Source organism: Chiloscyllium plagiosum, unplaced genomic scaffold (assembly GCF_037043375.1).
Source record: "Chiloscyllium plagiosum isolate Xiang-an unplaced genomic scaffold, Cpla_swu_hap1 HiC_scaffold_46, whole genome shotgun sequence".
Lineage (NCBI taxonomy): Eukaryota > Metazoa > Chordata > Chondrichthyes > Orectolobiformes > Hemiscylliidae > Chiloscyllium > Chiloscyllium plagiosum.
In genome coordinates this window covers 65,784,992-65,857,080 of record NW_028270184.1, presented here as the reverse complement: position 1 = coordinate 65,857,080, position 72,089 = coordinate 65,784,992, and the positions used below count along the sequence as shown (strand labels likewise).

Genomic DNA, 72,089 nt, shown 5'->3' with positions numbered 1-72,089 from the left:
GATGATGTTATTTCCTATGAGGAACTCTATCAACAGACACATAGAGTTAGACCCGATCAACACCCCCGATGAAAAGAAACAGGAAGTGACTTCATCACAGAAAATGACATCACCACAGGAAATGACATCACGAACCCAAAGAAACTCAAATATATAAATAGAATTGAAAGATTTTCAGTATAGCTTCGCCTGTTGTCCACTGAAGATGTTACCTAGTAAGGTAATGGAACGTCTAGAAATGAACCTATCGGCTCAGCAAGCAAACCTATATCCGGAGTGTGTGGAAGGTCACATCGGTTTGTAGAGCCTCTGTCACACTCCCCCCTGTGAGTGGGAGAGATTCTGGCTCGTCTGGGAATCACCGTCAATGAGATGATGGCAAAGGAAGATTAATCGCCTCACAATTATCCCAGTGCTTCGTAACAAATTCCAATAATAATCTGTCTAATGCATTAGCTACCAATGTAAGACTGTTGGACCGGATTATAACTTTTTTGTCATTCCACTTTCGTGCACTGATTCTTATTCCCTAGAATTTTCATTCATACTCATTTATAATCTGAGGACACTGACGATACCCTTGTTATCTCTGACTATGAGAGTCCCCCATCCTGATTCCTATTCGGCCGGACTTTCCACAATGCTGTGTAACTGTTAAAAGCAATGCCACAGCGTTTGGTCACTCTGTGGCCACATCTCCCTGGTTGTGTTTAGATAGAAATTATTTATCAATCTGCGTCACAAGAGCATATATATTATTAGTAATGGTTTGTGCATTCAAACCAACAAACTGTAATTGATTATTTGAAAACCATGATTTCCTTTCCCCAAATGGATTTGCTGATGTACTATTCCCGTTAAAATTAGACACTTGTTGTTCCTTTGTGCTTGTCTTCAGCGACATCCACATTGTGTTCCAGTTTCTCAATCTTTCTCTTTGGGTTTGGAAATTTTATTTCACCTGCTGTTTTTCTAGTCCTTCCTGATTTATGTCAGGTTAAGGCACTCTGCATAATGCTTGACGAGTGCACTGGTCCCAGCACCGTATCAGTAGAGGCCATCCCAAAACAGTAGCTCTCTCGCCGTAAGTACTCGTGGCAGTGCTTACTAAATCAAAACCACTTCTTCTGACACCATTGGTTTATCCTAAACTCCTCCTCCTCTCTGGTAATGTCACTCAGGATCTCTCTATGTGGCGTCCCTCACTGTGTACATCGAATTACGGTCTGTGCAAGCACCTTTCTCCCTTGAATGTGATCTCAGATCCTGAGCCATCAGAATTCTCCACTCCTGTGAGACGTGTCAGCAGAGGCCAGGGATGGAGGCTGGGATTTTCCAGGTCTCTATGGTACTCATTTCCGTTCTAGATTTCCAATCTTCACTGAATCCTCCTAATTACTGAGCCTGCCTGTTTCCCTGTCTCATGTCGGTAATCAGGATGTCCCTGATTCATCAGAACTGGTAAAACCTGTCTCGTTCATCACCTCATTTAAAACGGTGAGTCAGCCAGGGAGCAGGATCTGGATGCTTCAGTAAACCCTGCAGGGAAGTTATGTCACTCACAGTTGACAGTAGAGAAAGGATGTAATGGAGTTTAGTTCATAACCTGAAGACTTGACATAGATAAACTGCTAGACAAGGAACACAAGCGACAAATCCTAGGCTTCATTCTCAGCATCTTCTTTCGAACTTACTCTAGTTCAAATAATAATGCCTATTTCTGTCAGTTTCTCCAATCTCTAAGACTGTCTGTGTCAGTGTAACATTCTCCAGTAGATACAATCTTCTCGATCTTTGTAAACCCCGGCAATCCAGTTTATCCATATACGTTTCTCCTCCTCATACACCACTCTGTGTCTGTGCATTTTTCTTTAATCCCTACAACAGCCGCTATCTGAGTTATCTTCTCCAGCCATTCCACTTGTTGTCTCAGAAAAAAACTCACCAGAGAACTTCTTTGTCTATGTGTATATTTCCATGAAGAAACCATGATATCATTCGACGTGACGGCACTGTTCACTTCGATTGACAAAACCCTAGCCAGAGAAACAATAGCCAACCTACTGGACATACAGAACAGAACACAGGATGCTGAACCTATAAACAAAGACGGCATACTTAAACTACTGGACTTGTGCCTCACAACACACTTCACATTCAACAACCAGATATACGAACAAATCAACGGAACACCCGTTAGAACAAACAGTCCTACCACAAATTCAACCCAAACTCTGGGTCAGATATGTCGATGACACGTTTGTAATCATTAAAAACACGGAAATAGAAAAAAAAACACCGGATCATCAACGCCACACTCACAGGAATCCGATTCACGAGAGAAGAAGAAAAGGATAGCCAATTCCCATTCCTAGACGTGATGGTGCAGAGAACACCGAACGGAGAATTCACTACAAGGGTATACAGGAAAGCCACACACACAGACCAAGTCCTAAACTATGAAAGTAACCACCCCCCCCCCCCCCCACACACAAACGAAGCTGCATCAGGACACTATTCAAAAGGGACACAACACACTGCAGTACACCAGAACTGCAAAAAGAAGAAGAGGAACACCTACACAAGGTATTCGCCAAAAAACGGATACCCGCGCAACTTCATCAACAGATGCCTAAGAGAAAGACCACGGAACGAGGACATACCACAACCAAAAGGACTAACCACACTACCATTTTTCAGGAGCATCTCAGAACTGACAGCCAGACTACTGCGACCCCTAGGACTCATAACGGCACACAAACCAACAGCCACGCTCAGACAACAACTCACCAGAACGAAGGACCCGATACCCAACATGAGCAAAACTAATGTAGTGTACAAAATACCATGCAAAGACTGCACAAAACACTATATAGGACAAACAGCTAACAATCCGCATACATGAACATCAACTAGCCACGAAACGACACGACCAGCTATCCTTAGTAGCCACACACGCAGACAACAAGGAACATGAATTCGACTGGGACAACACTACTATCATAGGGCAAGCCAGACAGAGAAGAGCCAGGGAATTCCTAGAGGCATGGCATTCATCCACAAACTCCATCAACAAAGACATCGACCTGGACCCAATATACCAACCACTACAGCGGACAGCTGAAACTGACAACCAGAAGCGGCAGGGACAGATCACTATAAACACCGGAGGAAACATCAAAGAAGCGTTTCGCAGGAGGCTCCCAAGCACTGATGATGTCGCTTAGCCAGGGGACGAAATGTTTGCAACAAAAACTTCCAGCTCGGCGAACAGAACCACAACACCGATGGGAAATGTTCGTTTAGCACCCCTCCGATCACCACAGGATCCACATTTAGCTTCTCACTTCTGTCTTTGACTGGCCCTTTTCCTACACGTATCATCCTTTTATTCCTCACATACCCACAGAACGTATTAGAGTTCTTCTTTATTCGATTTACTAAAGACTGCTCGTGTCATCTCTTTGCTCTTCTTAACTCTCTCTTTAAATTCTTCCCAGCTGATCTGTAATTCTCCATCGCCTCATCTGAACCATTTTGCCTCATTAACACAGAAGCCTCATTCTTCTTCTCAACAAGAGATTCAATTTCTGTTGTAAACTATGGTTCTGTTTCCTTATCACTTCCTCCCTGCCTTTCAATGCCACACTATCAAGGACACGCAATAACTGTTCCTTAAACCAGCTCCACATTTCTATTGTCTGCATCTCCTGCATTTTGCCACCCCATTCTATGCATCCTAACACTTGCCTAATCGCATTATATTTGCCCTTGCCCCATCGATACTTCACCAATTGTGGCATGTACCTATTCCTTTCCATCGCTAAACTAAATGTAACCGAATTATGGTCACTCTATCCAAAGTGCTCACCTCCATCTTTATCAAACATCTGGCCTCGTTCATTACCAAACACAAGATCTGGTGTGGCTTCCTCATTGTCGGCCCTTCGACATACTGTGTCAGGAAACCCTCCTGTATATATTGGACAACATGTGATCCATCCGACGTAATAGGGTTATGGCATTTCCAGTCAATGTTGGGGAAGTTAACGTCCTCCATAATGACCACCCTGTTCGTTTCACTCCTACCCAGAATAATTTTGCTAATCCTCTCGTCCACCTGCCTGAAACTCTGTGGAGGCCTATAAAAAATCTCCAAGCAGTGTGACCTCGCCTCTCCTGTTTCTCACCTCAGCCCACACTACCTCAGTAGATGTGTCCTCATCAAAAATTTTCTCAGCCACCGTTATACTATCCTTGACTAACAAGGCCACGCCTTCCCCTCCTTTACTGCCTTGGGAGTTCTCAATTAAAGATCTCAGGCCTGGAACCTGCAACTTCCATTCCTCACCCTGCTCCATCCGTGTCTCTGAAATGGCCATAACACCTACTTCCCCGGTATCTATGCATGCTGCAAGCTCACCTACCTTATTTCGGATAATTCTGGCGTTGAAGTTGATACACTTTAAACCAGTTTGCTATCTGCCAGCATATTCCTGAGTCCTGAAATCCTGTCCCTGAGCTTCCTGCTCTCATCCTCGTGTGCACTGCAAATACACCTCCCGTTGCCATCCCCTGCTGAGCTAGAGTAAACCCACCCGAATAGCAGCAGCAAATTTCCCACCTGGGATATTAGCACTCCTCTGGTTCAAGTCAAGATTTTCCTGTTTTGGAGGAGCAAGAGTTGGGTGCACTTCCTGCTGACATACTTGGATGTGACACTAATGGCGTACCTCACATCAAACATCATGCAGGAGGAACATTGCTCTCCCTGCATTGCCATCCCTGCTAGTTCCCATTTGACTATAAACTCCTTCCGTTTCTATAAAAAACACACCGTCCGGTTTAAAGCTCTGCCAATCCCTATTACTCTCCAAAAACATGTAAATTCTTTCTGTCACAACAATTCTTTATATCATTAAACTCCTCCAGAGGTGACAATACAGTTTATTTCAATAACCGACATGAGCTCCTATAATCCTCCCCAGGACTGTAAACGCGTTCCATCCCTATATGTATCAGCTTCCTGCAAAGTCATCCCAATACTAAAACTCTCCCTGTATCTTTCACCTGGTCCAGTTTCCAAACCACTCCCCATTTCTCTAATCCACCCACTCCACCGCCAGTTGGTACCGTGCTCTCTATCTTTAAATGGGAGAAAGTGAGAACTTCAGATGCTGGAGATCAGAGCTTAAAAATGTGTTGCTGGAAAAGCGCAGCAGGTCAGGCAGCATCAAAGGAGCAGGAGAATCGAAGGGCTTATGCCCGAAACGTCGATTCTCCTGGTCCTTTGATGCTGCCTGACCTGCTGCGCTTTTCCAGCAACACATTTTTAATCTCTATCACTAAATGCCAATAGGCACGACACAACCAGAGTACGGGGTGTAAGCACGGAACCCTCCCTGTTTGTGTCATTTGCTCAAGCCCCTACATTTCTCCCTAACACTGTAACATCCTCCTTCAGACACAAGAATACGCCATATATACCAGACCTGCTGCAAATACTCCAACCCTCACGATCTTTATAACTTCCTTTCGTTACTAACTCCTTTCTATCTCTGTAAATGCAATATCCAACAATGTCTAAAGTCTTCCCTATCTTTGTTGCCCCTTCAATCATTATAACTGTTGCTCTCTTTATAACATCATCCTGCATCATGAAATCTCCTGATTGCAAAAACCCATTCAGCCACTGCTCTTTCTCTCCGTCTGTTGTTCTCGCTTCCTCTTAAAAAAACATCCAGACCTGTATGATGGCCTGCTGTCGCTGCAGTCCTCCATATGTTTAACCACCGCCAGCAACCAAAATCCTCCCTACATCTGTAACATCTTCCAGTGCCATCAGCATCCTCTTTTACTGCAAACTCCTCCAGCCCCTTATGTTACTTTTTATTGGCCATGCCTACCCAAGTGCCGACAATATATGTCAGTGTTTGAAGCTCATCCTCTCTTCAACATGCAGGTCTTTAACAATCCATGTATAATCCATTAACGTCTCCCACTCCACAAGCATCCACGGTTCTCTTCGTGCTTCCACGGTGATAGAGCTTCGAGTTGTTTCCTATCAACTGTAACGCATTTTCTGTGTATTTTGTGGCTGCGCCAAAAAGGTTTCATCTCTCTGTAAACTACTGCTACTCCACTCATTACTTAATCACCTGCAGCCCCGAAAGTCTTCAATTTTTGTGTGAACTCTTCCAGTCCTGGCAATACTGCCAATCTCTACAGCCCTTGTAAACCTCCGAAAATGGGTAATCCCCTCAAGTAATTGAAGGATTCCTGATCTGTAGCACCCACTCCAATCCATCTGACTTTCCAGTTTTTACAAGACTCAAGTTCAATATTAGCTCATCCAGTCATTCCATCCATCTACTTATCTCCATAGCTTTCTTCAGCTAATTCAATCCAGCTCTTTCATATATGTAAAGTTCACTCTCCACTTCAAACCTCCCTACCGAGTGTACCTCCTCCAATTTTAGTGATACCTTCTATGGATATACCTGTCTCTATCCTGGAAAAGCTGCCAGACTCCACAGTCTTCCTCTCCACGAAACATCCAGAACGTGCAAGTGTTCTCATATTTTAAACTTCTTCATTTCATAAATCACTCCATATCTATTTTAGTTCCTCCAGTCCTCGTCTCTGAAACTCTCGTCTCTTTCAGCACCTTTTTCTGACTGTCTGCCTCACCCAACAGATCGCCGTCTCTGAAATCTAATCCAGCCTCCTCGATCTGTGTAATTTCCTGAAAACCCGAAAGCCATTACTCCCACTAACATTTTCGTTCGCCTGTAATTATACTTTACTCTGTAACACCCTTGACCCCTCCACCTGTAACGTCCATTCATCATTTTCACCCCAACTATCTCACTGAAGCGCTCCCTGAATTCAGAACAAGGCAAACCAGAATTACATCATGAACTGAAGTGAACAGACATGACGGAGCTGCAGAATGGCTGCAGAATGACCATCGCTGCAGGATGACCATAGCTGCAAAGGGAATATGGAAGGGTGATCGGAATTTAAGCAGGTCAGGCAATAAAGAAATGTGTATGAAGAAAGAAAGCTGTCCGTGCATTAGTGAGACCGCGTCGTGGATCCTAAGACCAAAATCCAGATTCTAAGTGGGTGGATCTGGGAAACCACAAGCACCAGCAACAGTTAGCAGGAATTCCTTTATTGGCACCAGACAGTGATGGTAATGTTAATATGATTGCAATCAGGACATTGCATGTCCTTGTCGCAAGGGCAGTATAAAAAAACTGTGACAGTAGCATCCATTCAGACTGGATAATTAATGAAGTACCATCAAGAGAATGGGCTACTCCAGATGGAATATTGTGCAATGAGAAGCGTCTAATAATCTCAATTTATAGGAGTTTAGTGAGCAGAGAACCATAACATTGCATCATCTCTGAATGAATTTGAAACTGATTAAGTGAAGACCATGAGATGCCAGATGGGAATTAAGCCGTTTGGTCCATCAAGTATTTCCACAGTTCAATCAGATAATGGTTGATCAAAGGCTCATCGAATCTGCTTTCCTGCTTTTCCAAAGTACCCGCTGTTTCCCTGATAAATTAATATCTGACCATCTCTCCTGTGAATATTCTTAATGACTCAGCCTTGACAGCCCCCTGCAGTCTGGATGTCCATAGATTCACTACCCTCCGAGTGAAGACATGCCTCCATATCTCCGTGTTGAATGAGTGAGCCCTTGTTGAGATGTTCTGTCACAGATTACAGATTCTAACACAAGAGAAACCAAATCAAGTGCCAAAGATAATTAGTACAAACGTCAAGAAAATTCGTTGAGTTATGGATAATGAGGAAGGATATCAACGGTTACATCAGGATAAGGATCTGCTGGAAAGATGGCTGAAAAATGGCAAATGCGGTTTTTTTTCTGGAAAAGTATGAGATAATAGAGACTGTGCAAGAAGAATGTTTAGATATTGAGGGACAATTGTATACAGCAGGATCTTGCTACACGTCCACATTTGCCTGACAGTGGCAATACAGATGTGTGAGTTGCGAAAGAACACACATAGCATGCTTGCCATAATCGTTCGTAGGACTGAGTATAGACTTTTGTAAATTGTATTGTAACATTATGGAACTTTGGAATGGCCACAATTGGATTACTGTGTGCAGTTCTGATAGGAAGGACGTGGGGTATTTGTGAAGGATACAATAGCAGATTACGAGTTTACCTGCTTTAGGTGTCCTGAGAGTGTATTAGATTTTAGGTGAGATTGAACAATCTTGAATTGTTTTGCTAGAGTGTCAGAGGCTGAGGGAGTGACCATGTGGGGGTATATAAAATTTGGAGAGGCAAGGATAATGTGGATTACCGAAATCTCCCTTCCATCGTGGATGTGATAAATACAAAGATCCCGAGAATTAAGGTTAGATGGGGAACGTTTAAGTGAGATGTTAGAAGCAAGTGTTGTTTTTTCCACACAGAGGATGGAAGATGCCAAACCAGGCAGTAGAAGCAGAAATACAAGCAATGGCTCTATTTGATTGGCATTTACACGGACACATGAGCAGACAGATGTGATTAGTTGAGAAGAGCATTGTGGTCAGCAAAGTCGAGGGCGGCCGAAATGACTATTGCTGTGCTGCACTGTTCTATTGTCTAATCTTAGTGAAATATATAAAACTCGGATGGGGCAAGTCATACTGGAAGCAGGGATGTTAATTACCCCAACTGGGACGTCCAAAACAAGGGCTATTGCATGAAGACCAGGCAAGGCACTCAGCAATGATATGAGAATAAATGTCTGCATTCAGAGACTCATAAACCTGAGCAATTCTCTTCCACATAAGGCCGTGCAATCCAAGGTACTGAAAATAAATAAGGAATTCTAGACACGAAATGATTGGGGAGAGAGCAGGAGTTGGTGTGGAGTTAGAGGATCAGCCATTATTACAGGTAGTTCTCCGATAATGCGACAGTTGTGTTCCACCGGAAAACAGTGATAAAGAAAATGGTGCAATATAAATAATGGGGCCAATGGAAACACAATGTAAGTGGCAAACCATTAAACCTATAGGTAAAAATTGAAGCAAGCTTAATACAACTGATAACACAGTCGAAGTGAATCTTTAAATCATATGGATTCATACAGTAACTGTAAGACTTTAACACTGAAATCACTAACCACAACACCGTAACGTCCACGAAGCTCTTCAAGAGACAGCGTGCGAGCTGACTGACCACATGATGCTGATACAGAATTCCAGTTCTCTCTAAAATTCTCCCCCAGATTAAAGCAAAATTCCTTCTATATGTCGACTGCAATTCCCAGATCCAGGCTCAGTTTCAAGGTTTGCAGATTGGATTACAGTTCTGTTTTAGCTGAACACTTTGCAGACAGAAGATCCTGATGCTGGGGTTTGCTCATCAGCTGCTGCTGGTAATGTATTCACGTAAGAGTGAGCGGGAGCTCGCCGTATAATGTAAATTTCCATCACTTTCCTCATCTCTTTCCAGAAAAAATATGTTTAACAATTATGTAATATGGAATAAGTATCTTTGAATTGAATAGAGGATCAAAGTTAAAGGGTGGAAGGGAATTCGGCAGTTTATATTTTATATTTTCCCGATGGTTAATCACATTAAGAAATATGTAAGTTGTGGGGAAAATGTATTGTGGAGATATTTGGTCATGAACTAGAATGGGGAAGGCTCGGTAGATTGAATGGCCTCCTCCTTTCCCAATGTTTCTGTGCAGTCTGTGGGTAACTTCTGTAACTGGTGTCACAACTTCTCAGATGTTCGGAAAGAGACCACTGCAAGATCGGTAGGACTGTGTTTCCCATTCCCTTTTCGAATACCGAGATTGGTGCCAGGTGATCTGTTCTGTTTTAATCGTTTAAGACGCCCGTGCTTTTATACTCACCAGCCTCATTCCTGAAGAAGGACTTACGCCCGAAAAGTCGAATCTCCTGCTCCTCGGATGCTGCCTGGTCCGCTGTGTTTTTCCAGCACCACTCTTTTCAACTCTGGTCTCCAGCATCTGCAGTAACCCAGGGATCGACTGAGTTTTATTAGAAACCGTTTCAAATTGCCAGACGATCTGTAATTTCCTCTTTTCTACGGCCTTCTCTCCTTCAACAGGGAGATTATATTTGCCAGTTCTCGGGGGCCGTCTCTGACTTCAGTGATTCCTGAATAATCAGCAATAATATCACTACAAACTCTTCAGCTATCTCCTTAGAACAACGTGGTGTTGTCTGTCTGACTTGGGTGACATATCTATCTGCAGACTTTTCAACTTCCCCAGCACTTTCTCCTTCATGTTCGCTACACATACCTCAGCCCCTTGCCACTCTTAAAGTACTAGCAGGCTGTTTGTATCTTGCACTTTGAAACCTGATACAAATGTTTCTAACAATTCCTCGCCCATCTCTTTGTTTCCCACAACTACTCCAAGCTCATTTTCCAGTAGGACAATGTCTTCTCTTCCCTCCCTTGCTTCCCTGATATGTAACGAAAAGCCTCTTCCACTCTCCCATTATATTATTACCAAGCTTACCGTTCTATTCCATCTTATCCACCTTATTGCTTTGGTGAGTTAACCTCCACTGGTAGTTAAATGCTTCCACATCCTCTGGATGCACAATAATTTGCGACATATTGAATGCTTACTCGTTTGATGTTATGCTTTCCTTGAATTATCTTAGCACTCATGGCTTCCTTCTGAATATTTGAGATGAATTTCTGCTATCCTCGAAACTATCCCCAGAAATTTCTGCTATTGCTGAGCCATGCTCTTCTCTGCTCGCATTTTTTCCAATTAACTGTTGCCAGCTCCTCTTTCTTGTGTTTGTACAATCACCTTAACTAACAAGAGAACAATGCATGTTTATAAAGAAAGAGAACTGAAAGTTGAGACACGAAGAATGATTGGAGTGTTTATTAACGGGGCACAAAAAGAAAAAGAGAGTGAGAACACAGAAGAGAAGATGTAAAAACAGGGCAAACCAAACCATCGACAGAATTAAATGTACTTTCTTATTTGCTTTCACAACTCCTGTGTATTGTGATCCTTTCTACAGTAAATGTACAAGAGAGTAGTGTTAAATTGATTGTTAGGATCCCAAAGTTTTACCTCGAATGATGTGACAGGCACTAGCTGTTGACAAACTCAGCAGGACAATAAACATTTTTAAATAGATATTTGTGGATCAAATGAGGCTTTAGTGTTTCATAAATTTTATACATTATATGAGTCATATTTTGTTAACTGTCTTTTGTTCATTCCAAGTGTGTTGTGCATATATATGCAATCTTGCCCCCTGTACATACACGGATTAAACACTGCATATAAAATTATTTTTCCTCCATTCAAATAATCCAGTTTTGTTTACAATTTCTGACGCCACTCCTCCTTCAAAATGTCTTGTATTTCTTTTTGTGTATTTTATTTTATTCCGTCTATCAAGAAAAATATTGATGACAGAGAGATATCACTTTACTCTTCTCCTGTCTCCACAGCCGCTGTCACTCATTCTTTCCTGTTTCTTAACCAATCACACACACACACACACACACACACACACATACACACACACACACACACACACACACACACACACACACACACACACACACACACACACACACACACACACACACACACACACACACACACACACACACACACACACACACACACACACACACACAGCCTCTGAGTCTTCAATTCTAATAAACAATGCAATTAACAACAATGTAACAACTACCTTTGGGCTAAATCACAAAAGGAAAAGGCGTACAAACAGTGCGTTTAGTTGCTTGCATCTTTAGAAACAAGTTATTAATGAGCATTGTGTTAAAGGTAATGTATTGCTTTACTGGAGGAGCGAGTGGAATGTTCAGAGAAGTCTGCATTTCATGTATTCAGGGCAGTGTTGCAGAGAAGCTTTTTGTTGATTGATGGTTGTTGAGATGGAGATGACCTCAGTGCAGTGAAACCTCGAGATTGGCTCTTAGGACTGCGGTTACAGAGAGTGGTTTATGTTGATAACGAAGCAGAACCATCGAGTCTGTGAAGAGAAAGCATGACCTTTCCTCTCTACCTGTTATATTGTTAGAATAATTGGAGATAAGCAATAAGAACAATAGCGGGCGGTGTCAGCATTCCACCCAGACCAAGTATTGCTGTTATCTTGAAAGTAATGTAGTGAAAGGGATGAACTGGAGCTGTTTGTTCAGTGACTGTGAATGACGTAATTCTCTATGGATCCTAACTTAGTCATGGAAGAGTTTTACTCTTCTATTAATAATGGGCTTCTTTCAATGTGTTATCACATAATATCCGCGGCAGCATCATCCTCGACAGCAGCTCCAGAGAGTGGCAGAGGTCAGAATCTGAGAATATTAATCGGTAATGTGAATAACAGTCTGGAATGTTATAACAATGAATTATAATCTCAGAACAATAGACTGGAATGCTACAGCAATGGATCATAATCTGAGAACAATAGACTGGAAGGCCAGAACAATGGGCAGGGGTTTAACCTGGGCTCTGTACTGTCTCACTGAATATCAGATATCGTTACCATGGCGAATACGATGTGTGCTGCTGATTTTTCAGGCGGGCTACTTTCCCATCCTCGTTATTGTTGCTGTTCCTGGTAAGTCCATCTCTGTCCACTTATAAATTCTGTAAACCACTGTGAACGGCATCACTACTTATGTTATCTATATATGGGAAGATGTAAACTATTGCATTCACTTTCAATCACAAACTCCGATGCTATTACATGGAGTTTATACACTTCTCGTACAAACACATGAGTACGAACAAAGCATTGGTCAGAGGTAAATATAGGATGGGAGGATTAGGTTTGGATGAGGTACTGTTCAGAGGGTCGGTGAGCAGAAGGGCCTATATCCAAACTGTTGCGATTCTATTGAACAGTTCAGCCTCAGTGATATTTCTGAATAAACCGTCATCTGCACCTTTTCGGTTCCACATCTCTTCTCACCACTCTTTCAGTTACAAGTATTCCATCAAGCTACAAAGTGTCAACGTAATTTGATTCTAAAATGAAGAGCTCTCAGATTAACATCGCCTCTTTCACCATAACTTGTAACCTCACACTAGGGAGATGACTGTGCTGTCAGTGACTTTGAAGCGATAGTTTCATTGAACTGTTCGGATTCTGGAACTTTCCGAGTAGAAGAGGGTGTTGTGTCAATCGTCTCCCGAGTGCAGTAATTCGACTTTGATAGAGGCCATCTCAGCCCCCACGGAGGGGAATGCATTAGTTCCTTCTCCACAGAAAAAGAGACAGAAAATCTTCCATAAATTCTCGGAGACACAGTGACCGGTCGAAATCACAATCTGTGGGAGATTAGAATTGATAAAGAGAACTTAGTCAAAAAACTAATTGAACTGAAAGTGTGTAAGTTTCTGCATCATCCCAGAGTATTAAATGCGATGGCAGTGGAGTAAGAGGAAGGTTTACTGAAACAGATTCTTTAGTGCAACCAGTCTCTGATTACTGTAATCCCAAATTCACCTAGTCCCACATGCCGTCGTTCGGCCTATATCGCTCCAAACCTTTCCTATTCATGTATTTTAAACTTTGTGACTATAATAAAGAATTATTGAATTACATTCAAAACTGTTTTGACTGAAAGTTCTGCTTGCTGCTCACTAGAAAGTAGCTTTGAATGTCGACTCCGGTATCATTCTTCTTTCAGGTGTGAATCTTCCTTGGTCACCGTCTTTTTCTTTTACTGAGAAAATGCTTCATATGAAAATGATAATTTGACAGAGTGTTTCGATGGCTGTTATTCTGCCGATGGCAGTTCTTCTCTCGTTTGCAGTTAGTCTGTCTGACTTTCAAAATTCTTGTTATTTTTATAACCCGGACATTGGAATATATAATTATTTTGGGGTTGCCAAACAATGACTTCGAGCACAATTAGGATGTAGTATCCTGACTGCAGAATTTGAACAGTTAAAATCGAATTTTAGGTGAAATATAAACCAACTGAGTTGGCTATTTCGCAGTGAAATGTAACGTATTCAAATGCAGTCTGAGACTTCTAGCTAGTCATGTGCCAGATTTTTTAAAGCTCTCAGTGCAAAAGAGCATTCACTCTTTCTTAAAGTTACAGTAAACGCTTTCAACTTCATAACATCCGCGATCTGGTCCCTGCCCTCGTAAGAGATGAATTCATTTACACTCCTTCGGGCGTGTTACCCAAGAGTGTAATAATTTGACGTCGAGAACATCGAACATAGAACAGAGAACGTTACAGCACAGTACAGGTATTTCCGCCGTCGATGCTGTGCGGAACTGTGAAATTAATCTGATGCTCATCTAACATACACCATTCCATTAATATTCATATGGAGGTCCAATGCACATGTACCGGCCCTTAACATCGGCAAGTCTACAACTGTTGCAGTGTTCTCTTTCCCGACCCTACTGCTCTCTGCGTAACAGAAGAAAACTATTCCTGATATGTGTCCTAAATATATTACGCCTCAATTTAAAACTATTCCCCCTCCTGTTAACGTTAACCATCTCAGGAAAAAAGGCTCTCACTGTCCACCCTCTCAAACCCTCGGATTATCTCATAAGTCTTGATTATTCAGCTCTCAAACTTATTCATTCCAATGAAAACAGTCTCAGTTCCCTCAGCCTTTCTTCGTAGGACCTGCCTTCAATACCAAATAACATCTAAGTAAATCTCCTCTGAGGAGTTTCCAAATTTTCTGTATGCTTCCTATAATGCGGTGACCAGAACCGAATGGAATACTCCAGGTGCAGTCACACTCGCGTCTTGTCTAGCTGAATCATGACTTTGGCTCCGAAATTCAATCGCTCTACCAATAAATGCCAACACACCATATGCCTTTTTAATAATCCTGTCAAACTGCTAGGCAACCTTCAGGGATTTATGCACCTCAACATCGAGACATCTCTGTTCATCTGCACTGCCAAGAATTTTACCATTGGTCCACCATTCTGCATTCCTGCTACTTCTTCCAAAGTGGGCTACCGCACAACTTTCCGCATTAAACTCCATTTGTCACATCTTAAAAAAAAATCTTCATCTTATCTATGTCCCTTTGTAACCCATAACATCCTTCAACACTATCGACAACTCTGCCTGCCTTCGAGTCAGCCGCAAATTTACTCACCCATCCTTCGACTCCCACATTTAGGTTATTTATAAAAATGAGAAACAGCATTGACCGCAAAACAGATCCTTGCAGCACGCCACTGATAGCTGAGCTCCAGGATGAACTATTCCAATCAACCATCACTCTCTGTCTTCTTTCAGCTGGAGAATTTCTGATCCAAACCGCTAAATCTCATTTAATCTCGAAACTCCGTATGTTGTGCAGTAGCCTACCGTGTGGAACGTGAGCAAACGCCTTACTGAAGTCCATATATACCACATCGACTACTTTACTTTTAGCCACCTGTTTTGTCACAGTCTCGAAGAACTCGATAAGGTTAGTGAGGCACGATTTCCTCTGCTCAAAACCGTGTTGACTATCCGTAATCAATTATTAATTTCGAGATGATTATGAATCCTATCTTTTGTCACCATTTCCAACACCTTAGCCACAACTCAAGTAACGCTTACTGGCCAATAATTACCATAGGTTGTCCCGACTCCCCTTCTTACACAAGGGAAAACATTTTCTATCCTCCAGTCTTTTGGCCTGTATCTCCATATTCTCACAAACATTGCCCTTTTCTATTATGAATACTGACGAAGAGTATTCACCCAGCGTTTCTTCTATGTCCTCAAATTCCAAACACAACTTCCCACTACTATCTTTGACTGCCCTAACCTTACTCTCGTCGTTCCTTTATTCCCGATATACCGATAGAAGGCCTTAGAATTTTCCTTGATCTTATCAGCAAACAACGTTTCATGTCCCCTGCTGGCTCTCAGCCCTCTCTTAGATTTTTTTTGTCTAACGAATAACTCTCATGCCCCCTACCTAAGCCTTCACTTCTCATCCTCACATACTCTTTCTTCTTCCTCTTTACAAGAACTCCAAATTCTTTAGTAAACCATGGCTCCTTCTCCCGGCCTGATTGGTATGTACTGTACTTACCAAAGACTCGCAGTAGCACTTCCCTTAAAAAGCTCTACATTTCAAATGTGTCTAGCCGCTGCAGTTTCATTCACCGTCCTGTGCACCCTAAGTCTTAACTGAGCGCATCATAATTGCCGTTCCCGCACTTAAACTGCTTTCTCTGCGCTATATATCTATCCTTGCCCGTTGCTATTACAATCATAATCAAATTGTGGTCACTACCACCAAAGTGATGACCTACATCCAAAAATAACACCTGGTCGGGTTCATTCCCCAATATGAAATCCACTCTGGCATCGGTCCTTGTTGGCCTGTCCACATACTGTGTCAGGAAAAACCTCCAGCACACATTGAACAAAAACTGACGCATCTACACTAATTGAACATCATATTCCCAGTCAATAATGGGGAAGTTGAAGTCCCCAGTAATAACTACCCTGTTATTCTCGCTACTTCCGAGAATCATTTTTGCTGCCCTTTCTTCTGCATCGCTCGAACAATTCAGAGGCCTCCTGAACTCTTCCAACATGGGGACCTCACTGTTCCTGTTTCTCACCTCAGCTCAAACGACCTCAGTGGATGAGTCCTCAAAGGTTATCTCAGCTGCTGTAATACTACATTTGATTAACAATACCACATCCTCCCCCGCTTTTGACGTCTTCTCTGTTCTTACTGAAACATCGAAATCACAGAATGTGCAACAACTATTCCTGTCTCTCCTCTACCCCTATCTCTGAAACGGCCACAACATTGGAATCCCAGGTTCCACTCGATGCTGCAAGTTTTCCCACCTTACTCTGGATGCTACTGGCATTGAATTGCATACATTTCCAACCGAAATTCAGATTGCCTGTGCCCTGTCTCAATCTTGAAAACCTATCCCTGATATCACTGAGAATGTTTATAGGCTATAATCAGGCATGGAAAGAGTTAAGATCTAAGTTTTGTGCAGGCAGGGAAAGATTCGCGTTCTGAGTTTTGTGAATCAAAACGTTCAGCTGAGCATAACTGTGATCAGATAATTTCTAAGTAACCAATGGCGTGCTGGAGGCTGGAGTAATATATTAACAATATGGAAAAAACATTAATTCTGACGAGCCATTTAACAATATGAGGCAGCATTCAGTTTGTGAGGTCAGTTTAACAAAGTGAAAAGCATTCATTCTGTGAAACTAGTTACTCATTGTGTAACAGCATATGGCTCAAACTTTAATGCCGATGATCACTAATTGTAATGGTCACCTAATCAGTATGCATGTTGACTTATCTCGATGCTTGTCCCTGCAATATGAGTGTATGATGTTTTGGGAAAGTGCTGTTCCAGAGAAGACCGTGAATTCATGTCTTTGTGCACATGGGCAATCATTCTCTCTCCTTCCAGAGCCCGGAATAAAGGTGAAGGCGGCAAAACCTTAATGTGTCTCTGAGCGTTTTGTTTCGACTGAGGTGTGTGAGGGGGACGGGTGACCCCGACTTTCCTGTTTCTAACCTCAGCGCAAATTACCTCAGTCGATGAGTTCGCAAATGTTTTCTTAGCTGCTGTAATGCAACTCTTGAAGAACAATGTCACATACTTCCCCTCGTTTGACATCTTCTCTATTCTTAGTGAAACACCCAAATCCATGAATCCGCAACAACCATTCCTGTCCCTCCTCCGGCCATGTCTTTGAAATGGCCTGATCATCGAAATCCAAAGTCCTATTCCATGCGGGACGTTCACCCACCTTAATCCAGATGCGACTGGCATTAAAGTACACACATTTCAAACTGACAAGCTGATTGCAGTGCCCTCTTGCAATCTTGTAAAGCTACCTCTGACGTCACTCACGTCAATTTCCTTTACGGTGGATCTATAATTCAGATTTGCACTCCCCTGTTCCCCATTTTTTGCTTCCAGGGACAAGATTAACGAATTAGACCACCCCAGGATGTTAGTACCCCACTGGTTCAGGTGAAGACCATCCTGTTTGTAGAGATATCACCTTCCCCAGAAAGAGCTCCAATCAGCCAAGAATCCAAAACTTTCCCTCCTGTACCATCCCTGCAGCCACCTTCACAGCTCCACTCTCTCCCTGTTCCACACCTCACCGGCACGTGGCAAGGCCACACACCAGAGATATCGACATTTTTTGTTCGATCTCTAACCTTCCATTCTCGCTCACTGAATTTCTTCCTACTTATGTCGTTGGTGCCCATGTGGACCATGACTTGGAGCTGTTACCCCTACCCATTAAAATTCACAAAACACTATCAGAAACGTCAAAGACCTAAAGAGAGAGCTCAGAAGAGCCAGGAAGAGACATGAAAAGTTGTTGGCAGAGAGGATCAGGTATTTAAGGATTAAAAGAATGACGAGAGTAAGATTAGGGTCAATCAAGGATAGTAGTGGGAAGTTGTGAGTGGAGTCAGAGGAGATAAGGGACGGCCCAAATGGATATTTTTCGACAGTATTCACTCAAGAAAACGATAATGTTGTCGAAGAGAGTACTGAGATCCAGGCTACTGGACTAGGTCTGACTGAGATTTACAAGGAAGAGGTATTAGAAATCCTACAGAGTGTGAAAATAGATAAGGCCCCTGGGCCAGATGGGATTTATCTTAGGTTCCTCGGGAAGCCAGGGAGGAGATTGCCGAGACTTTAGCATTGATCTTTAAATCGTTATTGTCTACCCGATTAGTGCCAGAAGACTGTAGGATAGCAAATGTGCTTCCTCTGTTCAAGAAGGGGAGCAGAGACAACCCTGGTAATTATAGACCAGTGAACCTTACTTCAATTGTTGGTAAAGTGTTGGAAAAGGTTATAAGAGATAGGATTTATGATCATCTAGAAAATAATAATTTGATTGGGGATAGCCAGCACGGTTTTGTGAAGGGTAGGTCGTGCTTCAATCTTATTTAGATCTTTCAGAAGGTGACGAAACAGGTAGATGAGTGCAAACTGGTTGATGGGGTGTGTATGGTTTTCGAGGCGTTCGATAAGGTTCCCTACAGTTGGCTATTATACAAAATACGGAAGAATGGGATGGTAGAAGACATTGCTGTTCGGATCAATAATTGGCTGGCTAAAAGAAGGCAGAGGGTGGTGGTTGATGGGAAATATTCATCCTGGAGTCCAATTACCAGTGGTGTACCGCAAGTGTCGGTGTTGAGTCCACTGCTGTTCGTCATTTTTATAAACGACCTGGATGAACACGTACAAGGGTCGGTTAGTAACTTTGCAGACGACACAAAGGTCGGTGGAGTTGTGGATAGTGACAAAGGATGTTGTAGATTACAGAGAGACATAGATAAACTGCAGAGCTGAGCTGACAGGTGGCAAATGGAATTTAATCTGGACAAGTGTGCGGTGAATCACTTCGGTTGAGTAACTGGAATGCGAAGTACTGGCCTAATGGTAATATTCGTGGTAGTGTAAATGAGCAGAGAGGTCTTGGTGTCCATGTATATAGATCCTAGAAAGTTGCCACCCAGGTTGACAGGGCTGTTAAGAAGGCATACAGTGTTTTACCTTTAATTAATAGAGGGATCGTGTTACGGAACCATGAGGTTATGCTGCAGCTGGATAAACCTCTGGTGCAACCGCACTTGGAGTATTGTGTAGAGTTCTGGTCACCCCAGTACAAGAAGGATGTGGAAGCTTTGGAGAGGGTGCAGAGGAGATTTACTAGGATGTTACCTGGTATGGAGGGAAGGTCTTACGAGGAAAGCCTGAGGGACTGGAGGCAGTTTTCGTTGGAGAGAAGAAGATTGAGAGTTGACTTCATGGAGACATATAAGATAATCAGAGGGTTAGATATGGTGGACACGGACAGCCTTTTTCCAAGTCTGGTAATGGCGAACATGAGGGTACAGAGCTTTAAATTGCAGGGTGATAGATATAGGGCAGATGTCAGAGGGAGTTTCTTTACTCAGAGAGTAGTAAGGGAATGGAATGCTTTGCCTGCAACGGTAATAGATTCGCCAGCTTTAAGTACATTTAAGTCGTCATTGGACAAGCATATGGACGTACATGGAATACTGTCGGTTAGATGGGCTTCAGATTGGTATGGCTTCAGATTCGGACTTATGCCCGAAACGTCGATTCTCCTGTTCCCTGGATGCTGCCTGACCAGCTGTGCTGTTCCAGCAACACATTTTCAGCTCTGATGTCCAGCATCTGCAGACCTCACTTTCTCCTCGAAGATTTTAACCTACTGCGAATCCCCTTACAAGGATGCCTTCCTTGAAGAAGCTCTCTCACTGCACACCCCAAGTCATCTCCTCTGCACAGACGCTCTTCAGCCACATTCTCAAACAGACTGGCTACCACAGCCACATCTCCTTCCTCAGCACCTGCCTACGGAACCGACTGATTCCGCACGGACTCCGGACTACGTACCGACCAACAGAATTTGGACCCAACCAGGACAACCAGTACCTACAACAAATGCGAAGCCTCCAGCAACGGACGTCCCTCCGGATCCTCCACTCCACGCTTGCAGCCATGCGCCGCTACCTACGTTCCCTGCAACTCGACCTCCCCCAGCTCAGGACAACACTCTCACAGACCTGCAAAGGACCTATACTGTTCTTCATCCACAGAAGGATCCATAAACTAAACAAACAGTTCTTCCTAGCCATATCGGAAATTAAAGACAGTAAGTACCAAAAACTTCCATGTACTTACCCCCACACTCCGGATTCCTCAACTGTTCCAGAATCTTCCATCGGCCTCCGAAATCAGTCCGGCACCATGACACATGCGCCCGCTGCATCGCCCGCGGCAATAGCCGCCGCCGGGGACGATGAAGTCACCTCCGCCCCCACCGACCTCGCAGCCTCTGCGATCGCTGCCCAGCCAACCGCCTCCGCGATCGCTGCTCAGACAACCGCCTCCACGATCGCCATGAAGACAATCGCCGACAGATTCGCGACCTCCGCGGCTATGGGGAATAACTCTGTCTCTGTGGTCGCCGCAGCCACTTCCGCCCCCAGTGACGTTACTAACCTACACGACCACAACGCCGCATGTATCTCCGCCCCCACGCCGAACTCCGTCCCCCGGCCAAGCCTAACACCGCCCCCATACCCAGCTCCAGCCCCACACCAGGTCCTAGCTCCAAGCCCTGCCGTGTTTTCACCATCCCTCCAGACCTACCCCTCGCTGAGGATGAAAGATCAGTCCTCAACAGAGGCCTCACCTTCATTCCCCTACGCTCAGATTAATGAATTCAACACGTGGCGTGACATCGAACAATTCTTCCGCCGCCTTCACCTCCGTGCCTACTTCTTCAACCAAGACTCTCGCCCGCCCTCTGACAACCCCTTCTCCCGCCTCCAACACACCCCATCCACCTGGACACCCCGTGCTGGTCTCCTACCTGCCCTTGACCTCTTCATAGCCAACTGCCGCCGCGATATTATCCGCCACCTGAACTCCCCCACCCCTCTCACCCACTCAAACCTCTCACCCTCGGAACGCGCAGCCCTCCACTCCCCCCGTTGCAACCCCAACCTCACTATCAAACCAGCAGACAAGAGAGGCGCGGTAGTAGTTTGGTGCACCAACCTTTACACTGCTGAGGCCAAACGCCAGCTCGCAGATAACTCCTCCTACTGCCCCCTTGACCATGACCCCACCCCCACCACCAAACAATCATCTCCCAGACCATCCATAACCTCATCACCTCAGGGGATCTCCCATCCACCGCCTCGAACCTCATAGTCCCACAACCCCGCACCGCTCGCTTCTACCTCCTGCCCAAAATCCACAAATCTGACTGCCCTGGCCGACCCATTGTCTCAGCCTGCTCCTGCCCCACCAATCTCATCTCGGCATACCGCGACACGGTCCTGTCCCCCTTCGTCCAAGAACTCCCCACCTACGTTTGGGACACCACACATGCCCTCCACCTCCTCCATGATTTTCGCTTCCCCGGTCCCGAACATCTTATCTTCACCATGGACATCCAGTCCCTGTACTCCTCCATCCCCCATCACGAAGTACTCAAAGCCCTCCGCTTCTTCCTTTCCCGCCGTACAAACCAGTACCCTTCCACTGACACCCTCCTTCGATCGACTGAACTGGTCCTCACCCTGAACAACTTCTCTTTCCAATCCTCCCACTTCCTCCAAACGAAAGGAGTAGCCATGGGCACCCGCATGGGCTCCAGCTATGCCTGCCTCATCGTAGGATATGTGGAACAGTTCATCTTCCACAACTGCACTGGCACCACCCCCCATCTTTTCCTCTGCTACATCGATGACTGTATCGGCGCCACCTCGGGTTCCCACGAGGAGGTTGAACAGTTCATCCATTTCACCAACACCTTCCACCCCGACCTCAAATTCACCTGGACAATCTCAGATTCCTCCCTCCCCTTCATCGACCTTTCTATTTCTATCTCAGGTGACCGAATCAACACGGACATCTACTACAAACCGACCGACTCCCACGGCTACCTGGACGACACCTCCTCCCACCCTGCCCCTGTAAAAACGCCATCCCATTTTCCCATTTCCTTCGTCGCCGCCGCATCTGATCCCAGGAGGACCAGTTCCAAAAACGTACAACCCAGATGGCCTCCTTCTTCAAGGACCGCAATTTCCTCCCCCCGTCGTAGTCGACGATGCCCTCCACCGCATCTCTTCCACTTTCCGCTCCTCCGCCCTTGAGCCCCGCCCCTCCAACCACCACCAGGACAGAAACCCACTGGTCCTCACCTACCACCCCACTAATCTCCATGTACAGCGTATCATCCGCCGTCATTTCTGCCACCTCCAAACGGACCCCACCACCAAGGATATATTTCCCTCCCCTCCCCTGTCAGCGTTCCCTAAAGACCACTCCCTCCGTGACTCCCTCGTCCGATCGACACAACCCACCAACACAAACTCCACTCCCGGCACCTTCCCCTGCAACCGCAGGAGGTGCAAGACTTGCGCCCACACCTCCCCACTCACCTCCCTCCATGGCCCCAAAAGAAACTTCCATATCCGCCACAAATTCACCTGCACCTCCATACACATCATCTATTGCATCCGCTGCACCCGATGTGGCCTCCTCTTTCTTGGGGAGACAGGCCGCCTATTTGCGGAGCGTTTCAGGGAACAAATCTGGGACACCCGGACCAACCAACCCAACCACCCTGTGGCTCAACACTTCAACTCCCTCTCCCACTCCACCAAGGATATGCAGGTCTTTGGACTCCTCCATCGCCACACCACAACAAAACGACCGTTGCAGGAGGAGCGCCTCATCTTCCACCTAGGAACCCTCCAACCACAGGGGATGAACTCGGATTTCACCAGTTTCCTCATTTCCCCTCCACCCACCTTGTCTCAGTCAAATCCATCGAACTCAGCACCGCCTTCCTAACCTGCAATCTTCTTCCTGACGTCTCCGCCCCCACCCCAGTCTGACCTATCACCCTCACCTTGACCTCTTTCCACGTATCACATTTCTAACGCCCATCCCCCAAGTCCCTCCTCCCTACCTTTTATCTTAGCCTGCTGGACACACTTTCCTCATTCCTGAAGTAGGGCGTATGCCCGAAACGTCGATTCTCCTGTTCCCTGGATGCTTCCTGACCTGATGCGCTGTTCCAGCAACACATTTTCAGTTCACATTGTTATGACACGTCGGCGAACATCGAGGGCCGAAGGGCCTGTACTGCGCTGTAATGTTCTATGTTCTATGTTCTAAACCCTGGCACATGGGAGACAGCACAGCAAATATGAGTCCCTCTCATTCCAATAAAAACTCTTCTCTGTCTCCTTAACTACGGAGTCCCCAATGACAAAGCTCTGCTCCCCTTCCGCCTTCCCCGGTGAGCAACAGGGACACACTCTGTGTGAGATTCCTGGTGCCCATTCTTACCCCTAATAAGTCAACACGCAAACAGTATCCAAAACAATACACTTGTTGCTGAGGGGGCCCACCATAGGAGATCCCAGCACTGTCTGCTGGATTCCTTTCCCACCCTTGACAGTAATCCATCAACATTTTTCACGTGGTTGGGGAGTAAGTACCTCCCTTGAATGATTCTCAATAACACCCCTCCGTATCTCGAATGTGAGAAACAGAGATCACAGTATAATAAATTTCAGTCCGAATCAAATTTTGAAGCAAGGAATTTTATTGCAATGTTCTTGCAAGAAGGGGTGTCAAGGAAGTAAGCACCCCACTCCAGAAATTACTCCATAATTTATACAGTTTAATTTTCGGTGATTGACCGTTCACCTCATTGGCCTTCAAACCTATCAATAATCCTTATTGTGTTCTGTCCCTGCCCAGCTGGGCTCCGCCCTTGTTTATTTCTCCCCCTACTCCAAGCTGAGCGACCCACACCCCTATCCTTTATTTGTAAATGACTTGGCTCGCTTCAGTGCTGACATGAGGGAAATGTGCTGAGCTTGGCATATCTTGATGTTCTTTTCACCTTATCTGTTTTTCTGTAACATTTCCATTGTTTGCAGGCACCTTTCATTCCTGTATTCATATTTTAGCTAGGAAAAGTAAATACGTACTCCTTCCACATATTTTTCATTCCGTTGTTCGTTTATTTTATTCAATAGCAATTATTAATTTGGCTGAAATAATTTTATACTGATGTTAATAAGCAATTGCGGTTGCAGAAGTAACACTGCTTTCCCTTTATTCTACAATTGCCCCCTTTTTCTTTAATTATCATTTGTTATCTTCTGCATTTTTTTCTTATATGTCACTTCCAAATTGACCAGCATCTTTTCCGAAATTTCATTTATTTTGGAAATCTCCTCGAGGTCACTTGTTCCCTCATTGTTTACCAGGTAGAGCCCTTCCCCCCGATTGTTCTTTCGTGGCATTTGTGTGGCCAAAGCTCTTTCAATGAAACTTTGGATTATTCCCCGTGAACAAGATATGATGAAGCATCCTATTGCGATTAGTACTCCCACCACTACGGGCAAGGAGGTAAGGAATGAAACCACCACACCCTTCCACTTTCCAAACCACAATTCTCGCCACCGGGTGAATGATGTGCTGACCCCTGAATTTTCAGCTAGTTCTACGGCTAATGCTGTTAGACCTTGCAGGGCTCGACTAATACACCCATCTGGGGCTGTGTTATTTGGAACAAAGTTACAACAGCTTCCTCCTCACATTACATACTCTCTCCCTTTTTTCTGCTAGAGCCATTCTATTCCCATGTCATTCTGCTGGATGCATCATGTTGTTTGGCTAAATCTTTAATTTTGTCTCTCGTGTAACTGATGAACCTTTGCTGATTATAGAAAATATAATTTATCCAATTCACATTTTTGTTGACTATTACCCACCAGAAGAGAATTGATTCAAAACCTGCCCTGTTCATGTTACGCGCCTTGAACTCATCATGTACCTATCTTGGGATTACTATAAAGTGGAGATATACCAGATCATCAAACGCAGGACCCAATAGTGATCTCTTACATCTTCCCCGTTCCTTTGCTATCTCTTTCTTTTCAAATGCCAGGGTGAACAGAATTGCCAATTGTACAATTTCAGACATGCCCCTCCAAACTGGAGGTAGGGTGGGGCTCAATATTTTCCCTCCGCAATACCACCACAGATCCGCTCGGGGAATCATTAGTGCTGAGTATTCCCCTCCCTTTTCCATCACGGACTCAATATCGGGACATGATTTCAGCTCCCCCAAATATCTGGACCAATCTGTTCCTCGCCTGTTTACTCACGATGTGTGATTTCCGACCACGACAGAAAACGTTGTGGGCGTCTTTCAGCCTTCCTTCTTTAAAGGAGGGAACTTTAATAGAAGGAGAATACAATTTTTGTTACTCCATGCAGTCTCATCCTGATTCAAGGCTATCATGCAAGTGATGCCCTCTCCTATCCCGCTTCCATCCGAGCAGAAAGGGGACTAGTTGGGCCATTGGTCTCCCAGAGGCACATGCATAACGATTGCTTTTATTCAAACTTTTCACAGTGTACCTTACCCATTCAACCCAGACATTTGTATCCCCATATCCTGTTTCTACTCCAGTGGTCTGCTTTAAGTCCTTAACCTCTACAATTGTTATCACCTTAGGGCCAGAGTAAGGGACTCTACTATTCTTTTCTCCTACTCGGGTTCTGTCTTTCACCTGTATTTTAAAATAACATCCCAGGAAATCGGTCCAGTCTGCTTTCATCTCTGTCCTAACTATTTGGTCAAATTGGACCTGATAGGTTTCTCCCCCTAAAACTGCTTCATATCATGAGGTTTTCATTATAGTTAAATATATTGGGTGACACCTTTTATCCGGATAGTCAAGAGCAAGACAGGAAGTGCCTCGGTGTACTGTAACGAGTGGATTAATCAAGCAATCACCTCTGTGGTCTTGCTGTCTCCGCCCTTCTTTACATTCCTAATCCCAAAGATACTTCTCTCCAGGACACTTTCGTCCCGTTAGTCTTATCTTTTGCATCCCTGCCTTTCGGGGCCCATTTCATAGAACCTAAGATGTATCTCTGAGTTACTGTATTGCCTTTGATTTCTTACATCTCCACAATCCACCAGGCTGTAGACATCTGTTTCTATGACTTATGGATTTGTACTTTCTGGAACCGTTATCATTAAGTAAGACTTTAAAATCCTAAGACTTTAAAAGCTAATATAGTGTACCTAAACATTTTTCCCATTCTACAGTGATATTGAAGCACCGAGAGACTTACCATACAATACCACAGAAACTATTCCGCGCTCGCACCGCTACTGTATAATTAGTTATTTAAAGTCTTTTCAACTTAAGTTTAAGTGGCTCTTTTGCCGATACAGTTGTACAGACTTCTGTTTCAATTGGAGATTCCACTGGCCCTTTGAGCTGAGAGGAGTGAGTCCAGGCTTTCTCCGCTGTTCTTATCTCTGTTTCAGTGGTTAGGATTGCTTGGTACCGCCCCTCCCGGTCTGGTTGCAACTTGGTTTCCGTCCACGATTTGACTTGGACCCAATTGGATTGGTTGAACGGTGAATTCAAGGAGTGGGGTCGGTGCCAACAAAATCTGTTTCCTGAGGAAAGACAAAGAGGAGGAAAAGCCCGGTATATACTTCTTTAAGAAAAAATCTTTAGTCTCCAGTGTTGGCAGTTCCCCTTTCGTTCCCAGATAGGGCAGGCCAAACAATATCTCATAAGTTGATAGCCCCATATCATTCCTTGGAGCCGTTCGTACTCGCAAAAGGGCTATAGGTAAACATTTAATCCAAGGGAGTCTGGTTTCTACCACTAATTTAGATAACTGCTTCTTGAGTGTCTGGTTCATTTTGTCAACAATTCCTGATGAAGGTGGTTGCCAGGGGTGTTGAACTCCCAGGAGATTCCTAACCCCTTCATTACTCCCTGGAGTACCCTGGAAGTAAAATTAGTTCTCTGATCTGAATCTATGCATTCCACTGTACCGTATCTGGGGAATATGTGTCCGAGTATTATCTTGGACACCCGACGTGCGGTGGCCGTGTCTAAAGGGTGCACCTCCACCCATCCAGATAGGTGATCAACGATTACCAGCATATACCTCAGTCTTCCAACTCGGGGAAATTCGATGTAATCTACCTGAATGGTCTGAAATGGTCTTATCCCAGGTTCTCTCCCTCCTGGGTCTTGTTTCCTTGACACCTTCTTGTTTATTTTTTGCATGTTATGCATCCCTCACATATCTGTTTGGCTATTGTATATATCACTTTGCATCCATATTTTCTTAAGACTAAATCACACATTGCTTGCACTCCCCAGTGACTCCCCTGATGTAAGATAGCCATAATCTCTCGCATCATCATTTTATTCAAATTTCTCTCCCATTAGGTAACATCCAGCGCCCATCCGCTGTCTTTGAAGCTCCTAAATCTTCTAGTTCCTTTCCTCCTTTGCAGTAAACAACGGGGTACCCTGAAGATCTAGAATTGCAGGTATTAGGAAGTATATCACTGCCCCCTGTGGATTCAGAGCTGCTTCTTCCGCTACTTCATCGTCCAGTCTATTTCCCCTTACTTCCGGTTCATTCCCCTTCTGTTGTCCGTTTATTTGACTATCGCTTTTTTTCTCAGTAGTAACAGAGATTCCAGCACATGCTTTATCAATTTTTCATGTGCTAGTTCTTTTCCTCTACTACGTATCAGTCCTCTTTCTTGCCAAATTTCCGAAGGTATGTACCAATCGAAACGCATATTTGGAGTCTCTATATACCTTTCCTTCTTTGTTTTCTAAGGTTCTGAGAGCTCTTCCAAGGGCATAGAGTTCAGACGTTTGGGCTGGCATGCCGTTAAGCAGTCTTTTAGCATCGATAACGCTTCCTTCTATCCCATCTACTTTCGTATATCCATTGTGTCTTTTAACCTCAATCACCCGGGTGGACCCGTCGATAAACAACTGAGCTTCTGCATGCCACGGTACGTCCCTTATGTCCATCTGCACTTTAGTCTGATAGTCAATAATATCAAAGCAGTCGTGTTCTGGATTGTCAAGGGCCACCCCTCTCCCCGCAACAGAAATGCAGTTTAATTGAAGCAACCGTCTGTGATGAGCACAAGACCATTCTGCTCTTTTAAGATTGTCCCATATTTCAAGATCCTCGAGACTGTGAGCCATCGCCCTGCTTTGTTATTTAGTACACATGGTCCGTACATGATGTTGCGTGCTGACTGTTAAGGCTCCCCAAAAGTAAGTCTTCAACTTTCCTCGACCGATAAGGCTGGTGCTGCCACTGCCTGCACACACTCTGGCCAGTAATATAGCTTTCTATTCTTTAATTAACAATGAATTATTGCAGTCATGTTTTAAATTAAACATGAATCAATATGACAGGTCACTGAGAATATGTAAAGAAATCTTGCGAATTAATTTTGATTCAGGCTAACACAATTGATTTATCTGAAATATTAATTATTAATTATATATTATATAAATAAAATAATTATTATCTGTAATTCAGGGTGGAAACACAAGTGACTAATACATTTTAAAACAGTAATCGCGCAGTTCTGTTTGTTTACCAGTCACTTGTGCTTTCTCATTCTGTTTCTGTAATTGATTCACAAAAGCACAAGATTTCATGGCACAAGTTGCAGTTCATTCAATCCCCAATTTGGTGGCAGTCTCTTGTCATGAGCGCAAAACTGATTCTTCGTGACTCTCATCACAAAATTGTCGCCATAATCCAATTAACTCTTTCGTTCCCATTGTCTTGGGCTTAAAATTTAAGGATGACCTTGCTGTCACCGTATCGGCGAGGAAAACTATGTCCTCTTTGTAAGGTGCCACCTTTAAATTTATCAAGGGTTCCTGGTGGGTCTCAGGGGGCAGGAACCCCCTGACAACTCTATTCTTTATATAAACGGTCCTGCCTTTGCTTCATTTTTCAGATCTGTACACTTTCTCTTAAAGTGACCTGTCTTTCCACAGTAATATCATCCAGCCTGTGGGGATTTCCATTTTGATCCTTGTTCCTGTCTACCAATCCCCTTTTAAAATCTCCTCGCCGATCTCTTCTCCCTTTATTTTCAACATGCTGCTCGCCACCATTCTGGCTTTCATCTCCTCTTAGGCTTGCCCTTTTCTTCATTCCCTCATCAACCGTGGATGTAATTATTTTTGCCTTCTGTTTCTGCTTCTCATGTTACGTTGCCAGATCAATTGTTGAGCCGATTTAACCAATTGAACAGCTTTAGGGCCACCTAATGGCCATTCTTCATCACCCAATGTTTTGTTTAGACATTGATTTTTTGAAAGAAATATTGCAATATTTCTTGCTCCCTGTAACCTCAAATACAAGGAGCCTCTTCTCCCTGTAACTTCACCCCGTAACTTCAAATACCAGGAGCCTCGTTCTTCCTGTAATCTCAAATACAATGTATCAGTTCAAAGTTTGGGAGAAGATTTGTAGCTCGGGTGCTCGTTGCTATGGTTCTGTTCGCCGAGCTGGGAATTTGTGTTGCAGACGTTTCGTCCCCTGTCTAGGTAACATCCTCAGTGCTTGGGAGCCTCAAGTGAAGCGCTTCTGTGATGTTTCCTCCGGCACTTATAGCGATTTGTACCTGCCGCTTCCAGTTGTCAGTTCCAGCTGTCCGCTGCAGTGGCCGGTACATTGGGTCCAGGTCGATGTGCTTATTGATTGAATCTGTGGATGAGTGCCATGCCTCTAGGTATTCCCTAGCTGTTCTCTGTTTGGCTTGTCCTATAATAGTACTGTTGTCCCAGTCGAACTCTCTGGACTCATAGCAGAAGCGGTAATGCAAAGATTAGAACAAACAGTCTTACCGCAAATTCAACCCAAACTCTGGGTCAGATATGTGGATGACACCTTTGTAATCATTAAAAATACAGATATAGACAAAACACACCGGATCATCAACGCCACACTCACAGGAATCCGATTCACTAGAGAGGAAGAAAAGAACAACCAACTCCCATTCCTAGACGTGATGGTACAGAGAACACCGAACGGAGAATTCACCACAAAGGTATACAGGAAAGCCACACACACAGACCAAGTCCTAAACTACTAAACTACTAAAGAAAACACCCCAACACACACAAAAGAATTTGCATCAAGACACTGTTCAAAAGGGCCACAACACACTGCAGTACACCAGAACTGTAAAAAGAGGAAGAAGAACACCTATACAATGTATTCGCCGAAAACAGAAGTCCCCACAATTTCATCAATAGATGCCGAAGGGAAAGACAACGGAATGAGGACATGCCACAACCCAAAGGACTAGCCACACTACCACACATCAAGAACATTTCTGAACTGACAGCCAGACTACTGCCACCACTAGGACTCATAACAGCACACAAACCAACAGCCACTCTCAGACAAGAACTCACCAGGACAAAGGACCCAATACTCAGCATAAGCAAAACCAATGTAGTATACAAAATCCCATACAAGGACTGCACAAAACACCACATAGGACAAACAGGAAGACAGCTAACGATCCGCATCCAAGAACACCAAATAGCCACGAAACGACACGACGAGATATCCTTTGTAACCACACACGCAATGATAAGCAACAAATACCAGGAGCCTCTTTCTTCCAGTGACCTCAAATACAATGTATCAATTTTTGCTTGTGTACTTTAAAGCCTGTTCCTAATTGTACATTTTGGAATCTTACGGGTTCAGTATTTAACATTTAAATTATAAAGTGCATACAGTTCGCAACATTGAAATCCGGTTTTAGTCCCTTGATTTAAATCCAAATTTGTTTTCCTAAGTAGTCCTGACCAGTCATTGCACAATTACAATACTATACGCCGTGAAATAACTGGAGCTGCCTTAAAAGGATTTCTGTATTCAAGTTAAAAAAAAAACTTCTTATGCATGAATAATGGCCGGATCGAACGTCACCGGTATTAACCATAGGATTTTTTTTGATTTATTACAATCTAATGTTGAATCGAAACTTCAACTGTCCTCCATAAATCGCTTTTATGTATGGATAAAAGAGATTAGTTAGAAACTGATAGTAAGGCAGTCATAACCTGTAAAAAGAACAAGAGTTAACATTTTATTTCATAATCACTGTAAAATCCATAACCTTAAAAGAAATCATGTTACATTTCCATATTAGAAATCAGATTCAAAACAGTCCCGGATCTGAAACTCCAGGGAACAAAGCACAAACATTCAATCACCAACAAATAAATGTGCAGTCAAACCGAATCACAAAGGTTTAAACTTTCTATTAGCTGTACAGCTCTTTTCTCTCTCACACACACGCACACACATGCACACACCGTATCTCACAGACACTTTCTGAGTTTCCCGCAACAACAACTCTAGAGGATTCTTGCTTCTCCCCTCTATCTTTTGAATCTTTTTCTGGATGTCTGTCCATGGATTGGTTGCAAAGTATACCCTCAGTAGCCCTTCAGCTACTAGCCTTCTGGAACGAAGCATAATCTGATGCCTCCTGAATGTAAGGCTGTTTTCCTTTGACATTTAAATTCAAATATTCACAAACACAGTCTTCTTCCGACCCGTACTTTGGCCAGAAGATGGCGGGACGAAGACTGAATTCCTTCGTCTATACAAAGCAACAACATTTAATCATTTTTCCTATCTAATTCCATTGCACAAGTATTATTTTTCCAATTCCACAACATCCTGCCCAATGGCCTTTCGTAGGAATGTTTTCAGGGACCCGGCCTCCATTTACATTTTCTCGGAGGATTTTTCGTTACCCTCGGCAGACCCCATATTGAGTTCCTGCATTAGTCCCTTATTAACTGATAAAACTCAATCACAGCCACCAAGGCAGTACTTAAAAGTCAATTTTCCTAACATTGTCCATGCATGGAGTGCCTGGCTCCCTGTGCCTAACTACAACCTTTCGCCTGGTTCAGATCGACTCTCATCAGATCTCGATTAGTCAACCAGAAGGGGGAAACCATTGCTGAGGAACACAGGACTGTTCTAAAAGAAACGGGGCACATCTTCCCAGCTGTCAACGTTGCCAACCATGCTGGTGACGATGAACATCCTGAGCGAGCGCCCAAATTGAGAAAACAACGCTCACATTATCATAAATTCCAGTTCGAGTCAAAATCAGAAGCAGCAAAGTTTATTGAAACGTTCTTTCAAGAAAAGGTGACTCGGAAGTAGGCGCCCTGATCCAGAAATTACTCTACAATTTATATAGTTTAATTCTCACTACTTCTCCGTTTGCCTCATTGGCCTTCAAACCTATCAATATTTCTTATTATGTTCTGCCCCTGTTCAGCTGCGCTCCACTCTTGTTTAGTTCTCCCCCTACTCCAAGCCAGGCTACCACTCCCCCGACTCGTTTGAGTGCTGACATGGGGGAAATTTGTTGAGCTTGGGATATCTTGATATTCTTTTTCAACTTATCTGTTTGTCAGTAACGTCTTCCATTGTTTGCAGGCACGTTCCATTCTTGTATGCAGATTTTACTTAACTCAGAACAAATTATGTATCCCTTTACGTAGTCTTCATTCCTGTATGCACATTTCAGCTAATTCAGCTCTTTGCTGAAACAGTTATACACTGTTAGTGATGAGTTCATTCACCTTACATAAGCAATTATAGTTGCAGAAGTAACACTGCTTTATCTATATCCCACATATGCCAATGCAATAAGTTCCAGAGGTTAAGTGTACCTACGTTACTTTCTGAAACCAGAGAATGGAAAATGGAGATTCGTGAGATGTGAAAATGATAACACCACAATGTCGTTTCTACCTTCATGATAGAAAACAAAACAAATAAAATGAAAAATTTCCCACAATACGAGAAAACCTGTTTCTGCTGAGAAAAAAAGGGAGTAGAATGAAATTAGTAAATAAACAGAAATAACTGGGACTGAACGTAATTGGCGTATATAGTACCATCATAGATTTATGAATTGGGAATCATATTCGAGAAACTGACTGATAATTAAATTATGGAGAAGCAACGGATGCAATGTAATTGATTTGCAGAAAGATTTTTAATAAAGTCCCAAGCCTAATCTGCAAAACAAAAGCTCATGAAACGGGCGCTAATTTCTGAACATTGCTTTAGTCTGAGATAGGTGACAGCAGACAATGAGTGGGAGGAAACAGATTTGTTATCGAGTGAAAGGCAAGAGAATTTTTGTTGGCTCCCAATTAATTATAATGTACATCAACAGGTTGGTTGATGGAACCAAATGTTGCATTTCTAAGGATGCTAACGGATTGTGAGTTGGTGAGGAAGATGTAAAAAAGCTTCAGGATGATTCAATCAAATGCTGTGAACGGGCAAAAACGTGTCAGATGACTGAATGCGGATCGATGTGACGTTGTGCACTATATTGGAAATAAAAGAACGGCAGCCTATCGTTATAAAGTGGATTGTTTGAAAGATGTTGATATGCAAAGGGACTTATCCGTTTTTTGTTGTTGTTTGCTTATGCGCCGGCCTCCGACGTCCATGCACGGCCATAGCAGTTGAAGGCAGAAGTCAATATTAGGAGCGGAATTGTCATACGATAAGTGCACATACACCCACCAAATGGTTAGCTGTAAAAGTTGAAAAGGATCTGTATGTCCTCGTACACCAGTCACTGAAATCAGTACTGCAGGAGTAGCAAGCAGATCGGAAGACCAATGATATGTAAACTTTCATTTCAAGGGGATTTTAGTACAGGAATAAGGCTACTTGCTGCAGCTGCACAGGGTCTTGGTGAGAACTCTTCTGGAACACTGCGCAGAATTGTTTGCAGTTTCTGTCTCGTGACATAATAAATGACAAATTCGACATTGAGGGAGTGCATCGAAGGATGAAAAGACTGATCTCCAGGATAACGGGCTAGTTGTGGGATCTGAGTTTGGGTCGGCTGTTAAGGTATCCGTAGGGTTTAGGAACATGAGTGGAGAGCTCTATGAAATATAGATAACTCTGATAAGGTAAGACAGATTGGAAGCAGGGATGATAATTTCCCTGGCTGGGAAGTCTGAAGCAAGGGGATAAAATATTAGGTACAGGCAGACCAACCTGCATTGAGAAGACAATAACTGTCTGCACTCAGAGACAGGTTAACCTGAGGAATTCACTTCAACATAGGGCTGTGGGTGACAAGGCACTCAATATAAATAAGAATTTTTAAACAACACAAGGACGGAAAAGGAGTGTGGTGTGGAGATGAAGGATCAGCCATTATTACAATTGAATATGGAAAGGAAGTTTAAGGATGTAGCGAGTATTGCACTTCATATTTTATGTCTTTTCAATGATTAATCACATTTACGGAAATGTACACTGTGGGGAGAAAGAGCATTGAAGAAATGTTCGGAGGATTTGCAAAAAAGTGGATGAACTAACTGCACAATTAGATGCAAACTGGTACATATAAATGGAATTACGGAGACACGGCTGTCGGTGACCAAGGTGGGCAAGTGAATGTCCCAGGGTATTCAATATTTAGGAATGAAAAGGAAAAACGTGATGGAGTGGCGTGTTTGGTTAAAGATAATTTTGAAACGAGAGTGAGAAAGGATACTAGCATTTTAGAATGTGGAGTCTATGTTTTATTCGTTTGTGGGACTTGGCGACGTTGGCTGGCCAGCATAGATAGGCATCCCTATTTGCCCTTGAGAAGGTGTTAGTGAGCTCCAGTCCACTTGCTGTTTATTGACCCACAATGCCGTTAGAAAAGGAATTCCAGTATTTTGTCCCAATTACTGTAAAGCAACGCCGGTATATTTCTAATTCAGGGTGATGAATGGCTTAAAGGGAACTTGCAGATGATGGTGCTCTCCCTTACCTACTGCTGTTGTCCTTCTCTGTGGAAGTGGTCGTGTGTTTGGAAGGTGTTGTCTAAGGATCTTTGGTGAATGTCTGCAGTGTATCTTGTAGACCATACTCACAGCTGCAAATGAGCACCGGTGGTGTTTACGGGATTGAGTGTGCGTACGCGTGGTGCCAATTAAGCGGGATGGTTTGTTGTGGGCGTTCTCAAGCTTCTTGAGTGATGTTTGAGATGCTTCCTTTCAGGATTGTGTGGAATATTTCATCACACTCCTTCTTGTGCCTTGATGACGGATAGATTCTGGGGTGTCTCCAGCTGAGTTACTCGCCATAATATCCCTCGTCTTTGACCTGCTGTTGTAGCCAATGTGTTTGTGTTGTGAGTCCAGGTGAGATCCTTGTTAATGGTAACCGCTAAGGTGTTGACAGTACGGGATTCAGTGATGGTAATTCTTTTGAATGTTATGGGACGGGGGTTAGAGTGCATCTTATTCGTGATGTTCATTGTCTAGCATTTGTGTGGCACGCATGTTACTTGCCATTAGTCGGCCAAGGCCGGCTATTGTTCACATTATGTTGTTTTTTAAACACGGACTGCATCAGTATCTGAGGAGTCGCGAATGGTGCAGTACACGGTGCAATCATTGGCGAACACCCCGCTTCTTACAGAGTATATATCATTGATGAATCAGCTGGAGATTGTTGGGCCGAGGATATTACCCTGAGGAACCCCTGCAGAGATGGTCCGGAGCTGTGATGACTGACAATCCCCAACCACAACCATCTTGTTTTGTGCCAAGTATGACTATAACCAGTAAAGTCCTTATGATAGATATAAGAAATACTAAGAGCAAACGAAAACTTAATTGCCATCATTTCGGTGCATCAAAACTGCAGTGGTGATGTTTTGAAAGGCATTGAACTGGAAATTAGAGATGCTTGTGAAAAGGGAATGTCAGTGATCATGGGCAATTTAAATCTGCACACAGTTTGGGCTCATCAAATTAGCCTCAACGGCATAGAGGAGGAATTACTAGAATGTGTACGGAATTATTTTCTTTATCAATGTGTAATGGAGCCAACCAGAGAGCAGGCCATGTCCCACTGGGTACTGAGAAGGGAATCGTTGTCAATCCAGCTGTGCAAGATCCCTTGGGTATGAGAGACTATAACATATATTGTAATCATGACAGAGAGTGAGGTTTGTAATTCGGAGACTAGGGTGTTCAATGTTAATAATGGAAACTATGAAACTACGAGGCGTGAGTTGGCCTTGAATAATTGGGGAGAGTTACTTGAAGGAATGAAGTGGACAGACAATGGCAAAAATTCAAGAAACCCATTAGGGAACGACAACTGTTTGCTCTTGTTTGGCACAAAGTAAAAATCGGTAAGAGTGCTATTCCATCGAATACAAAGGAAATTAGGAGAGTATTTGATCCAAGGAAGAAGCATGCAGATTGGACAAGGAAAATAATCGACCTTTAGGATTGGAGCAGTTAAGAATTTCTTAAAGAAGAACCAATAATGTGACTAAGAAGAAAAATACAGTACGAACATGATATTGCAGGGAGCATGACGGGTGTCATTAAGAGATTCATTTGGAACGTGAAAAGAAAGAGATTGGTGAAGACAAATGTATGTCCACTATAGACAGTAACGGGGGAATGTATAACTGGGGACATATAAGTGGCTGAACAACTGAACGTATCCTTTAGTTCTGTCTTCACAAAAGAGAACACAAATCAGAAACCAAAAATGTTGGAAAATGCAAGATCTAGTGACAGGGATGGAGTAATACCAGAATAGTTAAGGAAGTGGTTCAAGAATTAGTGAATTCATTGGAAAACATCTTCCATTATTTTATGGAATCTTAACAAGACCCTGCATATTGGAGGGTAGCTAATGTCAGTCCAATATTTAAAAAGGGAAAAGCGACAGAATCCAGGGAATTATAGGCTAGAAGCTTATCATCGGTAATTGGGAAATTGCTCCAATCCATATTTCATGTCTTTACAGGCGAGCATTTAGAAAACAGTGGCAGAGTCAGCGTGGATTTATGAAGGGGAGCTCATGCTTGACAAATCTTCCAGAACTCTATGAAGATGGATTTTTAAGATAAATCTAGTCAATGTGATAGATGTGGATATTCAGAAAACGTTAGACAGTGTTCTGCATAACATATTAAACGTCATGGGAAATGGGAAAGTATATTGAGATGGAGAGGAAACTGGTTAGCAGAGAGGAAATATGTATAAGAAATAATGATTGTTTTTTAACATTGAGAAGCAAAAACTGGTGGGGTGCAACAGGGATTGATGCTGGGATCCTAGCTAGTCACAATATTCATCGATAATTTGGATGAAGGAACAAAATGTAACATCTCAAAAGTTTCTGATAATACCAACTTGGGAGGGAGGGTGAAATGTGATGAGGAGACCGAGATCCTTCAGCATAATCTGAACAGATTGAGTGAGTGGGCAAGTCAATGTCAGGTGCAGTACCATTTGAAATAAATACGAGATTGAACACTGTGGAAGCAGAAACAAATAGGCAGATTACTACCAGAATGGCCGTAAATTGGGAGAGGGGAGCATGCAGCAGGAGCTGAGTGTTCTTGTGCACCAGTTGCTGCAGGTCCACATGCAGGGGCAGCAGGCGGAATAGATGGCGAACACTATGTTGGCCTTCATTGTATGAGGCTTCGCACGCAGGAGTAAAGGGATGTGCAGTTACAGTTATACCGGGCCTTGGTGAAGCCATATGTAGAACTTTGTGTGCAGTTTAGGTCTCTTTTTCTGAGAAGGGGTGTTATTTCACTCAACCGAAATATGTGACGGCTTTACCAAGCTGATTCTGGGGATTGCAGGACTGATGTATGATGACATATTGTCTCGGTTAGGATTGCTTTCGCTGGGGTACAGACAAATGTGGGAATCCCACAGAAACTTAAAAAGTTCTAACAGAAATAGACCTAATAGGTACAGGGAGGATCTTCCCGATGGGGGTTATGTCCAGAACCAGAGGTCACAGTCTGAGTATTCGGTTTTGACCAGCTGGGGCAGAGATGAGGAAGCCTTTATTCACCCAAAGAGTGGTGAGCCTGCGAAATGGCCACCTCATGCTCTCATCTTCGATATCTCCATGTTTCTATAATTCTATGGATTAAAATTGGGAGGCTCAGTATATTAAATAGCCTACTCCTTTTCTGATATTTTTCTGCAGTCTGAGGTAAAGGTCTGTAAATGTTGCACAAGCTCTTAGATGTTAGGAAAGATGTCTCTGCAGAGTCGATAGGACTGATTTTCCGATTCCCTTTTCCGAAACCGAAGCTAGTGCTGAATGTTCTGCCTGGTTTTATCCTTTTACACCTCAGAGCAGTTTTGAACTATTAAGTATCTTGCTTGGCCGTTTCAGAGACCATTGAAGGATTTATCGCATCGAATATAGAAAATAGAACAATACAGCGCAGAACAGGTCCTTCGGTCCTCTACGTTGCGCTGACCTATGAATTAATATAAACCTATCCCCCTAAACAATCCCATTATCATCCATGTGCTTATCCAAGGATTGTTTAAATCTGCCTCATGTGGCTGTGTTAACTACATTGGCAGGTAGGGCATTCCACACCCTTAACACTTTCTGAGTAAAGATACTGCTTATGGCATCTGTCTTAAATATATCACCCCTCAATTTGTAGCTATGTTCCTCGTATAATTTGACGTCACCATCCTAGGAAAAAAACGACTTTCACCGTCTACCCTGTCTTACCTCTGATCATCTCATATGTCACCATCAAATCGCTTCTTAGCTTTCTTCTTTCCAATGAGAACAGATCCATGTCTCCCAGCCTTTCCTCATAAGTCGTTTCCTCCAGACCAGGTAAATCTCCACTGCACCTTTTCCAATGCTTCTACATTCTTCCTGTACATGGATTCCAAGATTCCTTTGCACATTCACAACACCAAGAATCTTTCCATTGAACCAACATTCTATCTTCTTGTTATTTTTCCAAAGTGACTCACATCATATTTATCTGCATTGAACTCCATTTGCCACCTCACAGCACAATTCTGCAGTTTACCCAAGTATGCATGCAACCTGCAGCATTCTTCCACACTATCCACTCGTCCATCGACTTTAGTGTCATCTGGAAACTTACTAATCCATCCATCCGTGCCGATGTCCAAGCAATTTATAAAAATAACGAACAACAGTGCTCCCAAAATAGACCCTAGTGGCACACCACTCGTGACCGAACTCCAGGCTGAAAATTTTCCATCAACCACCACTCGCTACCTTCTTACGGAAAGCCAATTTATAATCCAAACTGTGAAATTACCCCCAATCCCTCTCGATTTTCTACAACAGCCTACAATGTGCATCCATGTCAATGGCTTTGCTGAAGTCAATTTCTGCTACATCAAAAGCTCTACCCTCATCCACATGGTTGATCACCGTCTCAAAAGACTCAATGAGGTTTGTGAGACATGACGTGCTCTTGACGAAGCCATGTTTTGGATGTCGGTTTGCTCCCTGAGCTGCAAGGTTCATTTCCAGACGTTTTGTCAACCTACTAGATTGCATCTTCATTAGGTCTCAGGCGAAGCACTGTGTATGATGCCTGATTTCTATTTATTTGTTTGGGTTTCTTTGGGTTGGTATTGTCATTTCCTGTTGTGGTGCCATTTCCTATGGTGATGTCATTTCCTGTTCCTTTTCTCTGGGGGTGGTGGATGGAGTCTAATTCGTTTGTTGATAGACGTCCAGTTGCAATGCCATGCTTCTAGTAATTCTCGTGCGTGTCTCTGTTTGTCTTGCCATAAGATGCATGTGTTGTCCCAGTCGAAGTGGTGTCCTTCCTTATCTGTACGTAAGAATATTAGTGAAAGAGCGTAATGTCTTTTTGTGGCTGGTTGGTGTTCATGTATCCTGGTTGCTAGTTTTTCTGTGTTGACATGAAGCCATGTTGACTATCTACAATCAAATGTTGCTTGCTAGACAGTATAAATCACATCTGTTACAATCCATTGCCAAACGTTTCATACAACAGACCAAAGGATCACTGGTCTATAATTACCTGGGTCATCTCTATTGCCCTTCTTGAACAAGGGCACAACATTTGCAAACCTCCAGCCCTGTGGTACTAAACCTGTAGACAGTGACGACTCAAAAATCAAGGTCCCAACATCTCCACTCTAGGCTCCCAAAGAATCTTCGGATAAATCTTGGTGCGCTTGTCTACTTTCACTCATTCTAAAACAGATAATGCCTCTTCTTTACTCGATCTGTTCTAGTCTAATAGCTCATATCTCATTCTTCTGCTCTACAATATTCTCCCTTTCCTGAGTGAAAATAGATGAGAAATATTCGTTTAGTATCTCTACGATCTCCACAGTGTCCATACACAACTTCCCACTTCTGTCTTGACTGGCCCTATCCTTACCCTTGTCATCCTTTTATTATTCACATACCGATAGAAAGCTTTAGGTTTCTCCCTCTCTCACATTTCTGTGTGTGTGGAGTAACTTTTTGGCCAAAACAGGAAAGCACAAAAGATTCACTTCCTGAAATTACATTGGGGAAGGAAATCATTGTTTACAATCGACATTAGCTTCAGGGTCACTGACACTGACTCCAGAATTTAGATCTCAATGTTTTGTTAACTGCTTCCCCCCCTCCCTCCCCCTTTTTAATTTCTACCAGCTGCCAGAGAATTAGGCTGATCTGGATTAGTATTCCAGTGACATTTCCACAACAGCACCATCTCCACACGAGGACCGATCAGAAACCACACTGAGCAGGTTATTTCTGTGCTGCTTGGCAGGTCTGTAACGAAACAACTCCCACCAAACTGACTATCGTGATGGGACTGCGGGTGTAACAATCGGTCAGATTGTACTTTTCTCCTCTTAGTGGACTGGACATAGTTGAGTAAATTTTCACATTTTCAGGGAGATGTCAGGCAGATGTCAGAGTTGGAGCTGGAATGAAATAGGTTCCCCAGGGACACCACTTGTTGTGCAGCACCAATCTTCATTCCTATTGCAGGACTGGTGTCAGGGCCCTTTGCCTTTGTAGTATTTACTATGTTCAGCTGTTTCTTCATGTCACTTGCAGCGAATCGAATTGTTTGAAGACTGGCATCTGTGTTTCTGTGGGCATCATGGTGAGGCTGAGGTAAATCATTGACTCAACACTTCTGTCTGAGGATGGCGCAGATACCAAATCCTGTCTTTCACACTAAGGTGCAAGCTTGCTCCATTTTTCATTTTGGGAATATTTCTGGAAGCCTTTCCTCCATTGAATTGTTTAATAGTTAATCACATTTTTTGACTGGATGCGGCAGGACTGAACAGCTTCGATTTGATCTGTTGGTTTTGGGATCATTGCGCCCTCCCGATCAGATGTTGGTGCTGCTAGTTGGAATGTAAACAGACACGTGCAGTAGCTTAAACGGGTTGTCATCAGTTTTATGTTCACATGATTCTGACCCTGACATGTACACTCACACTTGCCACTGTACAATTGATCGGTTTGAAGGTAATGGTAAACAGAGGGATTATCCCGGGCGAAATTTCATAGCTGGTCACAAAACCTCTCTACGACAAGCCTTGACAACTGCTGTCACAACAATTTTGTACCTAATTGGCTGGCTCTCCCTGATCGCCTGTGATTTAACCATATTAACCAGGCTACCATGTTAGGCCTATGTGAGTTCTGCATAGACAATTCATATTGTTTGACCTTCATGTGTCTTCTTGGTAACCTCTTGAAAAAAAATCACTGATGTCTTGCCATACACAAAGTCATGCTGACTATTCATAATCAGTCCTTGCGTTTCGGAATACATTTAAATCCTGTCACTCAGAATCTCCTCCAAACACTGAGCCACCCCCCTGCTATCCGACTCACCAGTCTGTACCTCCCTGGCATTTCATAGCAGCTTTTTTAGAAATAATTGCACAGCATTAGCTGTCTTTCAGTCCTTCAGCACCTCACCTGTGCCTGTCAATGACGCAAGTAAATACACAAAGAACTGCAGATCTTGTAATTCAGAAACATATGCAGAATTTGCTGGAAAATCTCAGCAGGTCTGGCAGCATCAGTGCAGCAAGATCAGAATTAATGTTTCGATCCAGTGATCTTTCCTCATGTTAGGAGGAATGGTACACATATCACGCAAGACAGCGCTCCCAGTGCCCCATTTCTTCCATAGCTTCCAACAATAACCTGTGAGAAACTTGAACAGGTCCTGGGTATTTTTATATGGTTATTCATTTTCAGACCTCCACTAATGACTCTTCTGTAATGTGGCCTCGTTCCAAAACATCATTTCCCCAAGTTCTCTACAGTAAATACTGATGTAACACATTCATGTGAGATCTCAAGTATTGAGCAGGAAGAGGCTGTGAGGCAGCGGAGTAGGGGGAGTTCGAGACCTTGTAAAGAGTGTGAGCACAGAATTGCCAGTCATTAATGGGCTGTGTTGTTGAACTGTTAACTGTGTTTCTGTGTTTTTTTTCTACTTTTATAGGAAAGAGTGTAATGTGTACCCTTTAACTTTGTTTTCATTATTTTTGATTTTCTGATTTGTACCAAGATTTTGGACCGGAGAGGGATGGGATTTACTTTTGTACTTTCGATTTTGTCACCTGTGGGAATTGTAAACTTTTCGATGTCCTCATGTGAATATATGTGTCAATAAATCTAATAAGTCTAATTTATCCTCTGTGGTTCCACACAAAAAATGGCTGATTGATTTTAAGGGGCTCTGATTCTATCCCTAGTTTCTCATTTGGCCTTAATATGTGTGTAGAAAGTCTTCGATTTTCCTTAACTCGATTTGACAAAGCTATCTCATGACACCTTTTCACTCTTCTGATTTCCCTGGTGTTCTCCCAGACCTCGTATGCTCAAGGCATCCCCTTGATCCCAGCTGCATATATCTGACATATATCTCCTTCTTTTTCTTTAGCACAGTCTCAATATCCCTTGTCATGTCCTCAACCTTACTGCTGCCAGCATTGACCTTCATGCTGTCAACGAATGCTGTCTCTGAACTCGTCCGATTTTGCTTTTCAAAGATCCCGAATTGCCAGATAACTCTTTATATGGAAATAACATGCTCAGATCATCTTTTGAAAGTACCAGCCTGACACCATCAAAATTGACCTTGCCCCAGTTCATAACGTTAACTTGTGTACCAGATATATCTTTTTTTCAGAACTATTTTCAACCGAATAGAATTAAGGTTACTGGTCGCAAAGTGCTCCGAATCTAATAGCTCAATCACTTGTCCTGTCTTATTTCCAAAGAGTTAATAAAGTTGAGCTGTAGATCAGGTCAACCACGATCATATTGAATGACAAGTCAGTCTCGAGGGGCCAAGTGTGTGGATATATATTTTAGTGTTTATTGTTGTGCGGTTTGTATGTGTATCAATGGTTGCCTGACTCCTTGCGTGCGTGCTTTAGTGTATTAATGTAAGTACCTCGGCAACTGCATTTGCATCTCTTGACATTTGTGTTTCTATTGTTTTGTGAGTGAATTCACCTAAATGGCGATCAAAGTTTCCCTCCTCACTGTCTCACTCTCTGTCTGTCTGTGTCGTCCTCTTGTGTTGAACGGGATGTAACATCTTTCTGTGCTGGCTGCCCCACGCCACTGCAGAAGCAGCAGCTTTGTTTGGAAAAGGCATTAAAAACAGTGAATCATTCACATTTAAGTCGAATTTGTATTGTCATGTGAATTCTAATGAGTGCAGTTAAAAGTTCACAAAGCCCTTATTTATGCTGCCATCTTAGGTGCAAGATACAGATTATTAAGTATTTGGAAAAAAATTAAAGAAAAACATAAATTGAGTTCAGCAGAAGAAAAATAAGGAAAAGAAGAATGGATCCTATTTTTAGTCTTTTCACACCTGACTGTGCCAAAACTGAGTGCCCAGGCTACACCAGGCCAATGCTCCAAACCACACAGATTCCAGAACACACCTGGCCGAATCTCCAGACCACAACAGGCTTCAAATCCCGAGGACTCACCGCCCATGCAAGCCTCTGGGCCCAGTTTCCCGATCACGCTGGGCCTAGTTTCCAGACCACACTGGGCTCACTTTCCAGACTACACTGCGCCCATTCTCCAGACCGCACCACCCCAGTTTCCAGTCTGCAGAGGGCCAGTCTCCAGACCGCAGCGTGCCTAAAATCCGGAAAGGACTATGCTGAGTCCCCATAATACACTGGACTGTGTTTCCAGACTGCACAAGGCCCAGGCACCAGAATGCAATGGGCCCAACCTCCAGCCTGCACTAAGCCCAGTCTCCAGTTTGCTCCAGGCCCATTCCCCAGACTGCACTGGGCCCAAATCACCAGACCACACTAGGCCCTGTCTCCATATCACACGAGGCCCAGTCACTAAACTGCAACGGTCCCAGTCTCCAGACCGCATCAGGCCCACTCTTCAGACCTCACCAAGCCCAGTCAACAACAGCACCAGACTTCGATCTGGGACTCTCCCATCTAAGTAACTTTAAATATGTAAAACTTTGGGAAAAAAAAAAGTGAAATAAAAGAAAAACAGAAGGCGAGCAGGTGGAGCTGAGTTGTTCTAGCTGGAACACTCCGATTCTGTCGCCATCTTTAAGACATTTCATTGTTGTTCCCTGCTTCAAAGGATGATTTTGGAGACGCAGAGCAGATTTGTTCTATTCCTTCCAATGCTGTTCCTGAGCTATTCCTGAAGAAGGGCTTATGCCCGAAACGTCGATTCTCCTTCTCCTTTGATGCTGCCTGACCTGCTGCGCTTTTCCAGCAACACATTTTTAAGCCGTGAGCTATTCACAGAAGAAGATGAAAATACCCATTGCACCCTTATATAGCTCCTTGATTTCTTCCGGTCTTTACAATCCATTCTCCCTATAATTGGAAGACTGCATCAAAAACGTTACAAGTTACAGAAAGTGGAATAAATTTCATGTTAACCTCTTCCAAAGTACTTCACTCAGAGTGGCCTGGATACAATTATACTGCTGTGGTCTTCATAGCTCCCAATTCTGGACAGATGTCTAGTCTAAATTTTTAGATCAATGGACTGCGTTGATCTGCATAGCTCAACCATGCTTGACAGATATCTAGTCCGGGTGTATACACCAAGGCACTGCTGTGGTCTTCATAACTCCCCATGCTTGAAAGATGTCTAGTCCGGGTTTATAGATAAATGCACTGATGTAGTATGCTTTGCTCCCGGTGCTTGACAGATACCTAGTTCGAGTTTATCCGTCAATGTACTGTTGTGGTATGCATGACTCACCATGCTTGACAGATATCTTGTCTGTGTTTATTGATCAATGCAGTGGTCTTCATAACTCCCCCATGCTTGAAAGATGTCAAGTCCAGGTTTATAGAGAAATGCACTGATGTGGTATGCTTTGCTGCCGGTGCTGGACTGTTATTTAGTCCGTGTTAAAAGATCAATGCGTTGCATCGTCTGCACAACTCCGGGTGGTGGACAGATATCTAGTCCGGGTTTGTAGATGAAGGCATTGCTGCGGTCAGCATGGCTCCCATGCTGGACGGATATTTTGTGCAAACTTATAGATCAATACACTGCTGTGGTGTGCAACACTCCCAGTGCTGGACAGATATCTAGTCCGGGTTTATAGATCAATGAACTGCTGTGGTCTGCTTCGTTCCCCGTGGTGGACAGATGTATAGTCTATATCAATGTACTGGTTTGATCTAAACAATGTTCCACTACATGCAGGTTGTCGGGTTGGACTGGGAAAAACTTGCGATACACAGTACTCCGTGCTGAACAGATAGTACTTGTGAGTTTATGGTATCTGGGCTGGTTGTGTGAGTTGGACTGAGAATGTGATATAACTAACCATTTCAACTGATCTGACAATGCCTTTATGTTCTAATTCTTATTCTTGTGATTGGACCTTCTGTCTCACACTCTATTAATGCTGCAGTGCGCCCATGCACAGTACATCATGTTGGTGAATACCCACTGCCCTCGCAGCAGCCACAGCCTCTTCATTCAGAAGCAGTCAGCTCTTCCCAACGTCTTCGGGTCTCCATGTCGGAAGGAAGGATGGCCTTTTGGGTAAAGGCCGTTCTCTTCATACACTGTTCAGGGCAGCCTCCATCTCACCACAGTCCACCGCCAAGCAACCACATCAAAATATCCAGTGCGTACTGAGAGCAGTGGAATCGCTGGGAACATTAGGGTGCAGACCATTCGGGAGATGGACCAACATTTCTCATGTATGAACGGGTCAGAGTGAACCCTCCAATACACACTTTATCACTAAGCCCTGTCATATCTTTGCACTTATGAATTTTATGTCATTTTATTCTTCCTGAAAATTCAGAAATTCACAGTTACCAACATCATATTGTATCTGCTAAATTGTTGGTTTTTGCTTATCCAGTTATAAATTTTCTACTTCTTCAGGATAACTTCGTTCCGTGCCTTTCTAATTTTATGCACACTTTTAGTCATTGTTTCATTCCATGTACCTGAACGGTTAATAGAATTTGCAAATACTTCAGGACACAGCACTGGTCACTGTGTCAATGAAGTCTTTAATTTCTGTTAAACTGGAAAATACTAATTCACCCCTGCTTCTGGTCCAATAACCAGTACTCCCCGTTTTCAACAACTTTGAAAGGCTGAATGTTCTCTTCCGTTTCCTGTGTAACAGGTATAAGATTAACAGATCTGCTGTCGTTGCTGATAAGCATCCTCGAATGGCTTAATGGTCTGCTTTTGTTTCTGTTTAAAACTCTTGATGGGCTGAATGGACTGCTTCAGTAACGGTGACGTTGTGAATTTTGCTGAACATTTTGGAACCATCAGTGTTGTTACAGAAAAGAACAGATCCCCTCCAATCATTTTAATACCGGAGCACAGACTGTACGTTCTTGAGCTGTTTTAAGGTTGTGTAACGCGTATATTCCAGGAGAGATGAAACTGGACAAATCACTCAGTTTTAACAAGTCAGCATTTATTTGCAAGATTACCAAAATAAACGCAAACTAAAGAGAACATAATAATTAATAAATTAAGCTGTCTGAAAAAACAACAGAATATCCTAATTTAAAGATGCTGTTCCAAATACCTGCAGCAATACCCAGAAGCTCCCCTTGTCACCAAAGTTAAAACGAAACACAGGATCTAACAGGACAGAGAGAGATGGCAGGGACACTCAGCCTGAAACACCTTCTTTCATTCAGCTGTTCCATGAACCAGCAGCCTCAAAGTGACTTACTGCTTTCAGTGAATAGCCACTCTGTCTAAATCAAACCAACCCAGAAGTATTCTGAGCTGGGAGAACTCGCTACTCCCCTTTCATTGCACATACGTTTATTTAAACTTGAATGCGTCCCTACAGTATGAAAACAGGACCTCAGGCCCAACAAGGCGATGTCATCCCACCGAACAGTAGCCCAGTAAGACCCATTCCCCTATCCTTTATTTACCACTGACAAATGCGCCTAATGTTATGGACAATTAAGCCAAGCCAATTCACCTGACTTGCACATATTTGGATTGTACGAGGAAACCACTGGGAGGAAACCCACCCGGACACGGGGAGAATGTGCAAACTCCACACAGACATTTGCGGCAGTCGAATGTGAGTTTATGGCGCTGTGAGGCAACAGTGCTAACCACGGAGCCATCATGCTGCCCACTTTGCCTGAGACAATATATGTTAGCTACAATCAAGCTGGCACAAAAAACAATGCAAGCCAGACATCTTGGCAACACGGCGTTTATAAACACTCCGAAAAAAGAAACCAAGGACAACACAACCCTGTTTAAGGCACATCTTCATCTGAGTGAACAACCCACTTCTGACTTTATGAAGAAGGGAACGCCATTGATTCAGTAGCTGCTGATAGCCCACACGACTTCATGGATGCCCAGTTTTCTATTTGCTCGTTACTTTATAAAAATGCCCTACTTCAAAGGAGGTAGTGCCACATAGCACAGAGTATCTTCAGTTTGAGGATGAGACTCTCCCTCCATCAAGACTATGTACTAATCCTACTTCACATTGTGTTCGAGACAGATGCACCTGCTACAAGTAGTTTGGTGGGAATGCTTCCCTCTTGTTGGTTCCCCGTCGCTTCCCACAGTCTGCTTTCTGTGTATTTAAGTCCTCATCCTTCTCAGTCAGTGGTGGGCTTCTGGAGAGAGTCTTGGTGATGGTCATTGAAGTCCCACACCCAGAGTACGTTCAGTGTCCTTGTCAAACTCAGTGATTCCTCTGATTTGTTTTCAGCGTCGAGGCGAACTAAGTTATCACTGAGGTGTGGTGTGGAGGGAAGTACATCTCCATTATCAGGCAATTTTCTTCGCCACTTTTAATTTGCTACCATGGGATTTCCGGGGTTCTGTACTCGATGTTGGTGTATCCCAGGGTAACTGCTTCTCTTCTTATATACACTGGTTGGTCTGTCCTGCCGGAGGGGTAGGATACATTCAAGGATTGTAATGGAAACTTTATCCATCAGGCATGAAATCAAATGATCAAGGTATTTTCATAACGATATTTGACTATTTTTTAAGCGAGGTGCCAATTCAGTCGAGATTGGAGGCAAATTCCCACCGGAAGGCTGAGTGGATCTCACCAAGCTTTCCACATTAATTGGTGTTCGAGTCCGCACAGTGAACGTCATATTGGGTTTCCCCCACTTCATACTGCACACAATTCGCAGAGCATCTCGCCACTCATGGATAAATCCTCACTTCCAAAAATCATAAGAATTAATATTTCAGGGGTTATTACCTGGGATTTTGATGTCGTTTCGCTGGGTAATGAGCCTGGCCAGATGTTAGATTTGGAAGTAAGTGAGCACTTTGGTGATAGCGATCACAATTCTGTTATGTTTACTTTATGATACGAAGTTTGGTGGAGTTGTGGATAGTGAGGAGGGCTGTTGTCGGCTGCGAAGAGACTTAGATATGATGCAGAGCTGGGCTGAGGAGTGGCAGATGGAGTTCAACCCTGCCAAGTGTGAGGTTGTCCATTTTGGAAAGACAAATAAGAATGCGGAATACAGAATTAACGGTAGGGTTCTTAGTGAGGTGGAGGAACAGAGGGATCTTGGGGTCGAAGTTCATAGATCTTTGAAAGTTGCCACTCAGGTGGAGAGAGCTTGTAAGAAGGCCTATGGTGTATTATCGTTCATTAGCAGAGGGATTGAATTCAAAAGTCGTGAAGTGATGTTGCAACTGTACCGGACTTTGGTTCGGCTACATTTGGAGTACTGTGTGCAGTTCTGGTCGCCTCACTTTAGGAAAGATGTGGAAGCTTTGGAGAGGGTGCTGAGAAGATTTACCAGGATGTTGCCTGGAATGGAGAATAGGTCGTACGAGGATAGGTTCAGAGAGCTATGCGTTTTCTCATTCGAACAGCGAAGGATGAGTGGTGACTTGATAGAGGTTTATAAGATGATCAGAGGAATAGATAGAGTAGACAGTCAGAGACTTTTTCCCCCGGGTACAACAGGGTGTTACAAGGGGACATAAATTTAAGGTGAAGGGTGGAAAGTATAGGGGAGATGTCAGGGGTGGCTTCTTTACCCAGAGAGTGGTGGGGGTATGGAATGCGCTGCCTGTGGGAGTGGTAGAGTCAGAATCTTTGGTGACCTTTAAGCGGCAATTGGATAGGTTCATGGATGGGTGCTTAAGCTAGGACAAATGTTCGGCATAACATCGTGGGCCGAAGGGCCTGTTCGGTGCTGTATTGTTCTATGTTCTACGTTGTATACCACTGGGCAAGAGTTACAGCTGGGACAAAGGCAATTACAATGCGATTAAACAAGGTTAAGAAGCTTAGGATGGGGAAGCAGGCTGCAGGGGATGGGCAAATTAGAAATGCGGAGCTTATTCAACGAAAAGCTCCTGTGTGTCCTAAGTAAGTATGTACCTGTCAGGCAGGAAGAAAACTGTAGAGCGCAGAAGCAGTGGTTTTGGAAGAAAGTGGAATCGCTGTTCAAAAGGAAGAAGAAGGATTATGTTAGGATGAGATGTGCAGGCTCAGTTAGGGCGCTTGAGGGTGACAAGGTAGCCAGACAAGACCGAAAGAGAGAGCTCAGAAGAGCCAACGGGAGACATGAGAAGTTGTTGGTGGATAGGATCTGGGTAAACCCTAACGCTTTCTAAAGATATTTAAGGAATAAAAGAATGACTAGAGTAAGATTAGGGCCAATCAAGGATAGTAGTGGGAAGTTGTGTGTGGAGTCAGAGGAGATAGGGGAAAGACTAAATGAACATGTTTAGACAGTATTCACTCTAGAAATCGACAATGTTGTCGAGGAGAATACTGAGACACAGGCTACAAGACGAGTTGCGATTGAGGATCACAAGGAAGAAGCATTAGAAATTCTACAGCGTGTGAAAATAGATAGGTTACCTGGGCCGAATGGGATTTATCCTCGGATTCTCTGGGAATCCGGCGAGGAGATGCCGAACCCGCGGCATTGATCGTTAAATCGTCATTTTCTACAGGAATAGAGCCAGAAGACTGAAGGATAGCAAATGTGGTTCCCCTGTTCAAGAAAGGGAATAGAGACAACCCAGGTATTTGCAGACCAGTGAACCTTACTTCAGTTGTTGGTAAAGTGTTGGAAAAGGTTATAAGAGATAGGATTTATAATCATCTAGAAAAAAATAATTTGATTAGGGATAGTCAGTAGGGTTTTCAGAAGGGTTGGTCGTGCCTCACAATTCTTATTGAGTTCTTTAAGAAGGTGACCAAACAGGTCAAACAGAGTAAACCAGTTGATGCGGTGTATATGGATTTCAGCAAGGCGTTCGATAAGGTTCCCCACAGTAGGCTACAGTACAAAATGCAGAGGAATGGGATTGTGGGAGATATAGCAGTTTGGATCAGCAATTGGCTTGCTGAAAGAAGACAGAGGGTGGTGGTTGATGGCAAATATTTATCCTGGAGTCCAGTTACCAGTGGTGTACCGCAAGTATCGGTGTTTGGTCCATTGTTGTTCGTCATTCTTATAAACGATCTGAATGAGGGAGTAGAAGGCTGGATTAGTAAATTTGCAGACGACGCAAAGTTCGGTGGAGTTGTGGATAGTGACGAATGATGTTATAGCTTACAGAGAGACATAGTTAAGTTGCAGAGCTGAGCTGAGAGGTGGCGAATGGAGTTTAATGTGGACAAGTGTAACTTTGATCGGAGTAACCCGAATGCAAAGTATTTGGGCTATTGGTAAGATTCTTGGTAGTGTAGATGCGCAGAGATATCTCGGTATCCACGTACGAAGATCTTTGAAAGTTGCCTCCCACGTTGACAGGATTGGTAGGAATGTATACAGTGTATTAGCTTTTATTCACAGAAGGATCGAGTTCCAGAACCATGAGATTATGCTACAGCGGGACAAAACTCTTGCATGGCCGCACTTGGAGTATTGTGTACAGATCTGGTCATCGCATTATAAGAAGATATGGAAGCTTTAGAAAGGGTGCAGAGGAGATTTACTAGGATGTTTCCTGGTATGGAGGGAAGATCTTACACGGAAAGGTTGAGGGAATTGAGGCTGTTTTCGTCAGAGAGAAGAAGATTGAGAGGTGACTTAATAGAGACAGATAAGATAGGGTGGACAGGGAGAGCCTTTTTCCAAGTATGGTGATGGCGAGCACGAGGGGGCATAGCTTTAAATTGAGGGGTGATAGATATAGGCCAGATGTCAAAGGGAGTTTCTTTACTCAGAGAGTAGTAAGGGTATGGAATTCTTTTCCTGCAACGGTAGAAGATTCGCCAACTATAAGTACATTTAAGTCGTCAATGGACAAGCATATGGACGTACATGGAATAGTGTAGGTTAGATGGGCCTCAGATTGGTATGACAGGTCGACGCAACATCGAGGGCAGAAGGACCTGTACTGCGCTGTAATGTTCTATGTTCTCTGTTCTGTGGACATTTCGGAGACATGGGTAGAGCAGGGACAGAAATGGTTAATTCAGTGACAGAAGTAGTTATTTCAGGTTCTGGGATTTAGATGTTTCAGTAAGAATAGAGAAAATGGTAAGGGGTTATGGGGGGTGGTATTGTTAGTCAAGCACAGTATTACAGTTGTAGAGGACGATAGAGGATTCATCTATTGAGATAGTCTTCGCTAAGGCTGGAAACACGAAAGCAGAGGTCACCCCGTGGGAGTGTTCTATAGTCCTCCGAATAGTTACAAAAATGTAGAGGATAGGATAACAAAGATAATCCTCGATGGGAGCGAGAGTGGCAGGGTAGTTGTTATGGGGGACTTTAACTTTCCATATGTTCACTGGGAATACTATAGTTCAAGTGTATTAGATGGGTCAGTTTTTATCCAATGTGTGCATGAGGGTATCCTTACACTTATGTAGACAGTTCAAAAAGGGGAGAGACCATATTAGATTTGGAACTGGATAATGAACCCGGACAGGTGTTAGACTGGATGCAGGCGAGCTCTTTTGTGCTAGGTAAATACCGCAGAGCAAAAGGTATAGCTGAGGTAAAGACGATTACAATGCGATTAGGCAGAATTTTCGATGTATCGGTTTGGGAAGGAAACTGCATGGGAGTGGACACATTTCACACATTTCATCTGTGGCACAGCTACTGCGGATCATTGATAGGTATGCACGTGTCAGGCAGGGAGAAAGTTGTCGAATGCGGGAGCCGTGGTTTACGAAGGAAGTTGAATGTCCTCTCAAGAGGAACAAAGTGGCTTACGGTCGGATGAGAGGTGATGACTCAGTTAGGGCACTTGAGAGTCTTTCTGCACTACCTCACATCAGCGGTGACCCGCGCAATGCCAGGAACCCTCGGAGAATCTCATCATACGCCTTGAGAAGAAAGAAAAGAGGCAGCAAGATCATATTAACATCAGGAAAGACCTCAGGAAACATCTCGCTGAATCCACCATGCATCTCACGACAGCCCACGTTGCTCAGTTTGCAGAGAATCAGCTTGGCTGGAGCTTCGAAACAGCAGGAGAAACAAATACTAGTGGAAGTTATCTCTCGAAATCAAAACTGCAGGGTAGAATTTGTGCATGGCAAAAAGGGAAATTAGGTATTCAAGTAGAGACATTGCTGACTTAACTCAACACGTCTGCAGCATCTGGAGTACGAAATGAGCAATCACATTTCAAACCTGAGAATCTTTATCAGAACTGTTTCAAAAACTCACCTTGTCTCACACTCTGTTAAAGTACGACTGAGAAAGAATTACCCACATTCCACTATTTCATAAGGAATATCAATTTCGTTCTTTAACCCTGACGTGAACATTAAACAACTACTATTTACAACTCCAGGCCTCCTTTCTCTAAACGATTTGATATCTATCACCCACTCTATGACAATATACTGATACAATAAAGCCCCTATTAAATGTACAGCATCTTAATATTCAAAACTGACGTCTCTGTTTATCGATCTTCCTCTGTGTGTAGATCTCGGCCTCAGGATTTGGAAAAGTTTAGAGAGATACACTGTAAGATTTTGCCAGATTTGGGGAAAAGATCCCAGAAAATTTAAATACTTGCCGATGAATTTCTTCAATCGGTAAATAAAACATAGATGAGACAAATTGTTTAATTTCGCTTACTTGTTTATAAAGTAAAGGTGAGAGAAACGCCTCTTAAAATTACTAAAGTGTTTCTGCGGATTGAAGATGATTCCCAAGTTTACTAACAACATTTAGATAGGAAAGACAGAAAAAACAAAGAAGAAAGGTAACGAGGAACTTACGCAATCAACCTCGAAGAAAGATGTGCTTTGATTTTTGGGACTATGTGGATTCTACCGCAAGTTTGTACCAAACCTCAGCAGCTTAAGGGCATCTTTAACAGATTTGCTGAAGAAGAAGATAAAGTTTCAGTGGACTGATCAATGACAGAAGGTATCTGACACTTTAAACGCAGTATTAACCACCGCACCGGATTGAGCTGCACCAAACTTTATGAAACCCTTCAAAGATGCAATTGATTGTTGGGACATAGGAGGTGGAGCTGTACTGAAACAGGAAGATGGTGTTGGAATTGAACTGTCAGTTGGTTTATTTTTAAAGAAACTCAACATTCAACAGAGGAAATACTCTAAGACCGAAAAGAAATTATTGAGTTTGGTACTGCCCTTACAACATTGTAATGTCTATACTCGGAACAGTATGTCTGAGGCATCTGTGTGGACGGATCAAGAACCTCTTACATTCTTGGAACGATTTAAAGACAAGAATATGCAACTATTTTGTTAGTACCTTTTGTAACAGACTTTGACTTTACAAATTGCTCATGTTGTGGGTCGTCAGAGTGTGATAGCAATTGCGTTATTGCGAATGCAACTGATAAAGTATGGATAAGATTGCATTGATATCACTGGAATCGATCGGTGTGTGTGTGTGTGTGTGTGTGTGTGTGTGTGTGTGTGTGAACTAGGATTAATGTCTAATGTATTTCACAGTATAAGCGTTAAGAATTAGATCATATAGAAGCCATATTTTCATTATAATGGTTCATTTCTTTTGTAAAGGAAGAGGTGTTGTGAAGTTGATGGCGTGCACTGTTCCGTTAAGAGAGACTGAGAGCTGGAAGGCACCTGTCATGTGACAGAGTTAACTGGAAAATTGAAAGATGCAAAATTTGGCTGTGACCTAGATACCTCACTGTTTGACTGGAATTCACACTGGAATTCAGCATATGATGGATTTCAACAGATGTCAGCATTTCAACAGATATGACGGATCCAGAGAGATTGGGTGCATTCAGTCTCACTCAGCTGGTCATGTGTTCAAACACACAGGGAATCCCAGACTGAAGGATGCAAAGGAGACAAAATTGAAACTGCAGCTCTTCACTTGCATCTTGTCGGAAGCGAGTCGTGAAAATGCACTCATGAGAAGGTCATTTCATAAACAGATGGACGGCAGGAGGATAATGTTTAAAATCATATCAGCCCTAATCAAATGGCTGAATTGTCTCGCTGAGTCGAATGGGTGAATTCATCTCCAGTATCGTATCGACTTAGAGACATTAGAAGACATTTAAGCAAATATTTCAATGGACTGAGAAACCAAAGTCATCAAAAAGCATCACTGAGAAGATGAACTGCCTCTGGTTCACAAAGACGATCATGAAGTGTATCCAATCACAAACGGAAGCATAAAGAATGGGCGAGGTGACATCTCTAGGTTACAAAGTTGTTTTGAAGATGACATCTTTGATGTATTGCAGACAAGAGGAGATTTATTTTATGTTCTCAGAGAGTTGCGAATGCTTCGAATGTCCTTGCCCATAGACCAGAGACATTGACTTTTTTTTAGATACAGGAAGATACATACATGAATAATAAAAAAAGTGAATGGTTATCAGGGAGTGTGTGGGGACGTTGAGCTCAGGACACTCTCTGATCACCCAGAATCATACTGAATGGTCGAGTAGGTGTGAAGAGCTGAATGCCATTTAAAGGAACTTAATGTATTCCTGTACCTGTAAGAAACTGCTTCTCCTCATGGGCCAGCATTCTGACATTGGTTGCTGTTTGGAACAGGTTGGTTCGGTGATTCAGACTTGCGTAGTCTTGACGGACAAAAGGGTTTTGCCTGTTGCTTTTTACGACTTTAATATATTCTATATCGGACATTCTGCAGGACGTTTAGTAATCGATATTTCTCGGAATATTCTGTTGATGACACTCCCTGAAGCATTCTACACCCGACATTCCATAACTGACATTACCCAGAATGTTCTATACCTAACATTCTCCAGAACATTTTATACTCAACATTCTTAGGAATGTCACACACGCGACATTCCCCAAAACATTCTATACCTGATATTCCCGGGACAATTCTCCACTCGACATTGATCAGAATATTCTATACACGGCACTATCAGGAACATTCCACACTCAACATTCTCTCGAACATTCGATACCCAAAATTCTCTGGAAATTTCTATATCCGACATTCTCTGGAATACTCTATCCACAACATTTACTAGAACGTTCCATACCAGTTATTTTCCAGACCCTTCTATACCTGAAATTCCCCAGAATATTCTACATCTTCTCTTTCCTGGAAAGCTCCATTCCCAACATTCTCCATCATTTTCCATACCGGACATTCCCTGGAAATTTCTACACCCGGCATTCTGTGGAACATTTTGTAACCAATATTTTCAGGAGGAGTTTGTATCCAAATTCTCAGGTAAAATCAATGTACATCATTCATCAGAACATTATTTACATGCCATTCTCCGGGAAATTCCGTACTCAAAATTTCCCCGAACTTTCAATACCCGACATTCTCCAGAATGCTCATAACTCGACATTCTATGAAACATTCTACACTCGACAATCCCCAGAATATTATGTTACCAACATTCTCCGGAACATTGTATACCCGGCATTCTTTGAACATTCTATAGCCGACATTTCAGGAACATTCTATAAACGAAAATCTCTACAACATCCCGACCTGACACTGCCGCGAGCGTTCGCTATCCCTCATTCTCTGTAATGTTCGGACCCAACATTCCCCCGAAAATTAAATACCCGACATTCCCATGGAACGTTCCATACATGACATCTTCTAAAAACTTCCCTTCCCTACATTCCTCAAAATATTCCATGTTCGACATTCCCCAGAACGTTTCACACCCGACATTCGACGTAATATTCCATATGTTACATTCCTGGAACATTCCACCCCTGAAATTATTGTTAATGATTGAACGTCAGTGAATTGAACAAAAGATAAGAGCTCGGGGGAAAAGATCCCTTTCCGGAGAGAAGGAGACAATGTTCTGAAGTCCGCTCAAGTAATTAAAGGGATGAAAATGTTTTCCCTGCATATATTTACTTCGCGACAGAGGATCGACCAGAAAGTATACTAAAACACAGAAATTTGCAACCTTCACTTGTCTTCAAGGAACTGGGAGAGTATCCTTCAGGATGGCAATGTTTTCACGCTCCGTATAAGGAACTGGAATGAAGTAACCTGTGTCTGCTCTCAAGTCATAGAGTGTGTGAGAATGTTCTGGAAGTCATCTGTTCTTATGGATGTGTCTCTGTGTGTTTGGGGAGGAGGAGGGCTTCTTGTGTCTTGCGACACGTTGTTATAAGTAATTCAGAACTTAGCTTTTTTTAATGTCAACTCCAATTACAGCGACAATGATCTGATTATAGTAATGCACTTCAAAATCTCATTGGGTGTCCAGTCAAAGTGGTCACTTTGCCGCCAGGCTGATGTACTATGCGTTTGTTTTTTTTTTCCCCTCGCAGTTAATGTGGTGACGATCTACATCCTGCTTCATAAAGATTGTGGGTTGTCTCCATGTGTCAGACGTTATCTGGTGGCCATGGCAATCGTGGATCTACTGGTCATTATCTTCGACCTGTTACTACGGCACATTCCCATTGTTTATAAGAAGCAATTCCATTTCCTTCACTACATCCCCGTGTGTAATATCCACGCCGTGTTGCTTTATGCAGCCACCAACTGCTCTGTCTGGTTCACCGTCACTTTCACCTTTGATCGGTTTGTGGCCATTTGTTGCCAGAAGCTGAAAAGAAAATATTGCAGTGAGAAAACGGCGACTGTGGTTCTGGGAACAGTGACTGTGCTGAGCTGCTTAAAGAACATTTTCTGGTATTTTATGCTCACCCCTCGATATCAGCTGTGGAACACCCCCTGGTTCTGTCACGGAACACATGCGGTTAAATTCTCCCGTGTATGGATCACAATCGAGTTCATCCACCACACTCTAACCCCGGTTCTCCCTTTTCTCCTGATCCTGCTGCTCAATGTTTTCACCATCAGACACATTTTAGTGGCCAGCAGAGCCCGCAAGAGATTCGAGGCTCACATGAATGGGAACGTTCAGACTGATCCAGAAATGAGAAACCGAAAAACATCCAGCATTTTACTGTTTGTGATCTCGGCTAATTTCGTTCTTTCATGGTCAACGTTAATAGTGTTTACTATATGGTACAGGTTGTGGTTGATTGTAGATACCTCTATGTATCTACATGGTTTTGTGCAGGAATTGGGTTTCACGATGCAGCTCCTCAGTTGCTGTACTAACACTGCGATTTATGCCGTGACCCAGACTAAGTTCAGACAGCAGCTGAAGAATGTGCTGAAATATTCCTTTACCAAAATTCATCAATCAATTAAATTCAACCATTAAACAATCCATCCGGGATTTTCTCATTTCATTTCAATGTTTCAGCATCGTAACAGACTGACGTTAGTGCTGGTTTGTCCAACCATATCCATCTAGGGTTACAGGGACACATTTCAATGTTTCTCACAACTCAGGAACCACTGAGAAAAGGACCCTTCCCACTGACTGCACCTACGAATTCAGTTTGTCAACAATAAAAATCTTCATTAAAAAGTGCTGAGTAACAGAATTAATTGCATCGTTGCTTGACTTTATGCTGAAGAAGCTGACCTGGAGGGAGACACACTCAGCCACTCCACTTGGTATTCAGGGAAAGAAAGGGGATCAGGCGTGACCTCAGGAGTTGTGTTAACTTAATCTGGATTAGGGTGGTGCTGGAAAACCACAGCAGTTCAGGCAGCATCCGAGGAGCAGGAAACTCGACATTTCAGCTAAAAGCCCTTAATCAGGAATAAAGGCAGAGTGCCTGAAGGGTGGAGAGATAAATGAGAGGAGGGTGTGGGTGGAGAGAAAGTTTAAGTTAATCTGTCCTAGCTCTTATCTTTGGGTGCTCCAAACTAACCTGGTCTTCGGCAGAATTCATCTATCTACCCTGTTCCACACATCATCACTCAATCGCATCATTCTCTTTCTCTCTAGCTCATTCATTCTCCCTCTTACCTCTCGCCCCCACTCTTGGACTCAACCCTCTTCCTACTCATTGTTCTCCCTCTCTCTCTCTGCACACTCTCTGTTTCTGACCCCCATTCCCTTTTTATCGATCTCTTCCATCTCTCTCCCACCCCGGGCCTGTCCACCCATCTCCACTTCACTCTCTCTCAATCCCTTTCTCTCTCTCTCTCCTGCTGTTTCTGCCTTCCTCCTGCGTTTCTATCTCTCCCCATTTTCTCACTCCTCCCAACCCCCACATCTCTCTAAACTCTGCCCACACCCTCCAGCATCCCAACCATCTCCCGTGTCTGTGTCAGAGGACGAAGCAAGAATGAGCAAGAGAGTGTGTGTCAGATCGAAAGGGAGGGAGACAGATTCAGTCAGAGGGAAATTGAGAGATGGAGAGAGGGAGAGAGAGAGAGGGGAAGTCAGACAGCTGGAGAGAGAGAGAGAGAAGGAGATGGGGACAGAGAGCCAGACAAAGGGAGACGGTGAGAGATAATCAGACAGATGGGGAGAGAGGGAGAGAGTCAAACGGTGGAAAATAGAGGGAGAGTTTCAGAGGGAGGGAGGGAAAGAGACGACGAGAGGATTAGACAGAGGGAAGGGTTGAGGGGAGAAGACAGAGAGTCGGGAAGAGGGAGGAGGACGGAGTGAAGGAGGTAGGGAGAGATGCGGACAGAAAAATAGGGAATGAGGCAACGAGAAAGTGAAATAAGGAGGGACAGGCAGAGAGAAGTGAAGGGGCAAAAGGTGCGAGAGAGAGCGTTAATAGGCGTGATAGAAAGAGTCAGTGCGAGGGAGGGAGGGAGTTTGTGTGAGACAGCTATGAACTAGAGACAGTGAGGGGAAGGAATGAGGGAGGGAGACACTTCCAGTAAGATTCAGAAATGGCATGGGAAGGAGAGAGACAGAGTGTCAAACAGAGGAAGAGCGAAGGATGGGCTGAGGGTGTGGAGAGAGATAGAGTCAGACCGAGGGAGAGGGAGGGAAGTACTGAAGAAGAGATAGAGAGAACCAGGAAGAGGGAGCGAGAGAGAGTGAGAATGACCGACAGTGGGAGATATTGAATGAGATGGATCGAGAGATCGACAGACCGAGTGAGCATCAGGAAGGGAGCGAAAGAGAGACACCGGCAGTGAGAAGGAGAAAAGGAACGACCGAGATAGAAGGAAGGAGAGAGAGAGACAGACAGACAGTGGAAGGTATAGAGAGAATAATACTGAGCGAGAATTAGAAAACGAGAGTGAGACGACAGAATGTCAGACAAAAGGAAATGGATTAGATTAGATTAGATTACATTAGATTACAGTGTGGAAACAGGCCCTTCGGCCCAACAAGTCCACACCGACCCGCTGAAGCGAAACCCACCCATACCCCTACATTTACCGCTTACCTCACACTACAGGCAATTTGGTTTGGCCAATTCACCTGACCCTGCACATCTTTGGATGGTGGGAGGAAACCGGAGCACCCGGAGGAAACCCACGCAGACACGGGGAGAACGTGCAAACTCCACACAGTCAGTCGCCTGAGGCGGGAATTGAACCCGGGTCTCTGGTGCTGTGAGGCAGCAGGTGCTAACCACTGTGCCACCGTGCCGCCCACCAGTGATGGACCAAGGTAGACATTTAGACAGAGGAAGAAGGACAATGGGAGGGAGGGAGAGGCAATCAGAGGGCAAGAGAGGGAATGAAGGAGTACAAGAGAAAGAGTGAGACAGAGGGGAAGAAACAGGTGGAAAGTGTGGCAAAGAGAATGGGGTAGAGGTAGTGAGGGCGAGAAATTGGGAGAGTTTGCGGGAGAGAAGGAGACAGGTCGAACACGGTGCTTCTGTGGTTAACCCTGTAGCCTCACAGCGCCAGGGACCTGGGTTTTACTCCAGCGGCGGGTATCATCTGTGTGGAGATTGCACATTAGATTAGATTACTGACAGTGTGCAAACAGACACTTCGTCCCAACAAGTCCACATCGACCCTCTGAAGAGCAAACCACCCAGACCCATTCCCCTACATTTACCCATTCACCCAACACTAAGGGCAATTTATCATTGCCAATTCACCTAACATGCACATTTTTTGAACTATGGGAAGAAACCGGAGCACCTGGAGGAAACCTCAACAGACACGGGGAGAATGTGCAATATCTACACAGTCAGTTGCCTGTGGCGAGAACTGAACCCGGGTCTCTGGCACTGTGAGGCAGCAGTGCTAACCACTGTGCCAGCGTGCCGTCCACATTCTCCCTGCGTCTGCATGGGATTCGACTAAGTGTACCCATTTCCTCACACAGTCCAATGTTGTGCAGGTTTGGTGATTGAGCCATACTAAATTGCACATAGCGTTCAGTGACGTGTAGGGTAGTGGTAAGTGTAGAGAAATAGGCTCGTGGAATGGGTATGGACGGGTTACTCTTCTCAGGGTCGGTGTGGCATAATGGCTGGTTTCCACACTGCAGAGTCTCTGTGTTGGAGGAAGAGACAGACAAGGACAGGGATGAAGGGAGAGACTGGGAGTGAGAAGGATAGAGAGACGTTCGCATTTCGAGTGGGAAGGGAGGGGAACAGAGAGTGGGAAGGGCGGGAAGAGGGAGAGAGTGGAAAGAGAGGGGTGGAACAGATTGGGAAGGGGAAGGGGTAGGGTTAGAGAGAGTGAGCAATAGGGAAAGGAGGAAGGAGAGAGAGTTGTGAGCTGTGGAGAGAGTGGGATGGAAGGGAGAGAGAAAAAGAGATGCAAGTGAGCAGAAGAGTGAGAGAGGAGGTAAGAGAGAGAATAGACAGGGAGAGGGATTCAGGAGAGAGTGGCAATTAAGGGGAGAGAAAGAGACAGTGGAAAAGAGGGAGAGAGGGAGTGTGAAGGAGGTGTGTGAGTGAGCGATAATGTGACACAGAGCGTAGGAAGGGAGTGGGTACAAATACAGTGGGAAGGGACGGGTACAGAGAGAGTGTCATGGTTCTGTTCGCCGAGCTGGGAATTTATGTTGTAGACGTTTTGTCCCCTATCTAGGTGACATCCTCAGTGCTTGGGAGCGTCCTGTGAAGCGCTTCTGTGATGTTTTCTCTGCCTTTTGTAATGGTTTGTCTTTGCCACTTCCAGTTGTGTGTTCCAGCAGTCTGTTGCAGTGGTCGGTATGCTGCAACGGACTGCTGGAACTGACAACCGGAAGCGGCAGAGACAAACCACTATAAATGCTGGAGGAAACATCGCAGAGGCGCTTCACAGGAGGTTCTCAATCACTGAGGATGTCACCTAGATAGGGGACGAAATGTCTGCAATACGAATTCCCAGCTTGGCAAACAGAACCACAACAACAAGCAACCGAGCTACAAATCTTCTCACAAACTTTGAACGGAGAGAGTGGTAAGGGAGGGAAGGTGAAACAGTGGGAAGGGTAGAGGAAGAGAGATAATGGGAGGAGGGGGAGAGCGCGAATGGGAAGGGAAGGATGAAGGATAAAGTGGGAATGAAGGGAGCGAGACACGGAGTAGGAAGAGAGGGCTGAAGTAGAGAGGAGCAAAGGACGAGGAAGAGTGATAGTGGGGAGCAGAGGAGAGAATGTGACACAATGAGAAAGAGAGAATGGGAAGGGAGAGTGAGTTCGAAGTGGAGATAGAGAGAGTGGGAAGTGAGCATAGAGACAGAGAGATAGTAAGGGGAACGGGACAGGGGAATGGCAGTGGGAAGAGAGGGTGGGAGAAAGTTTGACAAGTGAGGGAAAGAGCGAAGGAGGAGGGTGTTCAGAGAGAATGGGAAGTGAGTGGGGAGACAAAGAGGCTGCAAAAGTGGGAGAGAGAGAATGGGAAGTGTGGAGCAAAAGGGAATGGGAATGGAGTGGGGTATGAGATAGTGGGAAGGGAGAGGGAAGACAGAATGTGGGAAAGAAGGGGAGAGAGTGGAAAGGAAGGCGGAGAGAGTAGGAAGGGAGCTGGAAAAGGAGAGGGGAAAGAGATTGTGGGAAGGGAGGTGTTATATATAGAATCGAAAGGGAGGTTAGGAGAGTGAGTGGGAAAGGAGTGAAGAAATGAGAGGGAAGGAAGGGAGAAGTAAGAGAGACAGAAGTGAGGAGGCAGAGCGACAGTGGAAAGTGAGGTGAAGAGGAAGTGGAAAGTAAGAGCAGAGAGAGATTTGAAATGGAGAATGGAGAGAGGAGGGAGAGAGTGAGAAGGGAGGGGAGAGTGGAGAGAGTTGGAAAGGAGAGGGGAGAGAGGAGGGAGAGAGTGAGAAGGGAACGGGAGGGAGAGAGTCAGAAGGGGGAGAGACAGTGTGGAAAATTGAGAGAGTGGGCATAAGATTGAGTGCGGGACATAGTATGTGTGGAGAGAGAAATAGTGGTAGAGCAACAGAGAGAGTGGGAAGGAAGCCAGATAGACAGTTGGAAGTGAAGTGGGAGAGAGGCAATGGAAACAGAAGGGATGTGATAGAGTGGAAGGGGAAGAGAGAGAAAGGGATAAGGACGGAGGAGAGAGTGTGTGAAGGGAGTGGGGAAAGGGAGAGTTGAAACCGAGTGGGGAGAGGGAGAGTAGGAAGGGGAGACAGAGGGGGGAAATTGAGAGACGGAGAGTGGAAAGGGAGGGGGAAAGAGTGAGTTGTGATGGGGAGAGAGATACAGTGGGAAGGGAGGGAGGAATAGGGGAGTGGGAAGGGAGGAAGAAAGTGGGAAGGGAAGGAGGAGTGGGAGAGTGTGGGAAGAGAGGGAGCAAGAGTAGGAAAGGAACGAGTAAGAGAGTGTGGGAAGGGAGGGAGGGAGACAGGGTGGGAAGGGAGGGTGAGAGTGGGAAGGAGAAGACAGAAAGTGCAAATAGGAAAAGAGAAATAGAGTGGGAAAGTAGAAAGTCAATGGCAAGGCAGCGGGTGAAAGAGCCTGGTGGAGTGAAGGGGTGGAGGATGGAAGGAGAGAATGTTAACAAGGGAGGGTGAGAGAGAGTAAAGGAGGGGAGTCAGAGGAGTTCTGGGGAGAGGGTGAGTGCGAAGTGAGCGAGGGAGTGAGAGTGCGAGAAGGGCTGAGGTAAGAGAGAGTGGGAGGGTAGAGAGTTAATGGGAAAGGAGGGAGGAGAGAGAGGGATTGGTGTGGAGACAGTGTGCATTGAACGGGCAGATAGAGAATGTAAAGGGAGGGAGGAAAGAGAGTTTGGGAAGGGAGAGGGATAGAGAGGGTAAGAGAAGGGGAGAGACACAGAGAAGTGGTGATAAGAGAATGAGTGGGAAGGCAGCGAGGGAGTGAGAGAGTGGTACAGTGGGTGAGAGAGAGCACAAGGGAGTGAGGGTGACAAAGTTGGAAGAGAGGGGATGAGAGAGTGGGAGAGATGGAGAGTACGTGTGAAGGGAGTGGTGAGCGGGATGAAGGAGACAAGGAATAAAGAGAGGGAGAGAGTGGAAAGGCAGGCAAGGACAAGGAGGAATGGGAAGGGAATGGCAAAAGAAGGAGTTGGAAGGGAGGTAATGAGTGAGAATAGAAGGAGAAACTGTGGGAATGGAAGGGCAGACAGAGTAAGAACAGAGAAAGACAGAGGGTGGAATGGGAGTGAGGGAGGGAGAGAGAGAATCGGGATGGAGGGAGAGAGAGTGAGTGGGAAGGGCAGAGACACAGCAAAGGTATAGACAAAGATAGTGGAATGGGTAGAGTGAGAGTGGCAACGGAGGGAGAGAGAGTGAGAAGTGAAGGAGGGATAGGGAGTGGTAAGGGACGGGAGAGAGAGTGGTCACGGAGAGAGAGAGATATGTAAGGGAGGGAGGGATAGAATGTGGTAAGGGAGGGAGAGAGAGTGGTATGGGAGATAGGGAGAGTAGTAAGGCAAGGAAGAAAGAGCGTGTGTACGGGGAGTGGTCAGAGAAGGAATGGAAATGGAGGGGTAGAGACTGATTGTGAAGGGAGAATAGAGAGAGAATGGGAAAGGAGTGATGAGTGAGTGTGAGAAGCAAGACGGAATAGAGACAGTGGGAATTGAGTGGGTGAGGGAGTTGCATGGAATGGTGGAGAGAAAGTATATTAAAGGAGGGGGAAGAGAGTGTAAAGTAAGTGAGAGTGAGAGTGGAAAGAGCATAGAGAGTGGGAGGGAAGGGGAAGTGAGAGTGTGAATGGAGGAGTGAGGGAGGGCGTGGGGAGTGAATGGTGAAGAGCGAGTGTGGGAAGAGAGGTGTGAGAGAGAGAGATGGAGGAAGAGAGAAAGGAGAGGAAGTGGGAAGGGAGGGAGGCGGGAGAAAGTGTAAAGGGGTTGAGATAGCGTGGTAAGTGGGAGAGAGTGGAGAGGGTTGAAGAGGGAGAAAGCGAGAGGAAGCAAGATAGAGCAAAGAAGAAAGAACAAAGAAAATGTCCAGCCCAGGAACAGGCCCTTCAACCCGCCAAGCCTGAGCCGATCCAAATTTACAGTCTAAATCTGTCCCCCAATTCTTAACATCTGTATCCCTCTGCTCCTCACCTTCTCATGCATCTGTCCAGACGCATCTTAAATAAATCTACCGTGCCTGCCTCTACCATCTCTGCTGGCAACGCGTTCCAAATGCCCACCACTCCCTGTGTGAAGTACTTGCCGCGTGTATCCCCCTTAAACTTTCTACCTCTCACCTTGAGAGCGTGAACACTCGTTATCGAGTCCTTCACCCTGGTAAAAAGCTAGTCTCTCTCCACCCTGTCTATACCCTTCATTATTTTGTAAACCTCCATCAGGTCACCCCAATCTTTTTTTAATGTAACCAAACCTAACCTACTCAACCTCTATTCATGGCTTGCACATTCCATATCAGGTTACATGATCGTAAACCTTCTCTGCACCCTCTCCAAAGCGTCCACATCCTTTTGATAATGTGGCGACCAGAAATGTACACAGTGTTCTAAATGTGGCCGAACCAATGTCTTGTACAATTTTAAAATGACTTGCCAGCTCTTATACTCAATACACCAATCAATGAAGGGAAGCATACTACATGCCTTCTTGGTCACTCTATCCACCTGTGCAGCAACCTTCAGTGCACAATGGACCTGCACACCCAGATGAATCACCTCACATTTGTCTGGATTGAATTCCATCTGCCACTTCTCTGCCCAACTCTCCAGTCTATCTATATTCTCCTGCATTCTTTAACAGTGCTTCATGATTTTTGCTACTCCATCAATCTTCGTGTCATCTGCAAACTTGTTGATGATACCAACAGTGCCCTCTTGCAGATCATTTATGTTATCACAAACAATAGTGGCCCCAACACTGACCCCTGTGGAACATCACTGGTCACCTTTCTCCATTTTGAGAAACACCCTTCAACTACTGCTTTCTGTCTGCTGTTGCTCAACCAGTTCTTTATCCACCTATCCAGGACATCCTGCATGCCATGAGACTTCAATTTCTCCATTAGTCTACCATGGGGAACCTCATCAAAAGCCTTACTGAAGTCCATGTATATGACGTCAACAGCACTCAAAGATTTCTAGTAAGTTGGTAAGGCATGAATTCCCTCGCACAAACCCAAGTTACCTATCAGTGAAAAGCCTACTCCTTTCTGAATATGAATAGACCTCCTCCCTCGGTACCCTCTCCAGTAAATTCCCCACCACCAATGTCAGGCTCACTGGTCTGTAGTTACCTGGAATATCCCTACTACCCTTCTTGTACAGGGGGACAACATGAGCAACCCTCCAGTCCACTGGCACCTCACCTGTATTTAAGGATGCCACAAAGATATCTGTCAGGGCCCCAGCTATTTCCTCTCTTGCCTCCCTCAGTAACCTGAGATAGATCCCATCTGATCCAGGGAATTTGTCCATCGTAATAACCTCGAGCCTGCCCAACACATCTTCCCTACTTATGTCAACGTGAACCAGATTAATGAAAATTCTATTTCCAATTTCAAGATAAACCATGTTCCTCTACTCCGTGAACTGATGCAAAGTAATCATTCAGAATCTCACTAATTCTCTCAAGTTTGACACACAGCCTTCCTTCATTAATCTCTTGTGGATCAATCCTTTCTCTAGCTACCTGATTGCTTCTTATAAAGGAATAAAATGCTTTCAGAGCCTTCTTAATTCTGTTCGATAAAACTATTTCATGGCACATTTTAGCCCGCTTGCTTCCTCGTTTAAGACTGGTCCTACTCTTCCTATCGTTGTCTAGTGCACGTTCTGTTATTAGCTGCCTCGACCTTATGTACTCATCCCTTTTCCTCTTGGCTAGTCGTACATTTTCTCCTGTTATCCACGGTTGACAAATCTTGTCATTCCTATCCTTCATCTTCAACGGGACATGCCTATCCTGCACTATCTTCAACCTATCTTTGAAGCCTCCCACATATCAAATGTGAACTTCCCTTCAAATAGCTATGTCAAATCCACATTTCCGAGCTCCTGCCAGTTTTGATATAATTGGCCTTGGCCCAGTTTAGTATTCTTCCATTAGGACCTCTCTCATCTTTATCAACTAGCATTCGAAAACTTACAGAATTCTGTTCACTGTTTCCAAACAAATCCCCCACTGAAACTTCTACCACCTGTCCTCACTCGTTCCCCAGTTACGGGTCCAATATGACCCCTTCCCTCGTCGGACTATTGACATACTGCTCTAGAAAACTCTCCTGGATTCTTCATACAAGTTCTACCACATCCAGACCTCTGACGCTAAGTGTATCCCAGCCAATGTTAGGAAAATTATAATCTCCCATCACCACAACCCTATCGCCTCTACGTCCTTCCATAATCTGTTTACCTGTTTGATCTTCCACCTCACGCTCGCTTTTGGGAGGCCTGTCATAAAATTCCAACAGCGTTAGTGCACCCTTCTCAGCTCCACCCATAATGGATCACTAACCAAGACCTCCATAATGTCCTCCTTTAGCACAGTCGTGATATTATCTCTGACCAGCAGTGCAACTCCACGCCCACTTTTTCTTCCCTCCCTCTCCTGTCTGAAGCGTCTATATCTGGAACATTTAGTTGTGAATCATCATGCCCATTCTTGCACCCAAGGCTCTGTGATTGCAATAACGTCATAATCCCAGGCACCAATCGAAGCCCTAGGTTCATCTGCCTTACTCCTTGCGTTAAATTAGATGCATTTCAAGCCACCAGTTCTTTTGTGTTCATCTGCTCTCTGCCTACTCTTCCTTTTAGTAATGCTACCTTCATGTTTCTTACAGTCTGCAATCTCCACCTCGTTGCCTACTTGTTTTCGCCTCTGGTTCCCAGTCCCATCCATATTAGTTTAAAACCTCCCCAACAGCAGTAGCAAATACTCCCTCAAGGACATTGGCTACGTTCTGGTTCAGATGTAGACTGTCCATTTTGTATTAGTCCACCTTCCACAGAACCGGTATAAATGTCCAAAAAATCTGCACCCCATCTTTTTTTTTCATTTCTGCGCTGGCTAGCACGTGGCATTGGTAGTATTTCTGAGATCACTACCTTTGAGGTCCTCCTCTTTAACTTTTCTCACTGAATTCTTCTTTCATCTCGTTTTCTAATTATATTGTTGATGCATAAATGCACCAAGACAACTGGCTGTTCAGCCTCCCCTTTTAGAATGTTCTGCAGCCGATCGGTGACATCCCTGACCTGAGCACCTGGGAGGCAACATACTGTCCGGGATTCCCTTTTTCGGCCACAGAACCACCAACATACTCCCTTCAATATAGAATCCCCTATGACTATGGCCCTACGAGTCTTTTTCCCGTCCTGCTGAACAGTAGTGCCCGCCACGGTGCCATGATCTTGACAACTACTGCCCTATCCTGGTGAGCCAACTCACCCAACAGTATCCAAAACGGTATAGCTGTTTTGGAGGGAGATGACCACAGGGGACACCTGCACTGCCTTCCTATTCTTTTTCTGGCTTTTGGTCACCCATTCACTGCCTCCCTCAGCAATACTTACCTGCGGTGCAACCCAGTTCAATAAACGGGCTATCCACGACTTCCTCAGCAACGCAGATGCTCCACAATGAGTCCATCAGCAGCTCCAGAGGTGTCATGTGGTCTAACAAGAGCTGCAGATGGACACCCTTCTTTCAAGTGTAAGAGTTAGGAAAATCAGACACGTTCCTGAGCTCCCACATCAAGCAAGAGGCACATGCCACGGGTCTGAGGTCCCCTGCCATTGTAAGCTGAGCTTTACGCGATAGAGAAGAACAGGAGAGAGAGAGAGTTGAAAAGGAAGGAGAGAGGTGAGAGAACATAGAACTTAGAACATTACCACAGTTCAGGCCCTTTGGCCCTTGGCGTTGCTCTGAAACCTGTCTAAAGCCCATCTTTCTTGCAGTATTTGGCATGATCGCTAAATGATTAACATTGCTGCCTCAAAGCGCGAGGAACCCACGTTTGATTCCAACCTCAGGTGACCATATGTGTGGAATTTGCGCATTCTATGCATGTCTGTGCGAATGTCCTCTGGTTTCCTCCCACAATCTAATGATGTGCAGGTCAATTGCATTGGCCAAGCTGAATTGCCCATAGTATCGGTTGTTAGTCAGGGGTAAGTATAGGGGAATGTTTCTGGGTGGGTTCCTCTTCAGAGGGTCAGTGTGGACTTGATGCACCAAAGAGCATGTTTTCACAATTTAGGCATACCATTTCTGGTTGCGTTTTGAAACATGTGACAATCCAATACCCAGTTGGATACCTTTAATATTGGTGAGTCCACACCTGTTTCAGGCCGGCTGTTCTACGCAGCTACTATTCTCGAAATAAAGAGACTACCTCTGACATCTGTCTATAAGTGTTCTGTCTATAAGTGTTCTGTCTATAAATCAGGTAGGGGATGAGGGTGTCTCTGGCTGACCAGCCTTTATTGCCCAGCCCTAGCTTCCCATGAGCTGAGCAGCTTGCTTGGCCACTTCAGAGGGCAATTGAGATGCAAACACTTTGCTGTGGGTATGTCGTGCAGACCACTTGAGGATGATCAGATCTCGTTGTCGAAAGGACAAATGGGCGGCACGGTGACTCAGTGATTAGCACTCCTGCCTCACAGCACCAGGGTCCCAGGCTCGATTCCAGCCCTGGGCAACTGTGTGGAATTTGCACATTCTCCACGTGTCTGCGTGAATTGCCTCCGGATGCTCCGGTTTCCTCCCACAGTCCAAAGATGTGCAGGTCAGGCGAATTGGCCATGCTAAATTTCCCATAATGTTAGGTGCATTAGGTCGAGGGAGATAGGTCTGAGTGGGTTACTCTTCGGAGGGATGGCGTGGACTGGTTGGGTCGAAAGCCCTGTTTCCACACTGTATGGAATTTAGTCTAAGGGATTGTGATATGTGTACATCAGCGATGGTTTCATAATTGTTTATGGATTGTTAATTGCTATTTTTAAAATTATTGATTTTAAATTCCACTATATCTTATGATGGGATTCAAACCTGCCTCCCCTGAGCATTAGCTGAGGTTTTGGATAAATGCCCTTACAATAATATTACTAGGCCATCACTTCAACTGCTCACTGTTGCTCATCCCTGAGCACTGATACATGAAGCTAAACCCATTCTTCCAACATGATTGTGTGATCCCGAAGTCTTCCATCACTCTGGTGATATCACTCAGTCTCCCTCCGTGTCGTATCCCTCACTGTGTGAGTCAAATTGCTGCCTCTGTCAACGCCTCCCGCTCTTGCAGTTACTCCAGATCCTGAGCCAACAGAATTCTCCACTCCAGAGAGACGCAACAGCACAGGCCAGGGATGGAGTTTGGGATTTTCCAGATCTCTGTGGGGCTCATTTCCATTCTCCATGTGTAACCCTCGCTGCATCGGTTTAATTTCCCATTCTGTCCATTTCTCTGTCTCCTGTCGGTACTCAGGAAGTTCCTGACCTAATACACTTCCCAACTGCCGGATGTCTCATCCATCACCACATTGAAGATGGTTGGTCAGCCAGAGAGACAAAGGGCAGGGGGTTCTTGAGCCTTCAATAGATCCTGCAGTGAGGTAAGATCACTCTCAGTGCACAGAGCAGAGAGCAATGAGCGGGTTCCAAGCATCGGCTAACAAGACATGATATAGATACAGTGCTGGAGGGGAGCACAGTATAGGCACATCCCAGACTCAATCAACACATCTACTTTAACCTATGTTGCACTGAGACAGCATCGAGAGTTCAGAGTTATCAATCCAGGCCTGCGCTGTCTTCGTGAGCATCAGGACAACAGAGGTTAAAGCAGGCCTCTGACGAGAGGTTGGGAATGCTGCCTGGGATCTTTCTGTTCTGTGTTCTCCCTCCAACACTGTACTACGACTCACTACTCTGCAACACTCTATCTAAGGCATGGCTTATGCACCAGTGTCTTCAGTCATCGTAAACTCCTATAACAGTAGTTGTCCCTGTAACCTACTCCATTCCCGATTAGTCCCTCCACATATTTGAGATGTACTGCACTCCAGATTACCATCCCTATCGCTGTAACATGCTTCAGTGTCTACAACATGCTTTATTTCGGTACTCTAATCCTCTTTAACTGGATACAGAGTGATACAGCACGAAAACAGAACCTGTTGTCCAACGCCTCAATGCTGCCCATGTTATCTAAACAGAATGAGTCTCATTTCCCTGCGTTTGGCCCTTAGCTCTTCAAACCTTCTCCTCTCAATATACCTCCCCAAATGTCTTTTCCGTGTTGTAATTGTTCTTGTTTCTCCCATGTGCCTGAGGCAGTCTGTTCCATCTATGCACCATCCACTGTAGATAATGTTCCCCCTCAGCTCCCTCTTTAAATCCTTGCTCTCTCATCTCCCGTTTATACCCTCTAGTTTTCGACTCAGCTACCCTTGGATATTCACCTTACTGAGACCCCGCATGGTTTTGTAAAACTTTGTAAGGTCACTCCGTGGCCTCCTCTGCCCAAGGGAAATATTTAGGACAATGTTACAAATATCTCCAACGTATGTAACAAAGTGCTGGCCAATGTCGGCAAATGTTACAAATGCCACTTTCTCCACCCTCTCCACCT

At 44.2% G+C, this 72,089-nt stretch overlaps 1 protein-coding gene across 1 annotated transcript; it reads left to right on the top strand.

Moving 5' to 3' along the window:
* Positions 1–12,515: 12,515 nt before the first annotated feature.
* Positions 12,516–58,527, top strand: LOC148136362 (putative G protein-coupled receptor 139). Its single transcript, XM_087983788.1, has 2 exons — positions 12,516–12,648; positions 57,620–58,527. The coding sequence occupies exons 1-2, from the start codon at positions 12,516–12,518 to the stop codon at positions 58,525–58,527; spliced, it is 1,041 nt and encodes a 346-aa protein (XP_087839914.1).
* Positions 58,528–72,089: the final 13,562 nt, after the last annotated feature.

What these genes read in the sequence shown, in the direction of transcription:
- LOC148136362 (XM_087983788.1), top strand. Translation starts at nt 12,516, where the DNA reads ATGGGCAGGGGTTTAACCTGGGCTCTGTACTGTCTCACTGAATATCAG. An exon ending in CGTTATTGTTGCTGTTCCTG is followed by an intron (nt 12,649 to 57,619) that starts GTAAGTCCATCT and finishes TTCCCCTCGCAG; the next exon opens with TTAATGTGGTGACGATCTAC.